The sequence below is a fragment of the Bidens hawaiensis genome, unplaced genomic scaffold (assembly GCF_021521415.1).
Source record: "Bidens hawaiensis isolate Kalapana, Puna unplaced genomic scaffold, B.hawaiensis_p1.1 tig00015610_1, whole genome shotgun sequence".
Classification (NCBI taxonomy): Eukaryota; Viridiplantae; Streptophyta; class Magnoliopsida; order Asterales; family Asteraceae; genus Bidens; species Bidens hawaiensis.
The window spans coordinates 348764-399764 of record NW_027492396.1 but is presented as its reverse complement, the minus strand read 5'-3'; the positions used below and the strand labels follow the sequence as shown (position 1 = coordinate 399764).

The window sequence follows — 51001 nt, the reverse complement described above, 5'->3', positions numbered from 1 at the left end:
TCTATCATGATTGTGCGGGTAAGACCGTCACTTTCATTTAGTGGGATGACCAAACTTCACCTATAACTGACCTGCGTGAAGGTTTTCCTCATGTTTTCCTTAGAAATTTTTGCCGTTTCTTGTGTTTATGCGGGTTTTGCCGCCGTCCACACGCAACGACTTACTTCCCCACTTATTTATGCGGTGAATACCGGCATATCAGTGTTTTGAATAAGTATAAAGGTAAGACTATCAACACAATGTGATAAAGGAGAATCATTTCCATTAGAAGTGGCTCTAGGCCTTTTCTTTATAAGTTTGGAATTGATCTACATGTAACATTTGCGTAATTGAGCTCCATTCCATGTTCTTGGGATGGGGGTGCCATCGAGCCTTTCGAGCCGGTATGCGCCCTTTCCCAAAACTTCTTTGATAATGTATGGCCCTTCCCAGACCGGGGCCAGCTTTCCTGGGCGTTCTTGGTTCGAAGCCTCGTTGTTACGCAGTATGTAGTATCCGACATTGAAGTTGCAGAGTTTTACCCGCGTGTTGTAGTACTTTTGCATTTGTCGCTTGTAGTTCTCTTCACGCGCTGCGGCTAAGTCTCTGCGTTCTTCGGTTAGCATTAGGTCTAACCGTCTTTCCGCATCATTGTCTTCTGGCTGAATCAAGACCCTTGGTGAGGGTAAACCAATTTCGATCAGGACCATGGCTTCAGTGCCATAAGTGAGGCTGAACGGGGTTTCTCCCGTACTGGCCTTTTTCAGCGTTCTGTTTGCCCAAAGGACGTGTGGAACTTCGTCCACCCAGCCGGATCTGTGTTCCAAGAGTCTTTTCTTTATGCCGTCGACGATGCTCTTATTTGCTCTTTCCACCTCACCATTACCCTGCGGGTGCGCCACTGAGGTAAAGGTGTGGGTGATTTGAAGTTCTTCCAGCCACTTTTGTAGCTTCTTGTCAGCAAAGTTGGTGCCGTTATCGCTCACCAGATTCTGGGGAAGTCCAAAACGACAAATAATAAATTCCCAAATAAATTTTTTGATATGTTTTGCGGTTGTTTGGCTAAGGGTTTTGCTTCTATCCACTTGGTGAAGTAGTCGATGGCGACCACTAGAAACTGAACGTTCCCTGATGTTGTGGGAAATGGGCCTGTCACATCGATGGCCCACTTCTGAAATGGCCATGAAGAGGTGATTGGAACAAGTTCATTCTTCGGGCGATGCGTGTTGGGTGTGTAGAGTTGGCAAGACCTACACTTTCTGATGTATGCCAGCGCATCCGTATGCATCCCCGGCCAAAAGTATCCCGCGTTGTTTAGCTTAGCTACAACAGCGCGTGGACCTGCGTGTACTCCACAGATGCCTTCGTGCACTTCCCTTAGGAGGTAGCCAGCATCTTGGTTGTCCATGCATCTTAGGAGTGGGTCAAGAAAGTTACGCCTGTAAAGGATGTTATCGATGAGTTGATAGTTCAGTGCTTTACAGCGTATTTTTCTTGCCTGTGTTCTTGACTCTGGTAGTATACCCGCCGCAAGGTAATTTATTATTGGTGTCATCCACGTTTCTGTGCCAGTTTGGATGACACAGATTTCCTTGTGCGGGACTGATGGTGCTCCAAGGAGTTCAATGCGGATGTCCTTTCCCAAGTGGGTGAAGGCTAATGATGCAAGCTTGCTTAACGCATCCGCAGATTTGTTTTCGCTACGCTTGACGTGTATGACCTTACAATCGTTAAAGTCGCGCATAAGGGTTTTTGCTTGTGCGAGGTACAGGGCCATTGTGTCGTTCACGGCCGTGTACGTCCCGTTTATTTGGTTGGCTACTAACATGGAATCCACGTGGGCTTCCAAGTTTTTTACTCCCATCTTACGCGCAATTCTCAGCCCGGCCAAGAATGCTTCATACTCCGCTTCGTTATTTGTACTTGGAAAATCCAGTCGAATAGCGTAAGTGTATTCTTGGCCTGCTGGGTTGGTTAGTTTCAACCCTGCGCCTGAGCCCTCGTTGCTGGCTGCTCCATCAGTGTAGAGTCGCCAGACATCATCGATGTCCTGTGCTGGAGAGGGTTGAGCCTCCTCCTGGCACTCTTTCTCCCGCGAAGCGGGGACTTCTGCAATAAAGTCGGCCAAGACCTGGCCTTTTATGGCTGGCCTCGGCTTGTACTTTATCGCGTATTCTCCCAATTCTATTGCCTATTTGGCTAGGCGTCCTGACAATTCGGGTTTGCCTAGAACGTTTGCGAGTTTGAAGTTGGTGAGAATGGTGATTGGGTGACCTTGGAAATATCGTCTTAGCCTGCGTGAAGCCTGTACAAGTGCTAAGACTAATTTTTCCAGGGTAGAGTACCAGGTTTCTACGTCTGTTAGGACACGGCTAACATAGTAGATTGGCATCTGGATGCCTTTTCGCTCTACTAGCAGGACGGCCCCGGTTGCTCTATCTGTGGCGGAAAGGTATAGGATTAATTCCTCCCCCGCTTCTGGTGATGTGAGCGTTGGGAGTTCGATCAAGCGTGACCGAATTTCCTGAAAAGCTGCTTCCGCTTCTGGTGTCCAGCGGAAGTGCGTTTTCTTTAAACAGTTTCTCAATGTGGACACGAATGGGAACGACCTATCCGCATGGTTTGCCAAAAAGCGGTTAAGTGCGACTAGGCGTCCATTCAGTGTCTGAGCTTGCTTGATGGTAGTAGGTGATTCCATTTTGATAATGGCTTCGACCTTTTCAGGGTTCGCTCTGAAGCCATCTTTAGTAACAATGACTCCTAAGAACTTCCCTTCTTCCATCCCAAAGGAACACTTGCTCGGGTTGAGCTTCATGTTTATCTTTCTGAGCGTGTTGAAAGTTTATTCGATGTCTTTCAACATCGTTTCTGGGTCAGTGCTTTTGATGACCAAGTCATCCATGTAGACTTCCAAGTTCCTCCCAATTTGGGCATGAACTCTTTGTCCATCAGGCGTTGGTATGTGGACCCGGCATTCTTAAGTCCGAATGGCATCATTTGATAACAAAATGTGCCATCGGGCGTCCGAAATGCGGTTTTGTCCTGATCGTCAACGGCCATGTGGATTTGATGGTACCCCTTATACGCATCAAGGAAGCATTTAAGGCGAAACGGTGCTAACGAATCTACCTTAAGATCAATTTTGGGTAACGGGTAACAATCTTTGGGGCATGCTTTGTTTAAGTCTTTGAAATCTATGCACATGCGCCATTGTTTGTTAGACTTCGGTACCATGACGGGATTTGCAACCCATGTTTGATATCTGCTAACGCGTACGATGCCCGTGTCAAGGAGTTCCTTGACTTGGGTTCTACACGCGTTAGCTTGTTCCGCCCCCATTACTCTGCGCTTTTGTATGACTGGCGTAAAAGCCGGGTCACACTTGAGCTTATGCTCTGCCTTACTTCGAGGTACACCAGTCATGTCAGCTGGTGTCCACGCAAAGATGTCAGCGTTTTTCTGTAGTAAGCGTTTGAGTAAGGTGCGCGTAGGATCAGTGACTGTTGGGCCAATGGTAACAGCCTGGTCAGGGTATTTGCCATTGAAGGCCCATTCTTCTGGTTCGGTGATGGTTGGTTTAGCCATCTTTGGTTTGGGTTTTGATGAGACAGATGCGATGCATACCTGGGGAATACCGGTGTTCATCGCTACACCCTCAGCTGTTGACCATCCCATCATGCCGTGGACTGAAGATACCACGGCATTGAATCTTGCCATCCCGTCTCTCCCGAAGAGAATTCGTATGTGTGGTGTGGCTTCCTCATTACGACAAAGTCCACGTCTTCTGTGCGGGAGTGTTTCCCGTCTGTGAGAATGACGGGGAAAGATAGGATACCCAGGGAGTGTTAGTGCTGCCGTCGAACCCTTCCATCGAGGCGTAGACCGTTTCCAGGCGTTCCTTGTCTTCGTCGTCTAGCTTGTCGAAGAACTGCCTGTACATAACCGTTGACGAGGCGCCGTTGTCAGCAAGAGTGCGGGAAGTGATGTAGTGCCCCAGCTGGCTTTTGATGACGATAGGGCCTTCTTTGCTGGGTCCTCCTGGCACTCGCGGGAAGCGCACCTCAGCTTCCTTCCACGCGCATGGTTCTGTCGTTCGTCCTTTTCTTCCTCTGACGTTACTATGAACCATGTGGATGCTGATGTCAACGGGCTTTCGTCCGTTGCTTTTGTATCGGTTATCATTCTTCCCTCCATTCTTGATTGATGCCACAAGGTGTGTAAGTTTTCCATGACGAATGTTTCAACAATATCCCTCAAGGATATACACTCCTCAGTGGTGTGACACTTTGTCCCGTGGAAGTCACAGGATTTGCTCTGATCCACGTTATGTCGTTGCCGGACCATTGGAGCTTTTGGCCATGAGAGTTTTTCGGTGGCAAATATCTCCGTGACGCTTTTGGTGAGTGGCGTCCACCGGGGGTTTCGGCTTGATGGGTCCGTGTTATCCATTCCGCCTACTAGAGGGCGAGAGCTGGATGAGGTGTCAAAGTTTACCCTTGACTGCCAAATACCTAGCTTCTTCTTTTTGTTTTGCCGGGCGGTCCGGACGTTGTTTTCTCTAGTCCTCTGCGTGTAGAGGTTTGTACTCTGGGGAAGATCCCTACCCAGTTGCTTCTCCGTTTCGGCAAAGCGCTTGGCCGCCGTCATGATGGCATCCCATGTGGATGGCATGCCATCTTTACCTGTCAACGTGCGGATAACACCACGTGGGTTCCGTCCAGTTGCTGACGGTTGCCCCTGCTATGAATCTGTTCAAGTGATCATCTGGGTCGGATATACCATCATAAGTGCCGATGTTGGACATCTGTTTGGCACTCTTCGGGGCGATTGCTTCCGCAATGTCCCTTGCAAACTTGGACGTTCCCGCATTTGCAACAGTTGGTCTAAAGGTTTTGGAGAAGTCACGTGGGTTTCCCCCCGCGTTCCTTGGTTTGAAGGTTTCTCCAAAATCTCTTCTTGGTTGGAAGTCCGTTTCGTTGCGCTTCCCTTTCGCCCTATGACGAGGGTTTGCGTCACTATCGGACTCCTCCCAATCATTATCCAAGTACTCGCACTCATTGCTCATGTTGAGCTGTTAAGTGTTTCCGAACTCGTCAGCCTGTTGGAGTGAACGTAAGCGTTCATCCAACTCAGCTTGGAATTCCTTCTGACGTGCTTCCGCCCACGCTTTAACTTGATCAAGTGTTTGGCGGGGGAGCCTCGTCTGTTGTCTCTCCAACTGGGTATCGGTGAATCCCAGTGAAGGATTGTTTACTGCACTTGCCCCGGCTTGGGTAACCGGGGTAGTGTTCGTAAAAATTGTGTACTCGCCGGTGTTCCCCCCAGCATTGGGGTTGTGGTTACCGGGGTTTCTTGGTCACTCGCTGGCCTTGGCATCGGAGTAACTTTAACCATCTTTCCAGAGGTTTTGAAAAAACTGAGAAAATTAGTTCTAGTTTTTATGCACGGATGGCGCCAATGAAGAAACACTAAGTGACCCCGGCAGATTACGGATAATCTTAGGGTCAAGTAGATGTTTCCCACGAGGGTTAGGTCCGGCAAAGATGGTTATTCTTCTGATGACCTGCAAAACAGACACCGTGAGCTCGTCACTGAGAAGGGGGGGTACCTCCTTGTGACCACCCTCCGGCGTGAGAATCAGACTAGATTGCTCTGAATACAAGTGTATATTAAGAGAAATAGCTAGAGCAGATAAGATATGTGATGGTATAAGATGTGTTTATACCGTTCCAAGGTGTTGGAGTATTTATAGCCGAAGGTAGGTTTCCAAGCAGGTACAGCCAGCTGTATAATATTCCTTTTCTACCAACTGTGGGCTACGCACGTGCCATGCTGGTGGTTGGTGGGTAGGCAGCGGCTGATAGTGACATGGCCGGCTGTGTACTATTCCTTTTCCACCAACTACAGGCTATGTACGTGCCACGACAAGGGTTGGTGAGTAGGCAGCGGCTAGAGCGTGCTGCTCGTCGTACTGTTGTCAGTGAGCTGTCACCCTGTGATTGGTTCATGGGCTGCTTTGGTCAGATCTTGTCTATTTTGTCCATACCTTGGCAGGTATAGTACAAAAGATCCTCCAGAAGCGTACGGACTGGCTCATTTGGGCGGGAGTATTCCCGCCTTGCTCATTCCTTCTTCAGGTGGCATTACTGAATTATTGAGAGTTAGTGCCTTGTGCGTGTAGCCTTACTATTAGTGCGGGTAGCCTCCGCTGATGGCTTGTATCCGCAGCTGCGGGAACAGGCGGGGTACTTCACCATTGGGAGGCTTTTCCTGCGGGAACAGCTGGCGTATGCGCGTAAGGTCTTCATCTCTCTGAGCATGGTGGGTCCTGCGGAACCAGTTGGTCTTTGCGCAGACGTCCCTCTTCAAGGTGAGTCTTGCGGGTCCAACTGGGCTCTGCTGGGACCTACCTCTTCAACTGGGCTCTGCTTACGTATTAGCTCTAACCATTTATCTTGTTTACCTCATATATATATATATATATATATATATATTTAATCAAATTAAAGTAATATATTATATATTTTACACATGTGCATTTTTTACAATATAATTAATGTCTAGCAAGGTGCATTTAGATGAATACATAAAATACACAATCGATTTAATTACTCACGTTAGCTTGTTTTTAATTTTTGGAACCTTTAGAATCTCAATATGAACAAATTAGAAGTACCATCAAACTTTTAGAAATATTTATAATTAGCTCACGTAAGTTAGTCTCATTTTATGTCAAACCTGGGGGGCACGTCTAGATACACAAGTCATCTTTGCTTCGACCTAAAGTGTTGTGGGTTAACCCGTTTGTAGGTTTTATAGTTGGTCGATTATATATCATTAATTAAGTTGTGAAGAAACGTGAACCGTAAAATGATTAAAGATCTTTCTTATATAGGTAAAGAGTTATCACAACATTTTGTTGAAACTTTACAACTTTTCGTAAAGAAAGTATGTCACTTGTAGTGATTTGGTCAAATCAGTAGTAAGACCTTCAATATTAACTCGATTATTGCTTATTATGTGCCTTTTAACAAAAACTCCATTACACCCAAGTTGTTGTTGATGACCACTCACCACCAATGGGTAGTTACCACTGGTAACCAGTTACTACGACTCGTAGTTGTTGCATATCAATTGCTTCTTAGTTACCGTTAATGAACAATAGCAACTTACTACTCAAAATCAATTTTAGATTTATTTAATTATGCAAGTCCGAAACAAATAATATTGCCTTTTCAACAAGACGATTTCATCGGGGGCGTAAGGCGATGCTCAGGATCCGACACTCCCTTACGCCTTGTGTTAAACACAAATTTGCACTGTAAACCACATATCCTTAGCTCAAAGGCAAGTATAATTTCTTTACTTCAAAGTTCAAAGTGTAAACATTCTTTTTACTAACATAAATGTGAAATATGTTGACATTTATCTGTTAAGCTTGTCAAGTACACTTTTTACTATTATGATTTTTACATAACTTCAATACCTAAGCAAATTATAAATACAAAACTAAAAAGTAAATTAGCAGATTATTCTCTTACCTAAAAATAAAGGAAAATAAAACAAAAATAAAAATATGTGTAATGCAGGTTTATTAAGGCAGGGCCAGCTCTGAGAAAGCAAAAAACATTTTAGGCCGAAGACAAAAATTTGTTTAGGCCTTAAGTAAAAGGAGTATTTTGTTGGATTTAAACAATTTAATTTTTATATGGGTTTATTTGGTTATAACTTGATTGTGTATAAAACTTTTGTATAAAAATATGACTAAACAAACCTCAAATGAGAATAGATGCCACAACCTTGGGAGTGATACCTATTTGCCACCAGATCAAACTATTGGTTATGTAATTGAGTTTAAATACTAAATATACATGTTGTTTTAATAAAAATACATATATTTTACAAAAAAAAAAAATTCGGGCCTACGGGGTGTTGGGTTTGTGGCCGTTGATGTGCTAAAAGTAGTCAATTAATTATTAACTAAAAGTATACTAATCTAGACACTAAGTAATACTCTAGACCCTTAAACTTAACTTAAACTACTAACCGGCAAGTAAACCGATCGACTCTAGTACAGCTAAGTAAGTCCGGATATCGAACCCACGAGACTATTTAAATTACGAAACTAGCAAATTAGACTAAACTACAAGACACGACTATTTATTAATAATATTTGAGGGGGATTTTAAAACTAATTAATTAAAACTTTAATAATAATTAACTAATGATTACTTTAATTAAACTATTAATAAACTAATTAATATAATAATAAAACAAACCCTAATTATTTAAATAATAATAAAACATAATTATTACTTATTAATTAATTAATAAAACTTTAAACCTAATTTAATTTTAACTAATAAACAATTTAGAAAACTTGGATTAATTCAGATGATGAAAATAACTACCCAGGCCAGAATCCCCAAAGTTACGGTTATTAATTTAAATGGAAAAACGCAAGTTATGGAACCGGGATCATAAAATAGACCCTTGACAGAAAACCCGAACAGGACCCTTGAACTTCAAGAAGACGCCTATGGATTTCTAACAAGTTTTAAGACTCACCAGTGTTTTATATTAAACTTCCTTACAGTTATTTAATTGCTTATGTCTAAGTATCTTTTATGACGAAAACCTACCTTACAGCGCGGAATTCAAAAGATAGCAAAGCAGACTCAATTAATTTAATAGACTAAGCTGACAATCAAATCTAGACGGACTCCTTACGAAGAACTAAATCTAGCAATCCCGACAAGTAAAGATCTATCAACAACCTATCACCTTACAGCTTTCTAGGCTGGCAGTTCACTTTTATTTATTTACTTGATTTTATTGTTTCTATGATTTTAATGCATATTAATCACAAACTAGCCAAGAACACACAGTAAATGACCTAACAAAACCCTATCATATGAAACAATCAACAAGGGTAATGTGAAACAATAAATTCAAGTAAACAAAACCAAACAATTATACGCATTAATTCAATCAAAACTCAACCGCTTACTTAGAACATAAAATCCATAACGAAACGAAATCCAAATAATAATCAAACCGAACTAAGGTTCATCACGACCTAGGCAGTCTAAAAAGTTTAGCCTAACATCTTAAAATAAAAGAAACTAAAATAATAAAGTGCAACAACCAAGCTCATAATTAAAATAATAAATTCAAACCGACTATGATGATGCTTGGTTGAGTAAAGTTGAACCCAAACGATCTCCACTTGAACCAAAGTGCTTTATCTCTTTATAATATTCTTCTTTGCGTTCACTGTTGCTCAGCTACAAATACAAAACAAACAATAATAATTTTGATGTATGCCGAATGCCTCTCTCCTGCCAATATCTTTTTCGGCCCCTTTCTTATATTTTATGATATCTTCTTTTCCAAGACAAACTAACCGACATCCAAACCTTCTAACCCTCGGCCTTTTACAAGCCCAAACATTAATTTCCAGCCCACTGATATTTCCTTGGCCCAATGTAAATATTGATATCATTGTTGTCCAATTCCACTGTCTGATCACGTGCACATCTGCCAAACTAAATATTAGTGTCACAATATAGAGTAACAATTAAAAAGTTAATTTATGATTCTACGTATCATTCAAATTTTCAACATGCACTCATTTTATTTTAGACTTTTAAACTTATTATAATATACATAAATAAGTGTATAAAATAAATGGATTAGTAGGTTATTATTGTTAAAACGATTTACTCGCTTGTCTCAAGTTTAGTAAAACTATCCAATTTTACTCATTATCTATTAGAACGTTTAAAATCCACATATGAGCCAACTAAAAATAATATTCAATAAAAACATGGCTTAAAAGTATTTAAAGCGTAAGAAATATTTCTATAATAATATGTATTTTTTAGACCACATCAGCCGTCAACCACCCGGCCACACCTTATGGGCGGCCCTGTATTAAGGTGATCAGATAGCGTATCGTTTAATACCATACATTTCTCATACCTATAAAAAAAAGTTTCAAAATTAATATCATACCGGTTCACATACCTAAATACATGTTCCAAATATTTCGAATTTATTCGTTGAGTTCAAATGCCATATTTTTCTTAGTTTATACGGTGTGCAATGGATGAGGGTGGGGGCGTCATGTCCGTATGTCACACCTTAACGCCCTAACCGGTTAACCTAGGTTTTAAAAGGTGTGCATGAGGTGTGCCTAGGCGAGAGGCTACATCATTAGGTGCGAGACTCGTCACTTTTGTTTGCCTAAGGTGCATGTGGTACAGAAACGACCGTTAATACAATATTTGGTCGCTTTTTTTCAAACGTTAGGTGTGGCCATGTGAAATAAAAAACAGAGACTATATGAAGTTGAATTGGAGTTGCATTGAGGGATCTATGATCTATCATGAGGGAATGGATTGCGAGGAGCAGAAACATATCAATAGGAGATTACTGCTTTTAGGATTAATCACGTCAAGTCGCTATGATATTTTATTACCTATATAGAGTAAAAGAGACATTTGGTGTCACAACATGGGTTCTAGAAGTTATATATATCCCAGATATTTGTAAAGCTATTACAATAAGTGGTTCTGGTTGGTTGGCTTTGGATATATTGTTAAAGGGTCTCTACATTACTTTGTCCCAGGTTTGATTACCACCAAAAGCACATGCTTTTTTTACTTGTGTCAGTTAGGGATGGGCAAATTCGAGACTGGTACCGGTCGGTATCGAATCGGTACCAACGTTTTGAGTTTCGGTACCGGTACCGTACGGGACTGGTATTTCCCGAAATTTTACTTTAAATACCGGTCCCGTCCTGGTCCTGTAACGGTACAGAACCGAATATTTCGGTACCGGTACCAAGAATCCGCGATTTTCGGGACCGGACCGGTCGGTACCTGTACGGTTCCGATCTCTTCCCTAGTGTCAGTGTCAAGCAGTTTTGAAACATATCTCCGACCAACTGAATTAACGGACCGAATAGCAATTTTATTATTTTTTTTAGTTTCGGTATCTTAACTAATGTGACGAAACCGACCGAATTTGCGTAGACTCACCACCTTAAGGCTCGAGTTTGACCAACGTCTGGGTTTACCGACCGACGGCACCGCATTGGTTTATCTCAATTTATATATTTTTTAATTTTTTTGTTTTATTTCTGGTACTGTAACGAACGTAACCGTACGGTAATGAACATTATGGAAATTGACCAAATTCACGTTGACTGACCCGCCTCAACACCCGGGACTGACACTGCTCGGGATTTACCAACACCCGATTTTACCGACTGGCACCGCCTTATTGGCCCGCCTCAATATTTATATTGTTTGTGTTTTTGTGTTTGTTTTTGTTCCGGCACCGTAACGAATGTAACCAAAAGCGTAATGAACATGACGAAAACCGACCAAATTTACATAGACTCATCGCCTCAACGCGCAGGACCGACAATGTATATGTTTACCAAAGGGGGCAAAATGTTCTGAATTCCCGCCGAGTTATCGAGTTACCGCCTCAACGCCCATAAGCCGCGCAATGTGCGATAAATTACTAATTTGTACTAAATTACATTTTCTTTTCTTACTTAAGACTTATAATTAGTTTTTCTAACTTGTTATTTGTTACATGACTACTTAAAAACAACTAGTCTGGTTATTTACCCATCTTGAATTCGATCGGTTTCGGTTACGTTCATTACACTATTACAATACCATAACTAAGAAAACTTGTATAGCTTACGATACAAATAATAACATATTTAAAATTACATTCATACGGTCACTGCCGGACGTTGTGGTGGCGACTCGACCCAAATGCAGTTAGTCTTGGTTAAGACACATTTCAAACGACATTTCTGTCGGTAAAACCTGAGCGTTGCGGTTGGTGGCAACTCGACATGAATTTGGTCGGTCTCAATTACAACACATTTCAAATTACGTTTATTTAGTTGGAAAAACCGTGACATCACGAATTCAATCGGTTTTGGTTACATTCATCACGGGACCAACACTTAAAAAAATTACATATTAAAAGCAAAAAAAAAAATAAAGAAAAAAATTTCATTGCAATATTCAAAAAAATTCTTGTGAATGACCTAATACTGGATCCGTCCAGGTAAAACAAAAACAAATAAGAAAAGGCATATTTGCTGGATGGGATTCGAACATGCACATGAAAATCAAAATTATATTAAATGAATTCAACATCAGCCATCAAGCCAAGTACAAATCTATAGCATGGACATCAACTGAATTAATGCAAACTCATTATAGCTTTTAAGATTTTGTGACACCAACATGCAATATTTATCTTATACTGAGTATTAGCCCGCCGCGTTGTGGCGATGCAGCAACGCGAATTCGGTATGGATCAGTTAGGGTCGTAACTGTAACAATAATAAACCCAAAAAAGTAAACACACTAATACTATTGACACTCGTATAACTTATAATATAAAAAACATATTTAAAATTACTTGTAGTCGATTAGTAAAACCCACACTGTGTGGCTGTGAGTTGACTCAAATTTGGTCGGTAGGGTCACGACACAGAAATTAAACCTATCGGGTCACGACACAGAAATTAAACCAAAAAACATATTTAAGCCACAAACAAATACAAAATCATTTAAAAGACGAAAAGAAAGTAAAAATAGAAATCAAAAAACTAATTGATCTAACGCCTGTTCCTGAGTTTTTTTAAAGGAGGGAAAGGATATGAAAACTAAGGAAAGTTAGAAAAATCGGTGTTCTTGAGTTTTTTTTTAGGATGGAAAGGAAATGAGTAAGAGTTAAAAATGATTAAATTAATGTGTTTTCCCAATAAATATCATCCTAAAAATGAGATGATTACTAAGGATAACTATTTCTTAACATAGTTATCATTTCCTTTCCTCTAATTTCCTTCCAACTCAAAAACACACCTAATTAAAAAAAAATTCTTCCCTTCCCTTCCCTTCCCTTCCCTTTCTTATCCTTTCCTCTCATTTCCTTTTCTTTCCTTTATTAAAAAACTCATGAACAAAGCGTAAAAGTTAAACAGTCCTTCAACAATTGATGGAAGAAAATAATAATAATAAAAAAAAAGTCCACCACCAATTGACGGAAGAAAATAATAATAATAAAAAAAAAGTCCTTCACCAATTGACGGAAGAAAATAATAATAATAAAAATGGTCGCATGAAGAATCGAACTCAAGCAAACGATACACCACAGCTTCAAAAAAAACACGCTTGACCATCAGTGGCGGACCCAGGATTTTTTGTCAATGGGGTCCCAATTTTTCCGGTTTACAAAATTTTTGGGTCGGTCGTTATTCGGGTCGGGTCGAGAGGAGGAACATAATAAAACACGAAAATATGGTGTCATCGGAAACGAGTAAGTAGAAAGAATATAGATTAGAAACTAGATAGAACATACACTTTTAATTCATTTTTATTCATACCCGAAAAACATAAGCGTAAGCTATATATATATGGTCTTACATGAATAACCAAGACATGAAAAACTAACTCTTACACAAATAAATGATTAATTATAATATACATACACAAGATAAATAATTTAAGTATATGTAAAACTCATGTTGTCATTATATATGTTGCATGGTGACAATGGTTATATGGGATAAACTAAAGTGATAATGGTTATATGGGATAAACTAAAGAAAAAACACAAATACCCTAACTAAATAACTAATATTTACTAGAATATTAAAAAAACAACAAAAACTGGGTATGGTGAGGCTTGAACCTGCAACCTCTCAAAGAAAAAACAAGGGACTTTCCACTAGACTAGTTCAGCCTTAATAGTATGGGTTCCAAGTATTAATTTTTATGGGGTCCTTACAAAATTTAATATATCGTCTCTAAGTAATTTTTAAAAAACATTGGTGTCCCGGGACCCCGATGGGAACTATGTGGGTCCGCCCCTGTTGACCATTTGAGCCAGCCAGTAAACTGAAAACTAAACAAAATAATTTACTTAAAAAAGAACTTAATAAGACTTTATGGCACCAAAATTTGATATTTATCTATAGTTATAATTATAATATGTGGAATTGCGGATAACAAATTTCCAACTAGAACTTAACAAACAACCGAATCTATCTATAATATATATAAACGAAAACATAAAAATCTTATGTGTCGCGATGTGGTCGCTCCCCTCTTTTTTGGAGTCACCAGATTTGCTTGATTTGTAAATGAAGGTTTCTCATGCATTTGACCCGAATTCATGGGTATGGGTCTTACCAAACCCATATATCATTTAAACGAGTTATAAAATCTCATTAAATTAAAAATTATTCTCACCAAATTATTGATGTAAAAATCCTATAAAATAGGATACACTAAAATTAATATCTTATCTATTTTAAAAAATATATATATATATTATTTAAATTAAAAAATCAATTTTATAGTAAAAAAAATAAACTTGTTTTGGGTCTCATCAAACCATAAGTATATTATTAACTTTTATAAATATTATTTATAATTAAAAATCAATTTTATAGTATAAGAAATAAACGGGTCTTGGGTCTCATTAAAACCATATAGCTTTTAAATCGGGTTATAACATTTCATTTATTAGTGAAACAATTTATCACCAAACCATAAGTATATTATTAACTTTTATGCAATAAAAAAATATAAATTAAAAAAATAAATAAATATTAAAACAAATAATATAAAACAACCCCCGTAATACGGGGGATAAAAACTAGTGAATAGATATATTTAAATCCATTATCCAAACTTAAAGAACACCACAGGGCCCCACCTACCAAGATAACTCTCACAGTCACAACCTACCGAGTTCCGATGATAACGGCGGCACCACCGTCACGTCTCCGTCGTACACCACCCTTATAGACATTTATTCTATATAATATTATTTATATTAATATTAATATTAAAAAGCCGGTAGACTTATAAGGGTACCTCTCTTATACCAATCATCTGACACGTGTCATGACTCCTGACACTATATAAAACCGCAAAACCTGAAATGATTGACACGTATCACCTGAGCTGCCACTCACCTACCAACACCACCGTCTTAATTTCCTTCTATATATATAAAATATATCGTCACCTTTTGTTTATACTCATTCATTCGGTGTATTGTATGATATCTTTTGTTGTCAGTGAAGACTTAGTTAAAAACATAAGTACTAACTAGATTTTGTTAAAAAGATCATATATCATGGCACAAACAGTGGGAAGAAATGTAGCGGCACCTTTGTTGTTTCTTAACTTGGTCTTGTACTTCATTACCTTAGGCTTTTCTGCTTGGTGTCTCAATAAGCTTATCAACCGCCAAACAAACCACCCGTTCCGCTTACCTGTCTCTCTATTATATTATTACATTCTTTTATGAAGTTATAAGACAATATATTAATTGTTTGTCGACTAATTGTAGGTTTTGGTGGTAACGGTGCAACGGAGTTTTTTCTAGAGTTCGCGATATTAGCTTCGATTCTCGGAATAGTTTCGAAGTTTGCGGGTGGAAACCATCTTAGGGCGTGGAGGAACGACAGTCTAGCGGCAGCCGGATCTACTTCTCTAATGGCGTGGGCTGTCACGGTTCTCGCTTTCGGGTAATCTTTTGTACACTTTAGTGAAAAGAAATCGTTTTGAATGATCAACCAAATTTTTATTATAAAAACGACCAAGGCGCTAGAGCCACTGATTACTTCAAAACAAGAAAATCCAGCAATGAACCTATATTCATGCTTGTACTTGAATTTATTTTCTATTTTAGGATTATAAGAATTAAAAAAACCAGTTAAATCAAATTAAAATTATGCCTTTAGTTTAATAGTTAGCGCACTGGTCACCAAGTATATATATTTTTGTGAGCATATATAATTTTGAAATAAATTCTAAAAACAAAAGGATAATAATATATCCGATTTTGTAATCCTAAAATGAAAAAATTACGCTTTCAAAAATATGTTCTTTAGCTAAAATATTTTTAGCATAAGTAGTATATTTTTTAGAGCATAAGTTTAAAACAAATTATAAAAGCCAAATAGGATAATTAATAATTATATATTTGTATTTGTAATCCTAAAATGAAAAAAAAAAGAAAAAAGAAAAACTATGCTTTAAAAAATGTTTTCTATAGCTAAAATATTTACAAAGTTATGGTTCAAAAAGTGATGTTTAAAAATGTGTAGGTTTGCATGCAAGCAGATAAATGTAGGTGGTCATAGAGGCTGGAGGCTAAGGATTGTGGAAGCATTCATCATAATATTGACGATAACGGAGCTGTTGTATCTTCTGTTGGTGCACGCGGGACTGTACAGCAGCCGGTATGGGCCGGGATACCGCGACACGGACTATGGGATGGGGACACATCCGGCGGACACCGGCATCAAGGGAACGACTGGGATGGGTCATGGGACAAGGGTTTGATCAGTTTGATGGTTTATATGTGTGTATGTAAATTTATAAAGAAATAAGGGGATTGTTATGGTGTTGATGATGCTTGGTTTGGTTTTCGGGTTTTGTATGGATTGTTACTTGTAATGTATCATGTATGTTTCTTATTAATCAACATCAATGTGGACTTCCATTTATATGAATCTATAAAAATATTATATGATATTAATTGATAATAGTTTTTAATTAGAAAGGTAGATGTCTTTATTTGCCAGGCTAATTAAGTTACAAATGATGAAAAAATGAAACACGAATGTACATATATGACTATGTTTTTGAATTAGCATACATATCTAATGCACTTTAAATTAAACACATTAAATGCACTTTAAATTAAGCACATTTTTAAATTTATAAAATTAAGGGTTTTCTAAATTTATAAAAATATAGGGTTATATGAGCCCATTTAGTTGAACCGAACACACAACCCATTTAACTTGATGAAACTGAGCACAACTCATTTAACTTGAACACGACCTAACTTGATGGAACAGAACATAGCATATTTAACTTGATGTGCTTCACAGTTCAATAGAACTCATTTAGATCAATATCGACCTATAATTTCATGTTAAATAGAACTCATTTAGATTTATCAATATCGACCTATAATTTCATGTTAATTTGAACACGACCCATTTCATGTTAACTTGAACACGACCCATTTAACTTGATGTGCTTCACAGTTCAATTGAACTCATTAAGATCGATATCTACCTATAATTTCATGTTAATTTGAACACAACCCATTTGATGTTATTTGAACACAACCTATTTCATGTTAATTTGAACACGACCCATTTAACTTGATGTGCTTCACAATTCAATTGAACTCATTTAGATCGATATCGACCAATAAATTTCATATTAGGCTTAAATCATGTTTCCATTACATGTTAGAAATTCACACACCAACCAGCTCATCTTTTGTAAATCATGTAATTCAATTCAATTTTATGTTCAAACTCTCTTTTGTAAATCATGTAATTCCATTCAATTTCATGTTCAAACTCTTGTTTAGTTTATCAATTTTATGTTCAATCTTTTGTTTAGTTCATCTATTTCATGAACCGAACAAGAAAAACTTATTTCCTTCATCGTATTGTTGCAACTGCATTATTTTGATTCGACCCGTTTTAAGGTAAAAGATAGATCAAATCGACTCATTCATACAGTAATTAGTAGTTAACCATACAAACTATAAAGAGAACTCTTGTTACAAAAAAGTTGTGTAAGTTACATACGAAACCCTCTTTACATTCGTATATTCATATTCAAAACACAAAAACATACGTGTTGCCATGAATTGTGAATGCGCTGAAACAAATAGTTCATTCTTGAGAGGTGGCAGTCCCGTTTCTACCGAGACCACGCTGTCTTGCTCTTTCCATCTTCCGTTTACGCCATTCTTCTAGAGCTGATAAGAGTCAACAAGAATATATGGTCAGCACATTTATCTTTGACTTTTCATGTCAAAATGCTACATTCTGAACTTCAAAATTGGCACTGATTCTTGACAACTTTTCAGCAGAATTTGATAACGAATTAAATTTACAAACAAATATAACTTCGGAAAATTTTATTATCGTTAAATATGTAACGAGATCTATCTTATATTTGAAAATGAAAGCTAGTTAGTTTGACTTTATAAGTCAAAGCATGTATCTTTCTTTCTTTTAAAACAGCCAACAGACTAAACACACCAGGTACGGCAAACTGGCAACTTCAACTCGTTCATGTGAAAACCGATTAAACTGGGTTGGAAGATATTTGATAACAGATCAAATACAAAATTTCGAACTTTATGTATACAAATACCTACAAATCCAGGTGCTATGTAACTTCAAAACAATTAGGCCACTGAGTTAATGATACAACTCTACAAGTGTTAAATCATATCCTAATATTAACATGGACAAAAGAGTTGGCAACTCAAACAAACCCAACCTGACCCGTTTTGAACCAACCTCATTATAACTCGTGACTCAGCCTGTGTTTACACCTCTAGAAAACATTGAATTCAAGAAAGAAATTACCTTTCTGATTATCGGCATCTGAATAGGATCGATGGTTATTCAACCTCGATATTAAGTCAAGTGCAGCAGATTGTTTTGTGTCTTTCTCTTGCACAGTTTCAACTTCTTCATGTCCTTCTCTCTCAATTTCCCTAACCTAAACTCCATTACAGAAAAATCTAGATCACTTGTATAAACACAATGCCACGATATAGAATCAAAACTGTAGCATAATCTAATCAAATTGACACGTAATCACAAGATCACTTAGATTTACTCTTTTTATAAGTTCTACAGGCTCCATTGCACGACGTAATTCTTCTGATTCCTTTATATACTTGAGCATAACTGAATCTCGAGAAGCAATCGTTTGAGTTCAATGCTGTAAGTAGGGGTCCAAACGAGCCTACTTGAGCTCAAAATGACAAAAAGCTTGAAACAAGCCGAGAATTTTCGAGGAGCCTTGTATGGGAAGCTTGTTTAGGCTCTTCGAGCCTTATGTATTTTTAAGTTTTGCCTATCTTGTACTTCTATGAATTAATTTTACACTCCAAACCCGAACTCAACCCGCTTTTGCTCATTTAAGGTACTACGCGAGCTCGAGCCAAGCTTAGGCGCGTTAATGGTTTTTTCAAAATATAAAAAATTTAAAAACATATATAAATTAATTATAAATAATAAACGAACTGACCTCAAGCTTTGAAAAAAGAGCTCGAAACGAGCTGAGCTCGAGCCCTCATAAGTCAAAGTCGTTTACAGTTTACACCTCTAGTTGTAAGGGATTAATCGGTGAACTAATCACTAGTCGTCCCAAATTGGATGCCCGTGCAACTAATCACTAGTCAGTGGGTTACGGATTAACTTTCAGCTAACTGGTGCAACTAATCACTAGTTGGCCCAAATTGAATGCCCGTTAACCCATTTATCGGTCTTTCTCATTGATTTGTTATGTTTACATTTAATTGTTTGTGTTTGAACTTTGAACTATAATACTATGTGAACTTTTATATGTAATTTTTCAAAATTATATAATATTTTTTCAAAATTACAAAATTCCAATCCAATTAAACCCGATTAACCACTAGCGGGTACCTAGCGAGTTCTACAACACTGCGAAATTGGGGGTTTTCAGGAACTGATAATAACATAGTGAATGGAACAACTGGGAGCGATTAATTATAGTTAAAGATCGGTGATTTGATGAAAAATGAAAGGCTAGATTGTATGTACCTGAATCGGATCGATTGGAGTTGGTAGGAGATAGAAAGCTTTGAATCAAGAACAGTGCGGTAATCAAATTGAAGAAACAAAGGATGATAGTGGCGTTTTTGAATGAGAATCTTGACATGGCTCTGCCACCCAATTGCTGCAGCCTCTCAGTCATCTTCATTTTGGTTCATCAATAACAACTGTGATCTTCAAGTTTATTTCATATTGGGTTTCGCACCTAACTCGGGTCCGTGGTTACGACTTGGTATAGGATTTCCCTCCAAAGCCGCACCAAACAAAAATCGGAAATAACCAGTCACAAAACCAGAACCAACCCTACCCGAAACTCGATAAAAAATTCAATCAAATACCCCTATATCCGAAACCGGTTCCTACTCGACCCGGTTTTTACTCTTATTGACCACACCCGAAACCGGTTCCTTAAAATACCTGGTTTGTGCACATATACTTTTTGTGGCGAAATGTCAATATGAAAACTCCAACGTGGAAGAGAGAGAAAGGGAGAGTCGTACTCGAGAGAAAAAGATAGGCACTTCATTATAGTTTTTTTTATTTATTTAAAAATTGTGTTAATTTAAAGTCGATAAGGCTAACTAGCCAATCTGCGCCTCTTGAGTTGTAACGAATCACTATATAAAACTTGCCTCTGTCGTCATCATTCCCATTGTCCACCCATCTTCACCTCTTTCCTCATCATCTCCTACTATTATACTCAACTAAATGCAGCAAATCACTAACAACGATGATATGCTCCGGTCACACATATGGTTTTCATTTACATTACAAATAGGGCTTGTTTAATAGTTTATTATCTAGGATATCTACCTGTATAATAAAGAAGAACATCTTGGACACATGTCATACATATAAGTCCATTGGACACGTGTCAATCATAGAAATCATTTGGCTTATGTGTCATGAATTGAGAATATCCACGTCTATCATTTACAAAGCTTGCTTTGAAAGTTACTATCATAAAGTAAATGAGTTTACTTTTCTAGGCTCTTTACTTTATTGATCAAAATTCAAAAACCTAAATCATCTGCCCTTTTAAACAAATACCAATTGGTCTACTTTATCATCATCTTTATCTAAAGAAAGACAACAAAGTCAAAAGGATTTTAATGTGGTCAGTAAAGATGTGAACAGTTTGGGATTGTGAAAAATGTTAGCCCAATTAATCTAAAAGATGCGTTTGGCAAAGGTTGGGCTTTTTAATACTCTCGCTAACGTTTGGAATGAAATGGATGTTTGTAATCTATATTTAATGGTTTGTTTTTGCCAATGTATGTAAACCGGTTAGATTTTTTATCATGTCATTTATATTTAAATGAGTTCTATATATTTTTTAAGTTATAATAAAATATCATGGTATGTAATTGAATGCTCCTCAAATTAGATCTTGAATGAGTGTTTAAAAGTATATAACACTTGTATATCATGTAATTGTAAATGAAAATGTTGTTAAATATAATTTTTATTTAGTTTGTTGAATGTTATTTTAAATTTTAAAATAAATAATATCAGCCTCATATAATACACGGGTTATAACCTAGTTATACAATATGTTGTAGACAAAGTTATGCTTAGGCTTTTAAGCCAAATTTGATCGGGAAGTATATGATTCTTACTTGCCTATATTAAGATCATTTGATCCTTGGTTACAAAATTTTGATTCCAACTTATTATCCTAGATGGTAACCATTTTGTTTAATAAACAAAACAAAACAAAACAAAATAATTATATAAAAAAAAGAATAATACGTGGTCGGCAGGATTCGAACCTGCGCGGGCAGAGCCCACATGATTTCTAGTCATGCCCGATAACCACTCCGGCACGACCACGTTGTTGTTCTTCACTTTATGAGTGATATATTAATACTATAATCTAAATCGTAACTTTATCTTCTCTGGTTCATACATTGTCACATCCGTTCTTATCAAAACCTCACTCACACACGCAGACACACCAGGATCGAATAAAGGGTTTTGATATGAAAGATAACCCCTAATAATAATATCACTCGCTGTTACTTTTGTCATGTTCGTTGTATACAGGCTCAGCAGCAGCTCATTTGAGTTCTAGTCAGGTAAATTAAACACCTTTCATGCTCTACATTCAATCTTTTTATTATTAATTTCGAATTCAACAACCCTAATTTAATCTTGAATCTTTTATGTTATTACTACCTTTTTCTTGGAATATAAATTATGGGCTTTGCTATTCAAAAGGGGGTTGCGGCGCAGCTTGTTGCTCGTTTGCATGCCACTTTATTGTAATCGTTTTATAGTAAATTAGATATTAACAATTGGGGACAACGAACATGAACAAGCTCAATTCCTTAATGAACGAACACAGACACGAATTTTCGTTCAGTAGAGTGTTCGTGAACCATCTGTTTGTCCGGTTCGGTTCATTTACAGCCCTACTTGTGGGTATGCTTTAGTCACAGTAGTTCATGTTATAACTGCCTTTTTCTTGGAATATAATTAGCGATTCAAATGTGATAAAAGTTTTTTGAATCTTTCAGCTTATTATTATGAAATTTGTCTACTTTTTGTGTTTTTGTCATTTAACTGTTCTTGAATCTTGATTGATTATATGTTGTTTGTATAAACCTGCAGATGTTTTCATACTTAAATCCCAACTGAATTAATCTAACAAAATTTTAATGGCTCTTACACTAACTAGAGGCATTCAAAACCGTTTATTCATACACACTCAACTAGAAAACATGTTATTTTTTGTTCAATGCAAAGCACACAAATCGAAACCTCAATGAAAACAAAAGTTTTTGAATCTTTCAGCTTTGTTTTATGAAATTTTTGTACTTTTTGTCACAACTTGTTCTTGAATCTTGATTTCTTGATTGATTATGTTTTGTTTGTATACACTGCAGATACTTTTTAGTTTTCATAGTTACACCCCAATTAAGTTATCGAAAAAATAGTTTTAATGGCTCTTACACTATTTAGAGGTATTCAAACCCGCCCATTATTGCCTTACTCATACGCATTCTCAGCTAGAAAACATGTTATCTTTTGTTCAATGCAAAGCACACAAGCCGAAACCGCAATGAAAACAAAACAACAAGCTCCCTCAAACTTCACAGAAACCGCCCGAGCAAAAGCCGTTGAAAAAGTACTAAAAGATTATGAAGCAATTATTGGTATAGAAACACATGTACAGTTATCAACTACAACAAAGGCGTTTTGTAGCTGCGCTTATAATTACGGGTCTCAGCCAAACTCGTGTATTTGCCCTGTTTGTATGGGCTTGCCCGGTGCATTGCCCGTTTTGAACTCTAAAGTGATCAAGTGTGCTGTAATGCTCGGTCTTGCACTCAACTGCAAGTTGTCCATGAGTTCAAAGTTTGATAGAAAACAGTATTTTTATCCGGATCTTCCAAAAGGGTACCAAATTTCACAGTTTGATATACCAATTGCCACTGATGGATCCATTGATGTTGATCTTCCACTTGAGTTTGGTGGTGGGCATAGACGGTTTGGGATTACTAGGGTTCATATGGAGGAGGATGCAGGGAAGCTACTTCATACGGGAAGCGGGAATTATTCTCAGGTGATTATTTTATAGTTTAAATCTACTTTTTTTTCATATATTAAAAAAAAGGATCCAATTACAATAAAGAGGTAGATAAGGGCAACAAGCTGCGCCGCCACCCCCTTTTGAATGGCTAACCTGATCCCACTGAAGACAAAGTTATAGTTCTTTGGCGTCGATAAGTTATTGATTATTGTGACCAGAAGAATCATAAAAATATTGTTTTTTGGGAACAGGTTGATTTGAACAGAGCGGGAGTGCCTTTGCTTGAAATAGTTTCTGAACCTGATATGAGAACGGGTATTGAAGCTGCAGAATATGCTGCAGAGTTACAACGGGTGGTGAGATATTTGGGAGTTAGTAATGGAAATATGCAAGAAGGATCGCTTCGTTGTGATGTTAATGTTTCCATTCGTCCTATTGGTCAAAAACAATTCGGCACCAAGGTAAATATTTTGACCCGTTGGGTTTATATGGGTTGTTTTATCTCAAATGGTCAAATGGGTCAAATGAAAAAGGTTTAGGTCAAACGGGGCGGGTCAAACGGGTTGAAAGTCTCCAACTTTATTTTATATTCTTGCCAAGTTGAAAGAAAATATTAAATCTTGATGCTATTTTGTTCACACATTATATGGAGAAAATCTTTCTGCTGTCTGTAACTGATTTTTATAAGTGGTTGCTGATCAACAGGTTGAAATAAAGAATCTGAATTCATTTTCAGCAATGAGTAGAGCTATAGATTTTGAGATTGCAAGACAGGCAGAGCTTTATGACAAAGGGCAAGCGGATGAAGTTGTCCAAGAAACACGTCTCTGGGAAGAAGGCTCTCAGGTTATCTAAATCTAATTTCTAATCATTTCATTATTAAATAATAAACTTCAAAGCGCGCATTCAAAAACACCCTTTTTATGGTTTCTTATCTTTTTATTTATTGTTGTTAGAAAACAGTTACGATGAGGAAAAAGGAAGGACTTGCAGATTATAGATATTTTCCTGAACCCGACCTTCCGGAGGTTATACTCACAGAAGAATATGTGAACGATATTCGTGATTCGTTACCTGAACTTCCGGAAATGAAGCGTAGAAGATATGAGAATTTGGGTCTAACCATGCAAGATGTTCTTTTTCTTGCAAATGATGTTAATGTATGTCACGCTCAACCTATAATATTACTAGATTTGTCATATTTATTGGAAATCATGGATCTATCACTTGTTTCAGGTTGCTGCGTTTTTTGATGCTACAATTGCCAATGTTTCTGATATTAAACTGGCTGCTAATTGGATCATGGGAGATATTGCTGCTTACATGAAGAATGAAAAATTGTCGATTAATGAAATCAAGCTTAGCCCTCAAGAGTTAAGCGAGTTGATAGCTTCTATAAAAAGTGGAACCATCAGTGGAAAGATAGGGAAAGAGGTGTGTGTGTCTCTACTTTCTGATATCGTCAATTGTTTTAGTAAAATGTTATAAAAATTAGATTTTTAAGGATGGTTTTAAAGATATTTGTGTGAAATTGTGCAGATACTTCTTGAATTAATGGAAAAAGGTGGAACCGTTAAGGGCCTGATTGAAGAGAAAGATCTTGTACAGGTAGGTCCTAATTTAAAAAAAGCTTAATTTGTCTTCATTTTTTTATCTTAATGGCATGATTTTGTGTTTTGTTTAACAGATAGTAGATCCAGCTGAGATTGAGAAAATAATTGATAAAGTAATTGCTAATAATCCAAAACAGTTGGAACAATACCGCGGCGGTAAAACCAAGCTGCAGGGTTTTTTTGCAGGACAGGTTTGATTTTTTATTTTTTATTTGTTCAACTGCTCATGAATTAGTGACTAATTTCTGTTTTTCAATTATTATAAATTTAACCATTGAAAAAACAAATTAACAGGTGATGAAAGAATCAAAGGGCAAAGCAAATCCAGGGCTTCTGAACAAGATTCTTGTAGAAAAATTAAACGCTAAAAGCTGATATGCACTCGAAGAATTTTCTTTTTTTTCCCTTAAAGATTTTGATGTAACTAAACTGCAAGCATTGCAGATACATTATTGAGATTGTAGGTTGCAACTGTATTTGACATGTGTCTTAAATAATAATATCAAGTATCTTTTTTTGTCATTCATGGTCAGCTAATGCTGGACTTAAGGTTACTTTGTCTAACCATTATTATGCAGGGGTACTTTAGTAATTAAACTGAACATAACTCAGAATCATGTTTTCAATGAAAATAACATATGCTGCATTAATAAATAGATTGTGTGATTACAAGGACCACCCAGTGAGCACCCACCGGTTAACAATAACTAAAGCACAACATAACTGACCCAAAACTGTTGCACCAACAAAACCCTAAATACAAGTGTCGAATGCTACAAGATATTCATGACAAAATTCGGTTAATCATCTATGTAAATTTAAGCTTTCAAAAGAGATATCAGAAGTACCAAAATTCCGATGTTTACCGTCAGCTACATTCGTGAGTTTAAAACCATGATTCGGAAGTTGGTTGATTAACAGAGTTTCTAGCTGACAAGCCATGCTCTCCCAGGAGCTAGAAAATACAAAAACGAAGCGTTTCGCACCCCTTTCTTTAACCGGTGTGCACATATCCGATCACGAAGATTGTCTGTCTGAAATGCATGTGATCAAATATTAGCAACATCAATGAAATTGCAAATCTTGTTTCAGTTAATCATAATATTTACCTCTCCAACATAAAGCTTTTTATCGGGTCTCAAAATCACATAAACGCTCGAAGCACAAGTTGCTGATGGAGGTGGTTGTTCCCCAGGCCGTACTAAAACACATCTCACTGTAGTTTTAGTTTTATGACATGTTATACAGACAGCATTTTCAACATCTTTCCAAAATGTCTCCATTTGGTTTGTTATTTCATTACCAGAAGAAATAATAACTTCTTGAATACATTCATCTGAATTCGAGTCTGAGTCTGTTTTGTACACTGAGTTGTACAGATTTTCGGCTCGTTTTATTATTGCATCTGAAACACCTTCTTTTTTAGCAGTTTCAAACGCGAGACTTTCTCTGCATATTCCATCAACCAGCTTCCATGTCGGTTTAGATTTCCCGTTCACTAAATCACTTCCCATTTTTTTGTAGACGGTGTGTTTTGTAGTTAGTGGTAAGTTAAAGATACCATGCAAATGCGTTGATACGACACCTAAACAACCGATTGAATCCAGAGTTTCGATAAAACTGCCAGCTATACATGTCCCCTTTGCAGTTTCTGTACCTCTGCATATCTCATCCACTAAAACTAGGCTTTGTGAAGTCACTCTAGTAATTATAGAACGCATCTCCGACATTTCAATCTGAAAAATAATATCCATATGCAACAATATATCACTATGTTGTACAAAGTTTGTGTAGCATAATTCGTAAAACCCGAAAAAAGTAACAATAATAATGACATAATAATATTAATGTAATATAGTGTGTACCTGAAACGAGCTTTTCCCGTCTGCCGGGCTATCGTAAGATTTAACATGCAGCATAATGGAGTCGAAATGTGGAATTAATGCTGACTCAGCAGGTACCATAAATCCACATACGCCAAGAAGTGCAGCTGCAGAAATTGAACGAAGCAAACTTGATTTTCCACCACCGTTCGGTCCGGTCAAAAGAAACATTGACTTCATGTCAATTGTGTTCAACACTGCACTTCCTTCAACTGTATCAAACCAATATGGTGATAAACCAGTAATCTTCATCTCACAGTTTCTGTTCATTTGTTCTTTTTCCTGCATACAAATTTAGTATGAAAAAGACCTTAAACCTCAAAATATGCAAAAGATGGTAAAATGAATTGTACCTCGGGACGTTGGAACTGAACGAGAGTCGGGAACACCCATTTCCTTCTTTTGCCTTCACTGTTTAAATATAATATAACAATTAACATGACATACTAAAATAAGATACAAGTTCAAGTTTTTCAGATTTTGATACCTCACATGAGAAAACAATGCCTTCGCAATAACAAGCAACATGGAGGCAAACACGAGAACATTAATTTCAGTTTGCAACTCAGCAGACAGTCCTCTTAGCAACTCTAACACCATGGACTTCGCCTTTACACAAGCTTCATGGTACCTTAAACAATGAACAACAAGATTTAACTAACAAACGGGTCGAGTTGGTCAAACACACATGTTTGACTCGCCGCTACCTTGTGAGTGCATCCTCTACTTTGATTGTGGTAAACCATTCGTCTCCAACTTTTCTACCCTTTGAATCTACAGCAGGCTTCAGTTCTTTAATTTGTTTTTCACCAGGTGTATTATGCCATACGGTAGGTGTAAAACGTTTTCCCTTGAACCAAATAGCTTTGTGTTCCCGAGCATACAAGATTTCCCCTTTTGGTCCTCCAAGTGGTGCTGTGATCGCTTTTATTCTGCAAATTATAGGAACAAAATCTTCTGTGACCTAGAAAAAGAACATATGTTAGTTAATTCGCATATTAAAGATGAAAATGATGATGAAAATAACAATACTTACAGCTAAGGATAAGGCTTCAGCTGCCTCGTCCACTTCCTCATAAACTTCTTTCAGATGGATCTTCTTCACACGATTCTTCCATGAAGATTCCATAACCTCGAAAAATTCACTTGGTATGTTTGCATATGAACTTAACTTTTGATCATTTTCACCATCTAATGAGATAAGATTCCCAATTGTATTTGAGATTGATTCACATTTATTCACCTGAAAACAAACAATAAAAATAACAAGTCTTTGATAAAATAATATATAATATCAATGTTTAATTATGGAATTTTAACAACTTACCAGTAACTCAAGGTCAATTTTCAACCCGGTTGCAACCCATGTAGGATACACTAATAAACTCATTATCTCATTGAGCTCAGGGTTTCTATGAAGCTGCAAAGTTTCATCAAGCACACTTTTAATCTTGCAGAACTCGACATGATTAGCCTCCCTTAACTCAAGTAGCTTCACTAGCTGCAAGATTAGTGATAAACATCAAGCATACAAGAAAACAATATCGAAGAGAAACAAATCACATAACGCATAATGAATGAATTACATTACCTTTGATGGTGCGATGCAGGTAAATTCAGGAATTGAGCATGATATATGGCTCATAAGTTTGCATATTGCTGGACACGTATAAGAAATGAAAACACTTAGTTTAGAACTTGGGAATATAGTAACTCAGAATATGCATGAAAGAATGAAATTTAGGTGCACATTAATAGCAAAAAAGTATAGCACACCATTGCAGATGTGAAGATAATGACAAACTCAATAGTATTTCCAAAAAAAAAAACGAATCATATTTTTGACAAAAGTCCATAATTTGGCATTTACCTTGAATGGTGGTTGCAATTGCATAAGCAGGAGGGTTCAGAAGTAGATCTCTGATGTAGCTGTTACAAAAATAATAATGACTACATTCTGTAATTATGATTAATAACTTAAAATAAGAAAACAAGCTACTTACGTAGCAGGTAATCCGGTGCAATAAGAAGGAAGCAAAACCTTTAATAAAAGAGGTACGCCTTCGGTTGGTATGACACCTAATATTTGATAGAAGTTTATAAAGTATTACTACTTCCAGAGATATAAAAACCATAAGCCTAACAATACAATAACCGACCAATTTGTGAAGCTGTTCCAAGGTGCAACGGATGAGGTTTGTTTTCTGAAGCAACGTATATGTGGCATCATCATCAAGACCATAAAGCTCTTTCACCTGAAATTTGCAGCATCAATTGTAACTTGTAAGATGCTATGAGATACTTCGATGCATATATATAGAGAAATCAGAAATATACAAACCTTAAAAAGTATCTCATTGACAATATTCCCTTCAATCCATTCATAATATTTTCCATTACACTCGCCCCACAATAGACCACCTTCACCAAATTCTGTCAAGCGTGTCGTTCCTGTAAGAATATTAATAACATTCAAAATGTAATATGAAAAAATAATCTTAAAAAATATTAATTACCTGTAGAATTGTTCTTCAATGATTTATGTAGAAATAAATGATGATAATGACAAGTACGCAGCTTTGTAACTACTGCCTCTTCGGTTAAACCATCCTCTAACGAGTATGTTTTCATAGTCTCCAATACTGACACTATGCAATACCCCTTTGCAGAACGAGAAAGCCCTGAATAAAAAAATACATACATAATTAAAAAATATTCGGAACTTCACACAAATAACTAAAAAAATGTCTCATACCAACGACTGGCATTGGTTCAGGAAACTCAAGGTCATGACCATCTTCAACGAGCCCAAAAACATAAGGACTTCCAGGATGTGCATGCCTGCATATATTATCACAGTGAAATAAATTCTGAAAACAAAACTAAAAAAACAAAGTCAAAACGCAAAGGCGGTTAACAACAAATGAGAGGTAAGCAGCAAATTAAGGTGAAAACATACCCGGATATAAATCGGCTTTTACGGGAACGAGTTTGAGCGGGGCCCTGAACTTCCTCCACAATGCACTATAAACACGTAACATTAACAAACTAAAGCAATTCAAACTTGATCTTAATGGAAAGTAATTAGTACAGCTTGAAAAAACAATTATGCCTTCAAGTTCCAAGGAAATATCGAACGTTCAGTGACAGTTTGTGAACCGTTCGGCACTTCGGCGTGAAGTTCGTTTATAAAATAAGAGAACGGGCATAAACAGACAACCATGCTCAATTAAATTAAACGATCGAACATAAAGACATGTCTCGTTCGTACATTTATGTTCGTGAATGTTCGTTTGCTTTCGTTCATTTTAATTTGTTTAAGTTTGTTCGTTTAAGTTTCGTTCATTTGCGTTCGTTAATATATTCATTTAAACTTTTTGGCCCATAACAGCTTACTCTTGCATTCGTTAACAATTGTTCGTTTACGTTTCGTTCATTTGCTTAGTCTAGCACTCTAGTTATAATTAGGCCCAACATATTGTTCTTCACATTACTTTTAACTGGTTTTAGCTCAACTATGCTCGTTAATCTATGTCCGTTCGCTTACGTTTGTGAACTGTTCGTTTATACTATTAAAATAAACAAACACGAACATGTTATTTTCTTAACTTAACGAACAAACAAAGCATGTTCATTTCTTAATTAACGAACATGAACAAGAAAACCCCGTTCATTTAATCGTTCATTTTCGATCATCTGTTCAGTTAAAGTTAAAAGAACAAACAAAAACATGCTTCGTTCGTGTTCCTTTGGTTCATTTACAAGCCTAGATATAATTATCAGCAGCATCATAACTCAAAGCACTTACTACTGAAAATACATTACGAGTCAAATCATCCAAAGTTTGGCGTAGATTCTGCATAAAGAAAGATGAAGTGATAGGTACTTATTTGAGATATTTCAACGGTGATTAAAGCAGAACTACCATAACAGGGCAACCAGCCTTTGGAACTCCATCTGAACGCAGACCACAAAATGGATTCAAACCAGCATACTCCACAAGTATACAAGCATCAAATCCAACAGCTTCATAAAACTCCCCGACCTAAATAGATTGAAACTTTCGTCACTTAATCTTAATAAACAAATCCAAGTGATAGAAACATTATGTAAAATACTATCATACCCTACACAGCAAAACTTCACGTGGAAACTTTGACTTGAACTTCAGTATCTCACAATTGAGTACCTTCTTTTAAACTTCATAACGATTAACGAACAGGCAAAAATATTTAGAGTAATGTGAGAAAAATGGTTGCATGTGTGTAACAAACAAACATAATTACCTTCCATTCTTCAAATTATCATCCAAACCGAGCAGATTAGAGTTAGTGAGTTTGTTTATTAGATGCATAGAAGATGTCTTTCTACACATTTGCATTTTCTGAAAGATCAAACATGACAAAAAATATAACATTTTTCTATGATGCAACATAAAGATAAATACAAAATTGACTAGAAAATAAAGAAAAATACCTCCTTCCACCAGATAATATGAGAATCGTCTTTCTCACTGACATTTTTTGACTCCTTTGACTTTTTAGTTGCTTTGATGTTTGTTGCAAAAGTTTTTTTATCTTTAAAGCAATTGATCTGCTTAGGAATCCTGATACTATTTCCAAAAACATTTATTGTTTAGATTGCAAATCTTTTATTTTAGATTCGGGAAATGGTATAAGAAAATTTACATACTTTATAGCATTGCTCAAACTATAATTCATAAATTAAATATCAACATTGTAGGTCCTACTGTCCTACACTTTTCAAAAACATTTATCTAATTCCAAATGTATCTTAGTTGCCAGTGTGTGCTGCATTGGTATACATACGGATGTTAATTACAACCAAATATGGCGTATGAAACTACAGCATAATAATAATAATAATAATAATAATAATAATAATAATAATAATAATAAGAGTGAGAGGGTTACAGTGATGGTGGACAGGAGATGAAATGACGCCGTGGAGGAAGATGGCGGCGAGTGAGAAGACCGATGGAACGCCACCGGTGGCCGGAGACGACCACGGATTTGGCCGCGGACCAGTACATTATTATTATTATTATTCTTGTCTCTGTGGGATTGAATTGAATTTGATAGCTTAATGCTTAATTTAGGGATTTGAGAGTGAAATGGGGGTTTCTTCCCGCCAATAAACATGGAACAAGAAGAAAACGGAAAATTAATAAAACTAAAATAAATAAGCGTGCGTGGTTCAGTTATTATTTGTGTAGTGGACATTGGACAATGGACACACAGACAACCGGTTTTAGTTATAATAGAATTATTATTGTGTTTATTAATTTAAACAGTAATTTGCGTCTTGCGGTGAAAATTTTATTGCAATAAATTGAATTTATTGATATCGGTTTAATTTGTTACGGTAGCACAGTATCACATTCTCTAAAGCAATTAAAAGAGAGTTCAAGAAAATTGAAGTTTTTTAACTTCTTGTTTTTTTTGTTAAAAACTATTGATTTTTTTTCTTTTATTCTATTATGTTTAAATTTAATTAATTAGAATATTAAAAAATAAAAACAAAACAAAAATGAATACAGTATAAAATTATACGTATGAATAAGAAAAACAAAAATACACTGTTAATATGTTTATATAATTATAGGGTTAATTACGTCGTTAGTCTATGTGATTATGTTTGGGTATTGAGATTTTTATGTAACAAGTGTTGGTTATATGCTTTATTTTTTGTAACACGCTTAGCTACTAACACTAACGAACATTAAAACTTAATTGGGCATTGATATTTTTGTAACTCTATAAGAGAATTAAAAAACCCCTGAAAATATGAAAGATTAAACATTAGCTTAAGGTTAGGGTTCTAATTTATAAGGTTGTGTGTTTTAGAAACGTCATCCGTGTCACATGGACATGATGGCACCATGAACATTGTGTTGTCTCAAACAAACTATGTGCCATGTGCATAATTGCTTGAAACATAAATTGTTAGTGTCAACCACCACTAAGATCATGTGTAGTGGATGGAACCCCTTTGTGAGCGTCGTGTGATATCTGGCGTCACGTCAGCATCAGGGTTTTTCAGGTAAAAGGGATGTAGTGGATGGAGCCCCAACAATCATTACTTTATTATTCTTTTATTATTATCATTTATAAAAAATAACACATAAAAAACCCCAATCAAAACCAACCATCCCCCCCCCCCCCAAGCCCCCTGGGGGCGGTGTTCCCGGGAACTTTGAGGGTGAGAATCGCCCACTACGAAGGGTCTAACAACCTCACAAATTATTATTACTATTTTTTTTGTTTTTATATTTTTTAATATCTAGTGTGCCTAGTTAACTCATAAACCTTAAAATAAAAGACAACTAGTTAAAGCCTCATAACATACATTATAGTGACGTGACGTAATAACCAGCTCTTGCTAGTTGAACCATGATATACTCGCTAGAGGTGAACAAAAAACTAGAACCGTACCAAAAAAAATACACGAAACAGGTTTTTATACCCGGGTTTTTACTATCCAAACCTGTACCCATAGGGATGGTACGCATTTCAGTACCAAAACATGTACCCGGAACCGGACCCTATTTATACACGGTAATACCCGAAAACCGGAACCGGGTTTTTCAGATACCCGAAAAAACCTGAAAAATATCCGAAAATACTCTAAAAAGTGCAATTTCTTAAAAAATCGAACCTGTACCCGAAAAATAGCCAGCAAAAAGCTCGAAAAAACTCGAAAATATGGTTTTTTCAATATATTTTCATACCCGATTTTAGAATATATGGTTCTATACTTCTCGAGTTTCATTTAAGGAGAGAAAAGAAAGGGAGGATAATTGAAAGAGAAAAGAAAGAGAGGGGGAGGAAAATAATCACTTCATTTCATGTTCCCGAGTTTAATGAAAAATAGAAGAAAATAAAAGAAAATGTAGGAGTTAATAGGTAGTTAATGTTATACATAAACATTTTCTCTCATAATCTCTCCAATTTGGAAGGATAAGTATTGACTTAAGTTTTCTAGCATTTTCCCTCCCCTCCCTTCATTAAAAAATATCTGGAACATGATTCATTCCCATTTTCTTCTCATTTCCTCCCCCTCCCCTCTTTAAATGAGACTCGGGAACACATATGCATAGAGTATGATTTTTGAAGAAAATATCCGAACCGAACCTGGTTTTGCCAATTTTTTAATACCCTATTATACTCTATTCGGTTTCATACCCGAAACCGGGTAGTTGACAAACGCTATTTGTGCACCTCTAATTCTCGTGCAAATATATTTGATTGCTTGTTTATAATATTACTAAAAAAAGTGTCAATATCTGAACCACACTCTCATTCCAGTCAGACTCTCAACAACCACAAGCCCAACGATGGTCATTTCATCAATGGCGGCTGCAGCTTCATCTTCAATCTCATCAGCCTCTTCACCCTTCGTCAGCCAGGTACATAACACCATCACGATTCAATCTTTATCATCATCTTTACACTTTCTTGATTCATTTGACCCATCTTGCAGAAAGATGCTGGCGTGTCTCAGTTTCTTGCACACCCTTCAAGCTCAATCAGAATCTCTCACAAGAAAGTGTCCACGAAGATCATGTCTGTCATGGCTGAACGAAAGCCATCTGCCACTGGCTCAGTTAGGGCTTTTTCTTTTATATGTTTTTTTCATATTGATGTTATAAATTATAGATTATATTTACTGTTAAATTCATAAGTATGGCATATTCTAGCAGCTAATTGATGCTTAGACACTATCAATTTGATAAAGTTTTAAACTTGAATGCTTTTACTGTTGAAGTCATATATGACAAGGGTCTAGGTGTTAATTGATGGTTATACAGTTATGCATCATCAATTTGATAACTTTAGCGCTATTGGTTTGATAAGATAGAGTAAATTTGGGGTGTTTGAACTCAGTTATGGTTAGTTAGGTAATTTAACACTCATCTGCAAAAATCTTATTTTTTTTGAAGTTAATGTTTTTACATTGAGATTTAGAGGACTTGAAGGAAATTAACTTTTGAGTGTAGGTTAATTCGGCTTGGTTTTTTGGTTATCGGATAATTTTGTTAAAAATTTATTATCTTGATATCAAAAAGTGAAGAACTTGATGCAAAATAAATGGGTTTTGGTTCATTTTCATATCGAGTTTTTGATGTTTTATAATCTTGAATTCTGCAACTTTTGAAATCATAAACTTGGCACCATAAATTTGATCACTTTAGAAATTTGGTCTGGTCTTGCTGTTAATTCATAGTTTTACACCATTAGTTTGACAACCTAGAGCAAACTAGGGGTGTTTGTCTGTTTGAACTCAGTTAGGGTTAGGTAATTTAACTTCATTTGCAAAAATAACGTTAATGTTTTTGGCATCAAGATATTGAGAACTTAAAGAAAATCAACTTTGAATGTTATGCCCGGTTTTGGTTATCAAATGATATTGTTGTATATTTATTGTCTTGATATTAAGAAGTCAAGAACTTGATGCAAACTAATTGGATTTTTGTTGTTTTAGGTGAAGACTGGGATGACGATGACCGAGAAAATATTTTATAGGGCTTCTAAGAAATCCCATTTGAGCCCAGGCGAGAATGTTTGGGTCGATGTTGATGTCTTGATGACACATGATGTTTGTGGCCCGGGCTCCATTGGAATTTTCAAGAAAGAATTTGGGAATGATGCCAAGGTACAAATATAAGTCATTTTTACTGCAACATTCAAATTAGCCGACATCTTTTATGCAAAAAAAAAAAAAGAAAAGAAAAAAAGTTAGAAACTTTAAAGACAAGAGTGTTATGATAATATGAAATATGTGATATTATGTGGGATTGTGGTTATTGTTTCAGGTTTGGGACCGTGAAAGGTTGTTATCATACCAGACCACTATATTTTCACAAGTGATGAAAGAGCAAATAGAAATGTTGATATCATTAGGGAGTTCTCACATGAGCAAGGGATCAAGTATTTTTATGATATTAAAGATCTTAGCGACTTCAGGATATCATTTTATGAGTTTTTTCGAATCTTGATTTTATAATTCATAATCCCATGTTCTATGAATTACATTAGTAATATATTTTTCCAGGCTAATCCTGATTACAAAGGAGTATGTCATGTAGCTCTTGCACAAGAAGGTCATTGCAGACCTGGAGAGGTACTCCCAAAACTCTAGCAGTGATAAAATAGACGGGTCGGGTTGACCCGTAGCCTTTGTATTTTCAAGATTATTACTTCTTGTATAAACAATTAGTGTTTCAATATAATTATGAATCTATATTTCATTGGTTCAAGACATACAATAACGGTCTACTTACTTTAATGTACCAATATGACCTAACCTTATTATTGTCAACTTGAGCATTATATCTTTAATATTTGTTATAATATGTACGTTTTTGCTTTTAGGTCTTGCTTGGTACGGATTCTCACACCTGTACTGCTGGAGCATTTGGCCAATTTGCTACAGGAATTGGAAACACGGATGCTGGTTTCGTGTTAGGGACCGGAAAAGCTTTGCTTAAGGTTTGAAAAAACATGTTTTTACATCAATTTTCGTGTTCTAGTTATTTCTTGTAGCCTATTTAGAGTTAAAGACATGTTTGTAACATGTTGGTTTGCCACTTAACCCTTATCCTCTCAAAAGATCAACGCCTTTAATTATATTGTCTCTTTTAACTAATTCTCATCCCATTTTCGCTACATAAATGATATCAAAATAAAGTTTAGAGTTCAAAATGCAAAGTTACCAAACTATACCCAGCTTTAGTTTATTTATTAAATTATATATTCATTTTGATTTTGTTGAATCTACAGGTGCCTCCAACCTTAAGATTTGTATTGGATGGAGAAATGCCTGATTATCTGCTTGCAAAGGATTTGATCTTACAAGTAATCTTTTAAACACTAAAACATATTGTTGTTACATCTTTGCATTTGTAACAATCATAAAATCACTTGTTTGTATATATTTTTAAGATTTAATTTTCTGTTTTATTAATAATTTATATTTGTTGTAGATAATCGGTGAAATATCTGTATCTGGTGCAACTTATAAAGCAATGGAGTTCGTTGGTTCGACTATTGAAAGCCTAACTGTAAGTTTCTGCAATCATATACAATAACACATTAATTATCTATAAAATTTATTGAAAGAAGACAAATAAGTGTTTGTGGGACCCGTTATATTATTATTAAGTTACATTTGTGCTCTCGTTATGTCGCATAGATGGAAGAAAGAATGACACTATGCAATATGGTTGTTGAAGCTGGAGGGAAGAACGGTATTGTTCCAGCTGATGCTACTACATTTGAATACCTTGAGGTCCGTTCAATTTCGATTTTAGTAAACTTACTTTCAAAGTCAACGTTTAGGGTCTCAACATTGTTTGAACTTTTCGTTTCACTAAGATTTGCATATTCTGCAGACAAGAACATCTGTGCCTTATGAACCGGTCTACAGTGATGAGCATGCAAGGTGATCTCGTTTTCATTTTTGCTCGTCTTGATCTAGTTTTCATGAATTTCATTATTATTGTGTACCCTGATTGTTGATTACATAATAAGAAGTTAAGAAGCTTTAAATTCTCATTTTGTGTTCATATTTTCTTGAATTTCAGGTTTCTTTCCGAGTATAGAATCGATGTCTCCAAATTGGAGCCCTTAGTGGCAAAGGTATGGTATTTTACTTCCGTTAAAAAGATTTAGATTAAAGGGAAAGCCGGAACGGGTCAAACGGGTTTAAAGATTCTCAAATGATTTTTTTCAACGACATAGATTATAAATAACGACATTGCATTTGTAAATATAATCAAAGTGTTAATTATGTATCTTTTTTAAAAGGATAAAAAAATGTTTGTGGGTCAACCCTACCTAGCTGGCCCGTTCTACCAGTTCTAGATGGGCCTGTTTTGACCCATTAGCCTGTTGTGATTCATGTAATGTAAATGTTGGTTTTTACACGTTGCAGCCTCATTCTCCTGATAACCGGGCTTTAGCAAGGGAATGCAAAGATGTCAAGATAGACCGAGTGTATATTGGATCTTGTACTGGTGGCAAAACCGAAGATTTTCTAGCTGCTGCTAAAGTTTTTCTAGCTTCAGTAAGTTTTCATAACATCTTGCTGCTTATTGACATTTTCAATTCTACCATCGTACCCTCTTTTCGCATTTTCACGGGTCTCATGTTATGTAAACCTCTGGTTTGACCTGCAGGGTGAAAAGGTCAAAGTACCAACTTTTCTTGTTCCCGCTACACAAAAGGTTGTAGTCTTAAATGTTTTTGTTTTTAAACTTTGCATAGTGTATGTTTTATCATATGCTAATTACATTAAAATTTGATAGGTATGGATGGACCTTTATTCTCTCCCGGTATCAGGGGCTGGCGGAAAAGACTTGCTCTCAGATTTTTGAAGCTGCTGGATGTGATACACCTACTAGCCCTAGTTGTGGTGCTTGTTTGGGTGGCCCGAAAGATACTTATGCACGCATTAACGAACCTCAGGCCAGTATTTTCTTTCCAGTACACATTTAAATAAAACATAACCGAAGCGATCTATTCATATGTAAACATCTCAAAAAAAAAATCAAGAAAGATCACATGGTTTGACTTTTGACGTGAAACGATCTTATTTTCAACCTGAAAACCGAAAACTGCTAAAGCCAGTTCATTTTTAAGTAAAATGTGCTACCCACATCAATTTACACTGCATGTAGAAAGGGTTGGTGTTTTTAACTTTAAAGATGCAATCTTTAATCCCATTCAAATTGCATTTAGCATGTATTAACATTGTTAATGATGGCAGGTGTGTGTATCGACCACAAACAGGAACTTCCCGGGTCGTATGGGCCACAAAGATGGTCAAATCTATATAGCTTCTCCTTACACTGCTGCAGCTTCCGCTTTGACCGGTTTTGTAAGCGATCCACGAGACTTTTTGCGTTAAACTCGTTATCCTTTTTGTTAGTTCATCGACGCAACCTTGTTGTATGAGACTTGTTGCGTGTTGACTTCTTAAATACTATCTTTTTTATGTTTGTTGCACGTCATGATTCTAAAATAAGCATCCATGAGGTTTGCGTTTATGTTCAGTTCTTGATAGTTAGACTACTTGATTTGATATTTGGGGTGTGGAGTTTTAGCTGCTATATTAGTAAGCTTGCAATATTAGCGGGTCAGACAAATTGGGCAAAAAGTCAATTTAAGTCAAAGTCAGTTTGACCTTTACGAGTCAAAAATAGTAATTTTTTGAGTACATGGTATTAGAATGACTTGGATTTTGAAAAACCAAATCACAGTAACAGATACACTTATACTAGAATAGTTTACAATCAAACCAAGAAAATAAACCCAGAAAGACGAATACCGATTAAAATATAATATACGCGCTTAGGAAGCTTGTAAGTAACATCATCAAACCATTCAAGTTGGGTATAGAACTATAATAGTATTACGACAGCAAGAAAACAGAAAAAAGGAATCGAATGAACAAAAAGAACCGAAAAAAAACCAGTGAGCCCAACCAAAAAGTGAAAACATATATAGTAAAACAGCCAAGATTATCAAACAAAAGCTTCAAACTTTTCTAGTCTGTAGTGGTTCTTTTAAGTGGTTTTCTTCATCTTTTCAACTCTTGTTTTTCGGCTTTTGATTCTTTTCTTGGTATCTTGGAGCTGCATATAGAAAAGGACAAGTTTTATTCCTAACAGGTTAAAAAAATATAATATATAGCTTTTAGGTAAAATGGTCAAATGGGTCAAACTTAAACGGGTCAAAAGTATTCAAAACATACCAAGTCCATTGGAATCTGAGGTTTTCATGATTCTTAGCATTTTCACTGTGCCCATAAACATCCTGGTTAACCACACACAAAGAAACATGTAAGCAAGATATAAATATATAACGGAGTAATTCAGGTTAACTGGGGTCAAGCCCGAGTCTTTTGGTGTCAAAGATTTGACTATAATATAGTACCTCCATGGAACATCGCCCACGAGCATCCAATCTCCTTCTTTATCTTCATATGTTAGCACAAAGTCAGAAGATCCATCCAAAAGGCGAGAGCGTTGCTGCTTTTCTGTACCTACGTTAAATCGACAAGAGTTTATCAGTATATACATTACCCATGTATATTTGTATATAAAATATCCACTTTGATCCGTTAACCATCTCGCTTGACGGGTCAAAACGAGTCAAATGGACTAAACGGGTCAAAATTCATCAAATGTCTTTTTATTGCATTAACCCCCCCTAAATCTTTATAGAATTTTGTTATCAAATGGACACTCAATTTATTAAAAAAATATACTTTTATGAAAAGCAGTGTTTCAGGTCGATCCAACCCATTTAGTTCCGTACTATAACTATTCACTTTGACCCATTAACCATCCCATTTTGACCCGTCACAAAACATCACTTACGGATGCGACCCGCACTTGTGGAAGCTTTCAAGAACATAACTTCAAGAGCATGAGCTAAAGTTTCATAGCAATCATGTGCATTCAAATCAACTTTCCTTCTGATTGGTAACCCGTCCATATTCACTTTCACAAATCCCGAATGCCCAGTTTCTTTACCAACTGTTTCATCGTTGTTTTCACGGTTAACATTTTTCTTTTTCCTTAACTTATCGTCCCCGCCCGCCCCCTTCTCTCCTTCATTTTTGGAAAACTTTGCTTGGTTTACCAAACTGTTCATCCTATAAGTCTTCACAGGTGGCCATCCCACCACTTGACTGCTGTAAAAACATCACAAAATCTTATTAAGATTCAAGCTTTAAAGACACATCAAGCAGTAATATTTGATGTACAACTAAATATGCATGCGGTACAACCCGAAAATGCGATGAAACTAAACCATCAAGCATCTAAAGCTGGTTCCAAATTTTAATACAACCATTTATATTCATGTTTCTAAAAAGCAGTCTTTTCTGGTCCAAACCCGTTTGAGGTTGTAAAGACACATCAAGAAGTGATCTTTCTTGATGTATATGCGTACGGTACAACCCTCAAATGCATTGACACTAAACTAAGAATCATCTAAAGCAACTTCCAACTTAAAAAGAACCAATTTTTTTAATCTTCTAAAAACAACTTTCTTTAGTTAATATAAACTTTTAAAGAACCTCAATAAATGCATTAAACCAAACTAAGAATAAGATAACACAAGCCCAAATTTAAAATGAACCATGTTTTTTCCATTTTTAAAGAATCATCAAAGCAAACATTCTTTTTCTTGGTATGCAACTATTGATGCATGTGGTAGACATAAATACAATGAAAGCAAACTAGGAATAAGTGAATAACATGTTGGACCCCCAACCCACCCAAACACACACAAACACATGTGTAAAGGGTGCCATGGACCATGGTTTGGTTTGGTTTGGTTAGGTTTGGTTATGTGTTAAAAGTTTAAAACTTAGAACCAATCCTATAATCAATATTTACAATAATTAAATTTTCATATTCGTTTCGGTTTGGTTACAAACAGTTCGGGTAATTCCATTATCGGGAAAGATTGACAAATAATTTAGAAAGCAGAATAATCGACAAAACAACATGTTATTTGTAATAAAATATATTAAAACTTTCCTGAAGTATAACATATTCTTTATAAAAATAAAAAAATATACACACATATATATAAAAGTTGTTTTTGTATTTTGGTATGTTCTCGTACTTTTAGGCTTCTTACTATCTCGTTTGATTCGATTGTTTACTATCTCGACTCTTTTCATATAATCAAACGAACTTAACAGACGAACTTCACAAACTTATCAAACGTACATGGAGAAGAGACTCATTGACTCTCTCTTTACTATCTCTCAACTCTCTCTTAACTAATAATCTAGACCCTATATATAGATCTACTAAACTTGCTCTCCAAGCCAAGACCTTTCCTAAACCTATTACAATTCAATTAACTAAAAATAAAACAAAACAAATAAAACCCTTAATTATATTAATAATTCAAGATTAATCATTCAGGGTTTTAAGTTTCGAGTCAAAGTGACCCCTGCATATCATCTATAACATTTATCTTATTAGCGTTACCTTCATCATTTAATATTATCACTTCCCTAAGTTATACCCTATTCTCTATTACCATTTTTAATTTTATGATAAATCGTTTAAAAAACACTCATATCTTCTCCTCTGTTAGCCCTTAGCCTAAGTATATTTGGGTAAAACGTTAAAACCTGTCTTTTGAAAGCCCAAAATATTTATTTTATTCTATTAGGTATAGTAAGTATTTAAATAAGTAATTTTTTTTGAACGACCAACTAAGGCCATGTGTATAGGGCGAAATATATGGCCGAAATTAGGCGATATTGGGTGGAACACCGCCTCACTGGGCGAAATTTGGGCGAAATTGGGGCGAAATGGGCAAAGGCGTGGGGTATTTATCGCCGGGGAGGAGAATGATTATACTATTATTATATTAGTAGTGTGTGTGTTATACATGTATATATATATATATTATATTATTATTTGTAGCCCCTACACCATTACACCCCAAAAACAAATTCTCACCCCTTGCTGACTAGACGCCACACGACGCAAAACGCCCCAATTTGTAGCCCCTTCACTACGCATAGCCTAAGTAACGTCGGGTACTAAAAAGGGAAAATGTTATTTGCTTTTTGTAGATTAAATGTTGTTGATAATTGTTCTTTCTCCTTTTACTTTACTTTTAAGTATTACGTTTTTATATATTTAATGTTTCATACATTACTCTTTAATCGATCTGTCTCAAAACTTAATTTACCTTTAAAAATTAATAATCATAATAATTTATTAACTGTTTCATTTTACCTTTGCATATTTATTACAAATGTTGGCTTTAAGTCAAAAGTGTATAAAGTTAAACATACTAATAGCTAAAAGTTATATTAACTATATAGCTATACACATTATCACCATAAATTATCATTTTTGTTTTTCTATATAATTCAAACTCTTTTTTCTTAAAAGAAAACATTGCTCTCACTCTTAGTTACAGTTGGCACAGAAAATAAGCTATGATAACACTCAATCATATATTTCTATCTCTGTCACATATGATAAATTAAAGTTTCTTAGGAAAGGAAGACATACAATTATATTAAATGAAGGAACACCATCATCACATTCTCTAATCCATAGCACACTTTATATTGTTTATATGTACTGAAAATACTTTAAAATTAATGCAATAGTTTTTTAAATATAAAACAATGTTTGAGGATCTAAAATAAGATTTACCATGTCCGATCTTTAAGGATTAAAGCCTGAAAAAGCTAGTCTTTGTAGTATTTAGATAAAAGTCCACTTATATTTTATAATCACAATATTAAAACAATTTATAGTTAGTACATACAATTTTATTATTGCTTCATTAAATAAATAATATGAATCAAACTTTAACTAAATTAATACAAAAGGTCGACTTGAAACACAATGAAAAACCTTAATACATATAAATAACTAGTTGAGACCCCTATAATACGTGGGTAATTTATTAAAATAGAATATTTAATAAAATAATCAAAATATACGTCAAATTTCTTTTTAATCGTTGTCGTTGTGGGACTTGAACCCAATACCTCCCCTAACAAACTCAGATTATACATGATTTTATTAATATTCAAAGGATGATATAAAATCAAAATAACTTTAGTAAAATGCAAATATATAATCCATAAGAGATATTCATATTATTCTCGTCACATCACTTGTATTATTATATAGTAATTATCAACATGTTTTTTTAATCATATATAATGTCATAATTTTCATATTTTATAGAGATAATTTGGATAATTTTAAAATATCATAAGATATTTCTCATAATTATAAAATATCAAAAGATATTTTTCTAAATGGATTTCAAATTTCTCTTTGACTTAAGGAAACGAGATAGCACAACTTGTTAAAAGTTACAAGTTACAACTTACAACCACGGTTGGATAAATAAATTTTTTAATGATATCCCGTTTATAAAAATGTTAAAACTCAAGATTCAAGAAGGTCTATAAATTTATAGATGCAAAATGTTTCAATCCTCTCCAGTGCTCATTCTTTTCATCCCAGGGAGTTTTAACTGAATGTAGACACCACACGCTACTATGTTAGTGATACAAAATAACTAAACAAGTATGCATTGATTTGAACTCAGAAACCATATAAAATAACCTTTTATAAAACACAACATTTTTAAAGTTGATATGTGTGATAAACAACTACGTGAACCCAGGTTTACATACTTGCTTGACTCATTCTCGAGAAAGGGTTCACTTTAACAATTCCATGGCCAGGACTATGTATATGGTTTGATTTGAGTGTGCATAAATGTCTAATCCATGTATATGGTTAAAAATTAGGTTTCAGTTTTCATTATGAATAGTATGTATAATATATCATTTGAATCACCTCTGTGGCACGACTATATGAATTGATTTTACATAGTCGTGTGACCCATTTTACTTGTTTTTTTTAATTTATTTATTAATTACTCATAACACAAATCGAACTACATCTGGATAATGGGTAAGCGAGCAACAAGCTGCGCCGCTATCCCCTTTTGAATCGCAAAGCCTATTCTACTAAATATAAATCCTTGGTTTCTCGGGCTCTGCGAGTCACTGTGGACCACCTTTTGCACCCGCTCCAAGAAGCGAACCGCCTCGGGAGCTAGTGATCCAAAAGTGTCGAAGGCAAATGGAATGAACACGTGCTGATTCTCCAAACACGATGTCTCATGCTTAGCAACCTTCCTAGACTCCGCTCTCAAAACTGCCTGCCCCGGTACGAAGCCACTGTCTCTCAGCCCCACCAACGGGGACACCTCAGTGAGGTCAACACACGCATGCTTACCCCCTGCCCAGCTAAACACAAGAACATCCACAGGACGCAGGGTAGATCTTCCATCACGCGGATCAGTCAAAAAGTTAACAGGTGCCTCTTTCTTGGCTGAGATCCCGGCACGTCTAAGCACATCCCATAAGACATCTCTAACCCAGTCATGACGATACTTGAATCCCGGCAATTCCTTACAGTGGAGGGCATGCTCACCAAATCTATCCAAACAAGCTTTTTTACAAATGGGGCATAATTCATCTGGAGGAAAAAGGGGAATCATAAGCCGGTATTGAAGGATGGCTCTGTATTCAACTGCCGACATCTGTTGCCCAAGACCTTCAATGGGCACAACAGTCAAAAAATCCTGGACATGAGCCCCCTTAAGACAAGCTAAAACTGCCTTTTGTCTCGGGGTCATATCGAATCGCTCCTCCAAATCATGTACGTGTTTACCATAAAGAGCACTCGCCAAGGTTTGTTGAGGTTTCTTGGGGGCGATCTCCTTATCAGTAAAACCGCTTATATCAAGGTCCGGGAGAGTTGTTCCAATATTACCAAGTGCAAAAGAGTAGTCAGGATCTACCCCCGTGTCACACCCTCAAATCCACTAACGGAGTTTTACCGTCAGAAGGTGTGAACTAACAGGATCGGAAACATTAGTTATAATCAAACCATAAGTAAAGTTTTCAAAACACGAAAACATTTAAGTGTAAATAAGTGCGGAAGCGTAAAAACATTTAAACCCAATAGTTGCGCCACACAGGACGACTTAAAACTCAATTAATAATAACAGTTTAAAAATGAGTTTTGCATAACATAAGCGTTCAAAGTAATGCATGATCCTATACCGCGCGCCCGCCTCGGCTACCTGAGAATAACATACTAAAAGTGTCAACACGAGGTTGGTGAGTTCACAAGTGTATATAAAATAAAGCATTTGCGTTTAGCGTTTCGCGTTTAGCGTTTTGCGTTTAGCGTTACCAGATAGTGTTAAATCAATTATATATCGATAGGTAGCTAGCCTATACAACAAGTATTACTAAGTGTTCGACACCGAAGCTGACTGTTTATCATGTGCCTTGCCACCAGGTCTATCCCGACCATGGTAATGTGTTTAGCCAAGATTACACCCACTCGACCTCCAGTCGAGCTTAGGTTTGGGTGGGGTTTGTCAAACCCAGTAGTACTACTCAACAATGACTCGCTATTTTACAATACTAAACGGTTCGATGTGTGAAGGACTTCAATTATTTCGTTTGCCACTTAGCCTTTACAAGTGATATATAATCTACTAACAAAATCTAAAAGCGTTTTCGGAGTATGTTATCTCCCCCAAGTGAAAAGCGTTTTCGGAGTATGTTTCGTTTGTGAATCGTGTGTCTCAACAAGCACATTAGTGATACGTTACGTGTGTGAACAACTATTTACGTGTCAAGTGTTAATGGTGTACATTACTAGCAATTATTCCCCGCAAGGGCAATTTGGTCAAAACATAACAATTATCTAGCAATTAGCACTTTTCATGTATTTTCACAAAGTTTAGCAGCTAGTTTCATCAATACAGAATCCTACTTGAAAGATTACTATATTCAATAGATCACAAGATATCAAATAATTCACCAAAAATCTTCACAAAAACATACATGAGTTAGGTTTCCAGAACATATTTTATTGTATTTTTATTCTACATAGTTTACTCATAATGATCAAAACATTACAACAAACTCACAACAGTCAAATTCATGCGTAACAGAATGTTATTTGTTATCCCCGTTAAATGGAAAATTCAATTAATGCAAGACCAATTGGGTTAAGTTCTTAACTCAACAAGTTAACTTCCAGAAGTGGAACCAACCCATTTTGTCTTGTAGTTCATGAGATATGATATTTACAAAACAACCTAACAGCAGGTCTCACAATTCAGATTTGCACTTTAGTTTTGTAAAATAATAAAAGTTAACCTTTACTTGTCCAAAAATTACAAACTTAGACTTTATTGAAACTAGACTCATCATCGTACCCTGTAGTGTTAACAACCTCGACCAATTTCCACATTAAAATTTAGTTACAGTTGTCTAAACATAATTTACAATCTGTCCAGTACCAGTTTTGATCTTTAATCACATTTAAATCGTTTGAGTAACCAAAACACCTCCAAATTAGGCGTGGTTGAACTTTCTGAAAACTAGACTCAGAGTACTACCTTGTAGACTCATAAATAGCTCAGTTTGCTTTTATATTCAAAAAGTTACATGTCGTTCAAGTTTAACAATCTCTGCTGTCCAAAACTCAGCAAGCACAAACAATCGTCTAACATGCATCCTAAGCATACGACATAACTCCAACATGCAATAAACATTATTAATCATAAAACTCAGTAGTAACCCTCTAGGGTTTACAAACAATCAATGATTCATCAATCTTTCACCGTTCAAAATCACATATGATCATCAATATCAATAACCAACACATAATCAATCATCCTCTAGCAATAATCAATCATAAGAACACTTAATACATAATGTTCAATAATTAGGGTTTCATATTTATACCTTAAAAACGCAGAAACAACCAAGAGAAACGTGAGAGGTGATTAGAAACGAGTGTGGGATGCTCCGATTATGAAGAATAAGATCAAAACGGGTGTGATATGTGTGTGTGTGTGGCTGCCGATCGCAAAGAGAGGGGAGGGGGGGCTGCCGATCGGATGTGAGGGAGAGAAAGAGATTAGGGTTTATTATTATTATTATTAAATAATAACATGTTACACATAGGTCCCTCAACTCTTAAATATTACTTTTCTAGCTTAAATTAATTTGTTTGCATCTTGATTTAGTGTTCTAACTAATATTATCACATAACACATAAGTCTAACACATAATTATCACATAATTATTGTTTTGTTGTTTTTCGTTTATTCACCAATGGTTTGCGTCAACTCGTTTGCGTTTCGGTGCAATTCCCGAAAGACTACACATGTAGTAATTGTCAAGCGTCATTTAAACCCTTAGTTTAAATGTAATGAGATGTGCGTTATAGATCAAGTGATCTTAAGTTTGAATTGACGGAGTTTGAGTTAACGGAGTTAACCTGAAATTGACGAATGTCACACCCCGTAACACCAGCGTTTCGCAGGACGTGGTCCTGCAATTTCCACGACTGAGACCTGGAAGCCACAAATGCATATGCGGAGACATCCTCAGCCGAGAAAATTCCTAAGCCGCCGCAACGCATAGGGAAGAAGCCAACCTCCACTGGAGGTCCCCAAAATGCGGTCCTCCACACACAACAATATCTTCAATTGCCCCCCGCAGGCCCGCATCAAAGATGGACACAGCTTCTTTGACATGTTCAGGTTGACAGGTCCGGAGCCCAAACACTATCTTAGCAACCCCCATGCACGAGCGTAACAAAAGGAGCTCACTTTGGGGGTCCCTCAGGTCCGCCAGGCGTTTCATAAGTTCAACCGCCCTTAAAGCTCTTTTACTTGTTAGTTTTGAAACTACAGAATCTGCATAGACTAAACTCAAAGACACAAATTCTGTTTTAAGTATATGACTTTCGTGCCTTCTAAAAATGTATTATCAATGTATAAATGACTTAAATAAAGGGAAACAAAGTCAGTTTAGTTTATTACGATTCTAGATGTAATCTGTGAGGGGTATTGGCTTAAAATATTCCAAAATAGTAAAATACAAAATCCTTTATGATACGTAATTTTAGTAATGTAACAAATTAAATAAACTAAATAACCAATACGTTGAAGTTTAATTATATTTTTGATATTTTAGACTAGAGATGTATTAGAGATGTCCTTTATATATATATTTCTTTTATTAATATTTTGTTTACTAATAGTTAAATTATAGCCACCGTTCGGAAAAAAAATTTATATTCTTACACTATCACTTAGACAGATAATGCATATATTTTAAGTTAATTGTATTATATTGAAGAAAAATCAAGGAAAAGCAGTTGTAATATATTTTATTTTTTCCGGAGTTCACAAGATATTTGTCATAAACAATGCTTGGGAAACTAGACATCTACTCAAGCATTGCTTTGAGTAGAAATTCGTAAAACCAAAGGCAACCTTGTACGTGATTTTTAAAAGAGTTGAATAAACTTGGTAATGGATTTATAAAGCCAAATTAACAAATGAAACATAATATTGGTTTCATAACATCAGTAACTGAAACTTTGAATATTTGTAATTTTTGTCTAGAAATCACGCCTCATGTTCCCAAATAGAAATACCTCTTCGGTGCCCAAAACGTAAAAAGAAAGCTAGAGGAAGGAAAAACAAAGGCTGACAAAGACCCATATATCCACAAGTTTTTCTCAAAACCATCTCAAAGCATTCGTATTGTTTGATATATAATTGATGAGTTTATAATGAGAAGGAGAGCCAAATTTCATCTCACACGAGACCTAAATTTTTTATCTTTATCATTCTCGGGGATGAGGTTGGCCCCACAAACCTGTGTATACATATATTAATTGATAGAAATGGAAAATTTGCAACTAGTTTTTTTTTCATGATTCAAATAGAAGGCATTAAGAAGATGATGCAACTAGCTTGATCTTGGCTCGAAATGAAAACTAGAATTCGAGCTCGGCTCAAATTGGCTCATTTTTGGATCATTGTTAAACCACAGACTATTTAAACATTCTTATATTCAAGATTAAATTATATTTAAGAAGGTGACTTGCGAATGCAAATTTACTCTATAGATTTATATGTATATAATAGGAGTTTAAACTAGTATACAAATTACTTTCTTTCTAGAAATAGAATAATTAAGGATATATTTTGTTGGTCGGAAGTTAATGATGATAAATAATAGAACAAATTGAGTTGTATTGTAAATACTTTTAACAACAATGTAAAGTTTATTTATTTATTTTGTTTAAATTCCTAAAAATAGCCATGTTGATAATTTGGTTTCCATTTCTTCCCATGGCTTCCCAAAAATTTCCAAAATGACCAATTGACCATGAACGACGGTTTTTGGCCTGCCATCTGACTAAACTTAAAGAAAAGGCGGGCCGATCAAACTCAAATAATCCGACTAAACTTCGAATAATCCGACCAAACTGTTTGGGAAGACCAATTCTAATTTTCTTAAGACGAGATGCAATCGTAAATACTGATTTTAACACTACACGTCTGACTCACTTAGAAACACTATCTAGAAGGAAACCCCAAACCCCTTGAGAAAAAGAAATCATATGTTATACTAGTTGATTCAAGTATCAAGGCATTCCTAGTTAATTAATGTTTGTAATTATTGTTTTTTTTTTTCCTATGATGAAATTAGCCCAAGCAAATGAGGTATGGGTCATTAATCAAATTAATGTTAGCATGGAGTATCTTCTTGAATGTTAATATTATTGTGAGGATAATAGGTGTCACCTAAGATACGGGGAGCATATACCACATTACTAACCATAACGACATTTGTGGGGCATGCGTAATCGCCTTGTTATGTTGGAATGCAACATCTGTACGAAGAAGACTAATTAGCAAATATAATAGATATTTTCACTATTGTTTATGTATCTATTGTAATTGATATTTGGTTACATCCATCTCATATATACTAATAAAACTCATTTTACATGTATGTAAAACGTGTGTGGTCTTGTGTGCCCTTTTGTGTATGGATAAACTCGTACACTTCCATCCGAGCTAGAATCATAGCTCGTGTTCTACCTTATTTAACTCGATTCAACTCGTGGTTGGGTGAACTCATTGTTTTTCTTTTTATTAAAGTTTTAATGATTTTGCATGTGTTTTACATTTTCGTATAACAAGTTATTAACAACAATATTAAGTTAAATGAGTGTAAGCATAAAGAGTACCACACTATTTACATACATGAAAAATTCAGATGAAAATCTATTTGAGCTAGACTTGGCTCAAAAGTTTATTTGAGCAACATAAGTTAATCCAAATTAGCTCGAGTTGAAATACTAGCGAGTTGTGAACAAGTTAAAGATCACGAGTTAATTGGAAAACCTGGTGAATGAAGTTCTTAAAAGGAATTGATTTCATACATAAGACAACTACTTTTGTTATACGAGTCAAGAAATACACTACGTACATATTATCGGGCAAATACATATCACGCCATGTACTCAAGATCTAAGTCTTAAATCAATCTTGTGGAGAGAAAAACAAGTTAAATGAATAAAATGATGTTTTCAAACAAAGACAATCTTGTTATAAAAGTAACCAAATAGGTCAAAATCCGGGATAAATACAAAGTATGTTGTTGTGAGTATTAACGCTATAAAAATTACAAAACTAAATCATTAACTATTTAAGAGGACTAATATTCTGATAACAACATTGTATTCTTGTGTTATTACTAAATGAAAATAGCAAATTCCTGATTATATTCTCATATCTTAAATATATATAAACGAAACATTTAAAGTTATTTGGTTGCTTCTTACATTTTCTCAAGCCACCAA

At 35.7% G+C, this 51001-nt stretch overlaps 4 protein-coding genes, 1 non-coding gene and 2 pseudogenes across 8 annotated transcripts; 3 read left to right on the top strand and 4 right to left on the bottom strand.

Moving 5' to 3' along the window:
• Positions 1-15135: 15135 nt before the first annotated feature.
• On the top strand, positions 15136-16572 carry LOC143549479 (membrane protein PM19L-like). Its single transcript, XM_077040380.1, has 3 exons — positions 15136-15301; positions 15385-15562; positions 16145-16572. Exons 1-3 carry the CDS (start codon positions 15169-15171, stop codon positions 16380-16382), a joined length of 549 nt encoding a protein of 182 aa, XP_076896495.1. The 5' UTR covers positions 15136-15168; the 3' UTR covers positions 16383-16572.
• A 1000-nt stretch (positions 16573-17572) lies between these two features.
• On the bottom strand, positions 17573-19851 carry LOC143549478 (uncharacterized). The gene is made up of 4 exons (XM_077040379.1): positions 19655-19851; positions 18702-18772; positions 18446-18581; positions 17573-17826 (listed from the first exon to the last, which is right to left on the bottom strand). Exons 1-4 carry the CDS (start codon positions 19812-19814, stop codon positions 17741-17743), a joined length of 453 nt encoding a protein of 150 aa, XP_076896494.1. The 5' UTR covers positions 19815-19851; the 3' UTR covers positions 17573-17740.
• A 1566-nt stretch (positions 19852-21417) lies between these two features.
• TRNAS-AGA (transfer RNA serine (anticodon AGA)) lies at positions 21418-21499 on the bottom strand. Its single transcript has one exon. It is a non-coding gene; the product is annotated as a tRNA-Ser (tRNA).
• A 116-nt stretch (positions 21500-21615) lies between these two features.
• Positions 21616-25320, top strand: LOC143549499 (glutamyl-tRNA(Gln) amidotransferase subunit B, chloroplastic/mitochondrial-like). The gene is made up of 9 exons (XM_077040397.1): positions 21616-21744; positions 22555-23234; positions 23453-23662; positions 23907-24047; positions 24158-24361; positions 24438-24635; positions 24741-24809; positions 24889-25005; positions 25109-25320. Exons 2-9 carry the CDS (start codon positions 22611-22613, stop codon positions 25187-25189), a joined length of 1644 nt encoding a protein of 547 aa, XP_076896512.1. The 5' UTR covers positions 21616-21744; positions 22555-22610; the 3' UTR covers positions 25190-25320.
• Positions 25225-30878, bottom strand: LOC143549498 (DNA mismatch repair protein MSH1, mitochondrial-like; annotated as a pseudogene). Its single transcript, XR_013138146.1, has 19 exons — positions 30824-30878; positions 30623-30742; positions 30506-30553; positions 29657-29721; positions 29453-29538; positions 29214-29378; positions 29039-29148; positions 28857-28952; positions 28701-28776; positions 28568-28626; positions 28289-28356; positions 28025-28198; positions 27734-27940; positions 27405-27661; positions 27185-27328; positions 27051-27108; positions 26680-26979; positions 25924-26550; positions 25225-25848 (listed from the first exon to the last, which is right to left on the bottom strand). The product of XR_013138146.1 is annotated as a DNA mismatch repair protein MSH1, mitochondrial-like (transcript).
• A 3139-nt stretch (positions 30879-34017) lies between these two features.
• On the top strand, positions 34018-38773 carry LOC143549497 (3-isopropylmalate dehydratase large subunit, chloroplastic-like; annotated as a pseudogene). Its single transcript, XR_013138145.1, has 15 exons — positions 34018-34126; positions 34201-34323; positions 35203-35373; positions 35534-35685; positions 35773-35841; positions 36093-36209; positions 36501-36575; positions 36704-36781; positions 36913-37008; positions 37112-37161; positions 37304-37358; positions 37654-37785; positions 37898-37945; positions 38027-38186; positions 38488-38773. The product of XR_013138145.1 is annotated as a 3-isopropylmalate dehydratase large subunit, chloroplastic-like (transcript).
• A 284-nt stretch (positions 38774-39057) lies between these two features.
• Positions 39058-40472, bottom strand: LOC143549496 (auxin-responsive protein IAA13-like). Of its 2 annotated transcripts, none has more exons than XM_077040396.1 (4): positions 40103-40472; positions 39657-39759; positions 39475-39536; positions 39058-39355 (listed from the first exon to the last, which is right to left on the bottom strand). In XM_077040396.1, exons 1-4 carry the CDS (start codon positions 40377-40379, stop codon positions 39309-39311), a joined length of 489 nt encoding a protein of 162 aa, XP_076896511.1. In that variant the 5' UTR covers positions 40380-40472; the 3' UTR covers positions 39058-39308. The 2 variants fall into 2 exon arrangements, with proteins under 2 accessions (XP_076896511.1, XP_076896510.1); XM_077040395.1 differs by having other exon boundaries at positions 39062-39355; positions 39657-39765; positions 40103-40471.
• Between the last annotated feature and the right edge of the window lie 10529 nt (positions 40473-51001).

Excerpts from the sequence above, each read along its gene's own strand:
- LOC143549478 (XM_077040379.1), bottom strand. The coding sequence starts at position 19,814 with ATGAAGATGACTGAGAGGCTGCAGCAATTGGGTGGCAGAGCCATGTCA. Across the intron at positions 18,773-19,654 it reads CTCCAATCGATCCGATTCAG|TTATGCTCAAGTATATAAAG; the intron begins GTACATACAATC and ends CTCGAGATTCAG. Across the intron at positions 18,582-18,701 it reads CTGTAGAACTTATAAAAAGA|GTTAGGGAAATTGAGAGAGA; the intron begins GTAAATCTAAGT and ends AATGGAGTTTAG.
- LOC143549499 (XM_077040397.1), top strand. The coding sequence starts at position 22,611 with ATGGCTCTTACACTATTTAGAGGTATTCAAACCCGCCCATTATTGCCT. Across the intron at positions 24,048-24,157 it reads TCTGGGAAGAAGGCTCTCAG|AAAACAGTTACGATGAGGAA; the intron begins GTTATCTAAATC and ends TATTGTTGTTAG. Across the intron at positions 24,810-24,888 it reads AAGAGAAAGATCTTGTACAG|ATAGTAGATCCAGCTGAGAT; the intron begins GTAGGTCCTAAT and ends TTTGTTTAACAG.
- LOC143549479 (XM_077040380.1), top strand. The coding sequence starts at position 15,169 with ATGGCACAAACAGTGGGAAGAAATGTAGCGGCACCTTTGTTGTTTCTT. Across the intron at positions 15,302-15,384 it reads CCAAACAAACCACCCGTTCC|GTTTTGGTGGTAACGGTGCA; the intron begins GCTTACCTGTCT and ends GACTAATTGTAG. Across the intron at positions 15,563-16,144 it reads GTCACGGTTCTCGCTTTCGG|GTTTGCATGCAAGCAGATAA; the intron begins GTAATCTTTTGT and ends AAAAATGTGTAG.
- LOC143549496 (XM_077040395.1), bottom strand. The coding sequence starts at position 40,379 with ATGAACAGTTTGGTAAACCAAGCAAAGTTTTCCAAAAATGAAGGAGAG. Across the intron at positions 39,537-39,656 it reads GTGGGCGATGTTCCATGGAG|GATGTTTATGGGCACAGTGA; the intron begins GTACTATATTAT and ends GTGGTTAACCAG. Across the intron at positions 39,356-39,474 it reads CTCAGATTCCAATGGACTTG|CTCCAAGATACCAAGAAAAG; the intron begins GTATGTTTTGAA and ends TTCTATATGCAG.